At 32.4% G+C, this 72,089-nt stretch overlaps 1 protein-coding gene across 1 annotated transcript; it reads left to right on the forward strand.

Annotated features, from left to right (window-relative positions):
* Positions 1 to 8,379: 8,379 nt before the first annotated feature.
* On the forward strand, positions 8,380 to 17,672 carry LOC107873022 (2-oxoisovalerate dehydrogenase subunit alpha 1, mitochondrial-like). The gene is made up of 9 exons (NM_001325022.1): positions 8,380 to 8,583; positions 11,295 to 11,432; positions 12,084 to 12,266; positions 12,378 to 12,535; positions 12,624 to 12,723; positions 12,817 to 12,928; positions 13,106 to 13,245; positions 13,373 to 13,558; positions 17,505 to 17,672. Exons 1-9 carry the CDS (start codon positions 8,380 to 8,382, stop codon positions 17,670 to 17,672), a joined length of 1,389 nt encoding a protein of 462 aa, NP_001311951.1.
* The last annotated feature ends 54,417 nt before the right edge of the window (positions 17,673 to 72,089 follow it).

The following is a 72,089-nucleotide window of genomic DNA, read 5'->3' on the forward strand; positions in this document are numbered from 1 at the left end:
CTAGTGCAATCGTTAATAAAAGTTATAAAATACTTTTTTTCACCACGAGATGGTGTTGACTTCATATCACAAATGTCAGTGTAGATTAAGTCTAAGAGATTGAAATTTCTTTCAACAGACTTATACGGATGCTTAGCACACTTTGATTCCACACACATTTGACATTCTAATTTATTGCACTCAAAGTTTGGCAATACTTCTAAGTTAATCAGTTTTCAGAATATCTTGTAATTGGCATGTCCTAATCTTTCAAGCCACAATTCATTAGACTTAAGCAAGTAAGAAGAAAAAAAACTTTTATTGATTTCAACTGTCATTACATTCACCTTAAAAAGGCCATTCGTGAGGTAGCCTTTTCCTATGTACACCTCCCCTTTACTAATTACAATTTTGCCAGAAACAAATACACATTTGAATTTATTTTTGTTAAGAAGTGATACGAAAATCAAGTTATTTCTTAACTCTGGTACATAAAGAATATTGTTAAGAGTCAACACTTTGCCTAACGTCATTTTCAAGTAGACTTTTCCCGTCCCTTTAACTTTTGCAATTGCAGAGTTTGCCATATAGATATTCTCTTTGCCTTGAGCCGCAACAAATGCAACAAACAACTCTTTATTAGCACAAACATAGTGGATTGCACCAGAATCCATCCATCACTCTCTTGGATTTCCCACCAAGTTACATTCAAAAAGTATGGCACATATATCGTCCATTTCATGCTTGGATTCATCCATACTGGCTTGATTCTTCTTTTTATCTTTCTTTGGGGCATGACAATCTATTGACTTGTGGCCAATCCTGTCACAATTAAAGAACTTCTCTTTGAATTTTTTCTTAGGTTGATTGCTTTGTTGTCCTGCTTTCTTCCGCTTCTTCAAGTTATTGGGGTCGTCTTCTACAATTTAGCTCCATTCATTGCCGAATTTCCTTTAGAGCTCCTCTCTGCGGCTTTGTTGTCTTCCTCAATGCGCAAACTCATAATGAGGTCTTTGACTATCATCTCCTTTCGTTTGTGTTTCAAGTAATTTTTGAAGTTCTTCCATAAAAGTGACAACTTTTCAATTATTGCAGTAACTTGAAATGTCTGGTTCACAGCCAAACCTACAATAAAGTTCATGTGATCATTATGAACATTTTTAACATGTTTAAATAAGGTATTCACTAAATTCATACCTTCGGCAAGGAAATCATGAATGATGACTTGCAATTCCTATACTTGAGATACGACAATCTTACTGTCAATCATTTTGTACTCAAGGAATCTCGCAACAAAGTACTTAGTTTCAACATCCTCAGTCTTATATTTCTTTTTCAGCGCATTCTACAACTCTATTAATGTCTTCATTCTACTGTAAACGTTGTATAAATTACCTTGGAGGCCATTTAGAATATAATTCCTATATAGGAAATCAGAATGTTTCCATACCTCTATTACAACGAACGCTCCTTGTCCAAAGTTTCTCTGGGCACTTCTGAAGCATCTTGAGATATACATCTTTGAAGACACTAGGTTGTCAGATAGAAGAACATCTTCTGTTGCCATCGCTTAAAATCTATTCCAGAAAATTTTTCGGACTTTTCCGCTAGTGCCATAATGGGTCACACCTTCAGTTACATGACCATCAGTAGTCAACTTTAATGGAGAAAAATATTTTCATTTTTCCTTAGATTTTCAGATCACTTGTTTATCCCAGTTTCAAATAAACTTTGTTTAAAAAAACTAATCTCATCGATTATTTTTCAAATTCAAATTCAAATAATTTGAGCCGAGCGAGCGATGATGATGACACACAAAGCACCTCTTGGTTCTTGCCTCACTATCTATTTGAAGGAGTGTTGTTACTCAATAAAAATACATTAAAATTGTTTTTTCCCACCAATGTGGGAGAAGTATACTTTCCTTAAATGAGTACATTTTTCCTCCATTTTTCATTCACACCTATTGAACCCAACAAGACCCGGCTCAAGACAAAGAAAAACAGATTAAAAAATTACTAATTATATAAAATAATATCTTTTTAAAACACATTAAAAATTAAAGTAAAGACTATAATTTTGTCTTGTGATACTAATATGAGGCAAAAAATTGATCCATTAGGCAGGTTTAAAGTAATCTTATAAATTTATTCAACATATTTAGTCCGTCGAATTTGCCAAGTGAGCATCTATGGTGTCCAGAAGCGGAGCCCGCTTATTAATAGGGGTTCGTTCGAACCTTCTTCAATGAAAAATTATACTATTAATGCATGATTAAAATGATTTTTATGTGTATATTGTAGATGTTGAGCCCTATTTGGTGAATTTTTCTTCAGATTTTGAACCTTCTCAGAAGAAATTCTTGCTCCGCCTCTGATGGTGTCCATCAATTTAATAGTTAGACTTGACGGGAATTGTATGTGAAATAAATAATATAAAGAGAACTCATATTTGAAGGTATAATTTTTATAGTTTCTACTATTTTTTAAATCTATTTTATAGAAGTTTGATGCAGCACTTTTGAGCTTCAAATTTTGGTACACTCTTCTATCTTTGGAGCCATTTGATTTCATTGTATTGCAGGATCTAATGAGACTTTGCTAATATTTATGATTAAATTATCTTTTGTTTTTAACCTCAAATTAATCTAACAGACATAGTTCGTTATTAAAATAATAAACGGGAAAAGATCAGAAGTGTTCCCTTGAACAAATTTAAGAGCCAAAACTGATCGGAAGTATATTTTAATGGATAGTTTTAAACTTATTGCTAAACCTAAGGAGGATAGGCTCTAATGTTTATTTTTCAATTAAAAAAGGAATGTCCCTTAGACTCACAAATTTGTGATTCATTTTTCTTTTGCAATAATTGGTTATGTATAATTTTTTTAAAAAAATAAATATATATACATTGAGAAGTATGTGTAGAATATTAGAAGAAGTTTGACATGTTATTATGTCTCAAGAAAGATTAAAATTATACTATCATTAATTGGAAATAAATTATTCGAACAGATCAATTATAAGAAAGTTATTAGCAATTTTGCAGTACAAAAGATCAAAAATAATGGACCTTCACACATAAAAAAAAAAAGGTTTAAGATCTTCATTTGATTTTGACTTTAGGCTAGAGGTGTCAAATGGGCCAGGCCGGGCCAATCCGGAACCGGCCCTTCCATTTTAACCGGGTTGCGGGCCGATTAAGGGCCGGGTTTGACGTTAATCGGGCCGGGCGGGGCCGGGCCAAATAGTAAAAAAATTAAAACCCACCCTAATTCGGCCCACTTAATCCAACCCGGTCAAACCCATCAAAACCCGGTTAAAAACCGATCAAACCCGTTTAAAAAATAAATAAAAAATCCAATAGACACTATATACACTCCAATATACAATATATATTTTTAAAAAAATATATAAACAATTACACATATATACGTACCATTCAGTATATAATTATATATAACTATACGTACTACTTTAAATAAAACATATGCTATAATAGTATAATAAATATATATACACACTACAATATATATATATATACTAATTTATAAAACATATACACATATATACGTTAAATATATACTACTTTAGAAGATATATACACATATATATACACCATTCAATATATATGTACTACTTTAAATAAAATATATACTACAATATACATATATATATATACAACAATATGTATATATATATAGTTACACACTAATTTATAAAACATATACACTTGTATACTTTAAAGATATACGTCTATAGAAGATATATACACATATATACGCACCATTCAATATATATGTACTACTTTAAAAAAAGTATATACTACAATACATATACTAATTTATAAAACATAAAGTAATGTATATGTTAAATATACACGTCTATAGAAGATCTATTCACATATATACACTCTATTCTATGTATATGTAATACTTTAAATCAAATATACTATAATATATATACATTACAATATATATTTGTATAGTTATATACTAATTTATGAAACATATACACATGTATACGTTAAATATACACGTCTATAGAAGATCTATTCACATATATACACTCTATTCTATGTATAATTGTATATGTAATACTTTAAATGAGATATACTACAATATATATACATTACAATATATAGTTATATACTAATTTATAAAATATATACACATGTATACGTTAAATATGCACGTCTATAGAAGATCTATTCACATATATACACTCTATTCTATGTATAATTGTATATGTAATACTTTAAATGAGATATACTACAATATATATATATTACAATATATATTTGTATAGTTATATACTAATTTATAAAATATATACACATGTATACGTTAAATATACACGTCTATAGAAGATCCATTCACATATATACACTCTATTCTATGTATATGTAATACTTTAAATGAAATATACTATAATGTATATACATTACAATATATATTTGTATAGTTATATACTAATTTATAAAACATATACACATGTATACGTTAAATATACACTTCTATAGAAGATTTATTCACATATATACACTCTATTTTATGTATACACACCATTCAATGTATATATACTACTACTTATAAAATATACTACATTATATATACATTACAATATATATAGATATACTTATATACTAATTTATAAAATATATACACATGTATACGTTAAATACACACTTCTATAGAAGATATATGCACAAATATACAAAACATATGCTACTTAATATAATAAATTAATAATATTTGGTAGTAAATTAATAATATATTAGAAGTAAGTTTTTAATTTAAAGTAGAAAACTAGAAATTCAATTTAAAATTTTAAATCGTTAAATAAAAAAAAATAAAAAACAAGGACTAAGGAGTGAATGAATTTGGGGAATTTTATTGATTGCAAAATGATCCAAAATTTATAATTTACATGAATGAAAAATCTATAAATTATGCATCATTTTTTCCAACTCATTCATGTTAATATTAATGGAAACTTGCATAGGATAGTCGAAGTCAACGGGGGCAAAACCATGTATTGGACTTGATTCTGCTGAGTTCTCCCGTGAAGTCATAATTTCTTCAAGTTTCAGCTCGTCGCTCGGCTCCGGTTCCATTCCTTGGTTTCTTCTTTCCGCTCTAATCCAATCTCTGAGGCAAACTAGAACATTCATTGCATTGCTTCCCAATGAGTGTCGGTTGTCTCCAAGTTGCTATTGTCCCTAACTAAAAGCGCTCTCTGATGCAACAGTTGATATTGGAACATTCAAGATATCTCTAGCTAATCTTGAAAGCACAGGATATTGTGTTTCATTACTCCTCCACCAATCCAACGTGTTGATCCGTCGTCTGCGATCCTCTGGTGCCATCCGAAGATAATATTTCAGCTCTTCCCGATAAGTTGATGTGTAAGTTCTCTCATCAACACTATTCTAACAATTTAAATAATAAAACGAATCAAAAAAATCATTATGTGCCAGCCTTTTAGAAGATGATGGCTCCTCGGGAGGATAAGGAGCGACAGTTGGAGTGATATTTGTAGGTATGGCTAAATCAAATAAATCAGCATAGTTATTATATAATTTTTCTATGTAATCCTTTGCATCAGTCGTAGCCGTCCACAAATCAGGTTGTACTTGTTCAGAATCATGGTTAGTATTTATTTCTAAGTTAGTATAAATAAGAGTACTAAAGTGACACATATGATTATATTTCATGTACGGATTTAGCATAACACCAACCAAGTAAATAGGGGGAATCGAAAAAAAATATTTTTTAAATTTCATAAACATAGCGCCAACAACTTCTTTATAACCTTCTTTATTTTTATATTCTTTGAGCAAATCAGAAATATCGGCTATATATGCCAAAATATTACAAACAGTAGGATAATACGCACCAAAAAATTCAACCGTAGCTACATAAAAATTTTCTAAAAACTTAACAAGATCATTAATTACAACCCAATCAGAATTATGTAGCATGCAATCAGCAGAATCAGCAAATGAACCGCAATGTTGGTTAAAAGCTAGTGTAATAGGAATTCTATATTTATAACAAGTTTTTAAAAATTCATACGTAGAATTCCATCTAGTATCAATTTCCTCAGGCATCAAAATCGGTGTAAGTCCATTTTCTTGACATTTAACTTTAAATTCTCTAATTCTCGATCTACGATTATTTCCTTGAATAAAACCAACGGCAAGATGAATTTTTTCAATATAAAGCTCAAAAAACTCAAGACCATCTTTTACAATTAAATTATATATATGGCATGCACACTTAATATGAAAAATTTCAGGCAAGGGCGGAGATAGTGTAGATTTTATTTTTGTTATAGCAGTCTTGTTGTTAGAAGCATTATCAAAAGCAATACATAAAATTTTATTTTTGATACCATAATATCCGGCAATTTTAACAATAGAATCAGCAATAAATTGTCCAGTATGTTTACGATCTTCATCATATAAAAAAGCAAGAATACGTTTTTGCATCACGAAATTACTATCCATCCAATGACAAGTAACGGTTAAATAATCATTTTTATTTACAGCACGACCAAGATCAGAAGTTAGGGATAATCTACATTGAATATTTTTTAACAATGTTGATAAATAAAAACAATATTGTGAATGGAGTCTAAAAATATCAGACCGACAAGTAGTTCTAGGAATACCATTAAACATAGGATTATAAATTGCTTGTATATAACAAATAAAGGCATCAGAAGAAGGAAAACTAAAAGGCAAACAACCCACAACTACCATTTTAGCTATTTCTTCCCTGTCCCTCAATTTATTATACTTCTTCGCTACGTGACCGGTTGCTGGGTCCATTCTAGTTTGCGTTGACCCACCAACATCCCCACCACCTTTTGCAATATTTAACTCTCTTTTGTGATCTTCAGCTATATGTCTCATTAACGTACCCGTACCCCCTTGCTTGCCTCCACTTCTATGCTTATATATTTGTTGACAAATATTGCATTGCACCTCAATATCTGATATACGTTCAAAAATTGTCATGCAATACTAGTTCTTTTACGAGGTTTTGGGGCACTGGGAGGACGGGAAGGGAGATTAACTGATTCAGATCTAACGTTAGCATCTCCTACTGCGGGTGTCTCAACAATATTTTCATTATCTTCATCTAAATTAATCGCATCTACTTCATTTTCTTCGTCTATACCGTAATTTTTCTGAGCTTCTACATAATCCATATCGTGAGCACCTACACCTATTTCTTCCTCAAAAGGTGTACCAAGCAGTACCGAAGGCGAAGGCACACGGGTATATCTACTACTTGAACTACATCTACCGCTAGTAATTCGCTTTTTATTACCACTACCGCTTCTGGGATAAAAATTTTTAACACCTTTAGTAGCGAGGTTTCTTAATTTATCCATAATATAAATTAAATTAAACTAAAAATATTTAAAATACACAAATATAATAAAATTAAATATTAAACAATTAATACAATCAATAAAAATTAAACGTAAGAGATGGAACGACAATATCAAATTTTGGAAGTATCCGAAGATTGCGACTTTAGAAACTTTCGCTCGTACTTTGTAAATGAAAAATTAAAAAATTAAAGTGAACACTTTAAGAAATTAAATATATTGAATATTTGAGAATTGATAATTGAGAATTGAGATTTGAGAGAGAATGAGATTTGATAGAGTGAAAAATTGTGTGAAAAATGATTTGAAGTTGTAGGGTATTTATAGATTTTTTTTTTGGATTAAAAAATATTTTTTAAAGTTTTTTATTTTTTTTAAAAAATAAATGGGCCCAAACGGCAATGGCTATATAGCCGTTGGGCCAACGGCTAGTTTGGCCCAAAATCTAAAATATATATATATATATATATATATATATATATATATATATTTTATTTTTTTCTGACCGGGGCGCGCCGGTTAACCGGCGGGCCTGAACTGGGCTTGGTCCGGACCGGGTTAACCGGGCCCATTTTAACAAAATAACCTGCCCGGGACCCGAAACCCTAAAGCCCTAGGACTTATTGGACCGGGTCAAATAGGGCCGGGTTACGTAGTCGGGCCGGATCGGCCCGGCCCACTTGACACCCCTACTTTAGGCTCCTACTCTGATTGAATGTTATTTCCTCTCAATTTAATTTTAAAATAATTGAATAGACAACCAATATTTTGGAAATCTGTTTCCATAATCCTCACTATGGTACTATATTTCCAAAAAAGGAAAAAAAGGGTGATCACGGTTTTTCTTCCTCCTATATAATACTACCAATTAATGGATATAGATAAGATAGTAAATACCTACATACATTACACACACATATATATATGTATATATATATACTCATCCAGTACTACTGCTAAGACATAATTCTTAAGGCCAATATCTAAAAGTAGTTCAATGGCAAGTTGGTTTTTAAAATCAACAAGAAGTAGTTCAATACGTGGTGTTATAAGAAAGCTGCCGATGGCTTTTTCCGGCGAGTGTACCGCTGTTGGTATCGTACGGAGACGTTTCGGTTCGATGGAAGCTGGACAGAAACTGGATCCATGCGGCAGCTCTGAGGAGGAGGATTATAGTGACAATATTGCTTACCAAAATCAGGCAAGATTATTTGAACTCTCTTTTTGTTGAATACTCCAAATCTAATAAGTTAGTAATTAACAACTACTGCTATGTACAACTTGATCAATATCATGCATCGATTATATTAACTATATAGTTTGGCCATTTCAGAAGATTAAATGTTAAGTTCTATATAGAGAGAATAATTAGTTAACTTCATAACCCCCTTCCTCTCAAAATAGTTTGTCTTTATTAGAAGATTATTTTATCAAATTAGCTTTATTATTTATGTTTTAAAAATATAAATTTGTGTATGTACATTTTGTTTAATCATTTAATGATAGAGTTATATTGGAAGAACACAAGAAAATTATCTTAATTTCATAAAAGGGACAATTAAATTGAAACAATTGCTTTTAGTAAGAAGGCCATCTACATTTTGAAATGAAGTAAGTATCAATTGAAACGGAAGAACTATTAATTACTTCATCCGTTCAACAATACTTGTCTACTATATATTAATATAGATGTGCAATAGTATTTGTTCATTTTAAAAAATAAATAAATAATTTATTCTTTTCTATCTATTTTATCCTCACTGTTAAATATCACTCATAACTAAATTCATTATATTCAAAAAGTAATATATAGACACGTATTATTGAATGGAAAAAAATACTTGTAGGTATGTCATCTGTTCCATTTTGCATGATACTCTTCTATCTCAAGTTTCCTTGTTTGTTTTAAGGGTAAACTGCATAAAAACTATTCTCTGTTCATTTTACTTGACCGCTATCTAAAAAGAAATTTTATGTTTACTTATCACTTTTAACATATAAAAAAGAAAATAGTAATATTTCTTTTCAAATTTATCTTTAATATTAATTACTTATTTTCAAACTTAATTCTAAACATTAATTAATAGGAATAATGTGATAAAACTGTCATGTGATCATTATTTATTTAATATACATGTCAAATCTAAATGTAACAAGTAAAAAATAAATGTGTTAGAGCAAAGTATTCCTATTTTATTTTTGTTAGCCCTTTGGACTTGACACCATTGAGGGGAAAATATTTATTAAGATTCTATTAAATTAATAGGGTGTTTGGATGTGCTTTTCTAAAGTGACTTAAAAGAGAATTCAAAAGTAGATAATATAGATAGTAATTTTTAGCTTTTGACTTATTTTTGTAGTTTTTAAGTATAAAATAAAGTGCTTAAAAATACTTTTTGTCTTTATCAAATACTTTTTAAAATAAAAAAAATACTTAAAAGTTAAAAATACCTAAAAATAAATCAATTCAATTGAATGATATACAACTAAGCACACTTAATTAATCCTCTGTTTCAAAAAAAATGATTTTTCTTTTACTTTGTTTCAAGAATTTTTTAGAAATTTTTTAATTTTAATTTTTTTCGACATATCTACTATAATTAAATTTAAATATATTTTATTATATTTGACTTATTTTTAATTTAAAAGCACAAAATTTAATTTAATTTAATTTAATTTTTTTAAATTTCATGTAAAGTTAAAATAAATTATTATTTTGAAATAACAAAAATACTTTTTAAAAATATTTTTTTAATTTATCATTTTTCTTTAACTCATTTATTTTTCATGCCACATTTACTGAGGAAATTAAAAGTGAGCATTAATGAGCCACCCAACATCTCCATAACCAACCGTCCGGGCCACATTTATTCCACCACGCGCCATGACCGAAGATCACAGTTTTACATGTTCCTATTTGACTTAGACATATTTTCTTCATTTTATTTGATTTTTTTACTAAAACTAATTATTTTAATTTATTTGTTTAATGTATGAAATCAAAAGAATTTTATGTGTATATATTTTTTTCTATCATTAATATTAAATAATTACATAGACTACTGATAGTAATACATTTGGATTTCCAAAACATCATTAATAAAATTAACTTAGTACTCCAATATATCTCTAATTATTGATTTTAAGGGATGTTTCAGATTAACAAGGGCGAAATAAAATGAAACGGCTGGACTATCTCTTAAGAAATAATAAATAGAAGGGTAAATTTTTAAAATAGTTGATTCTTTTTCTAAAAATATTTATTTCAATTTAATTGTCCCTTTTATGAAATTAAGAGTATTTTACTATGTTCTTCCAACACTATCTTTATCAATAAGTAACTAAACAAAGTATATATACTCAAATTTATATTTTTAAAATATAATTAATAAGACTAATTTGATAAAATCAATTACTAATAAATATTTTCTTAAAGGAAGTGTCAAGTCAACGAGTGTCTAACTATTTTGAAACAGAGGAAATACTTAGTTCCTAATTTACCCTTTTTATTAGTTATAATTATTTCTTACAATATTGAATTTATTATATTCAACTAATGATATTATAAAATTGTCATTCTGTTTATTGCTCCTTAAAAATTATGTCAAGTCAACAATGAATAATTAAAAATAGATAGAGGAAGTATTATGTTTTTATTTACAATGTTTATTAACCGTAAAATAATGAAATAATGACTTCGAACTATTAGATGTAACCTTTAAAGACAAAACTTGTTAAATACTTAGATGTTTAAAATACTTACGTGTTTTTATGAAGACCTAAATATTACTGTATAGATTATACGTAATTTAGTGAAGGTTAAATATTAAAACCCAAAAAAGTGAAGGTTAAAGTTTTAATATGTGTACTTGTGTAAACTGATAATTGGTAATAATTGATTGAAACATGCAGGATTTGAATTTTCCAGGTGGAAAAGTTCCATTGACATCACAAATGAAATTTATTTCAGAGGCATCACATAAGAGATTGCCATGTTATCGAGTTCTAAATGATGATGGTTCCCTAATTTCTAATACCATACACGAACAGGTACGTACCAACATTTAATCTTCAATTTTATTAACTACTGCTTCCGTCATTTTAAAATAAGTGTTACTTTCGTTTAGATATACCCTTCTAAGAAAGTTACTCATTCCTAAAAAATAAGATGTGTTTTTACTAGCGTTCCCTTAAAAAAAAATGTAGTTCTTTAGTACGTAGTTTCTTAGTTATATAAAACTCCTTTTATTTAAGTAAGAGTAAAATTGAAAGAACAACATTAATGTATTTTTGTCATCTTGATTATGTAAAATAAAACTTATTTAAAAATAAAAGGAGTATTACGTTAGATTGATACTTACAGTGTGTAAATTTGAATTAACGTAATATGTGCCAGAAGCAAATATAGTTTGTAAGGTATATCTATGTTTGCTAACGAAAAAAGTAAATATTGTCTATTTATTAGATAGACAGAGTATTTCTCACTTTTTTAAAAAAAGATATAGCATCTACAAATCACATAATTGGGAAGAGGGGGGGTTGAGGTATATTTGCCCTTTTTTCCTTATCATAAAATAACCTGAAAAAATGAACCAAGTTCCTACTATAGCATGTGTAATTAATTAAAATAATCGTGTTAAAATTCATTTACGTTGTGATATATAAGACATTATATAATCTCTTCTACTTAATCTAAATTAGGTAGGGGAAGACGTAGCTGTGAACATGTATAGTGCCATGGTTACTCTCAAGACAATGGACACCTTACTTTATGAAGCACAAAGACAAGGCAGAATTTCCTTCTATATGACCTCTTTTGGTGAAGAAGCTGTCAACATTGCTTCTGCTGCTGCTCTATCTCCACAAGACTTTGTATTACCTCAAGTAATTAATTTCCTCAACTTACTTTTTAAACAATCGAATCGACCTGTTAATTATGTAAATAATTGTTGCACTGTTAGTACTAGAACTTAAACTAATATTGCAATGTTGCAGTATCGTGAAGCAGGAGTGTTATTATGGCGCGGCTTCACAGTTCAAGAATGCACAAATCAATGTTTTGGGAATAAGGATGATAAAGGGAAAGGCAGGCAAATGCCAGTACATTATGGTTCCAACAAACACAATGTTATTACCATATCGTCACCTTTAGCGTAAGTATTCAATTTAAATTCTTAGTAAAAAGCGTGATGATGATGTGCTGCTACTTAATTAAGTATTTTGTTTCCCTTGCACATGTAGTACTCAGATATCTCAGGCTGCTGGTGTGGCTTATTCTCTGAAAATGGATAAAAGGGGTGCTTGTGCTGTTGCATTTACAGGGGATGGTGGAACTAGTGAGGTAATTAATTAATGAACACTTTGTAGTACTAATTAACTTTCTAATTTTAACCATTACAGTCAAATAAGGTAAGTGAAAAAACATATAATGCAGGGAGATTTTCATGCTGGGTTGAACTTTGCAGCTGTTATGGAAGCTCCTGTTATCTTCATATGTCGGAATAATGGATGGGCCATAAGCACCCCTGTACACGAACAATTTCGAAGTATATTATTCATTTCAATAAAATTGCTCCGTCTATTTCTGTTTCATTTTATATGATGATATTTAACTATCTAGACACACCTTTTAAGCAAAAAAACAAAGAAAGACTGGTGACACAAAAGAATTAATGTGATTCATCTATGTTGTGACTTTTTCTGCCTTTTATTTATCGTGGCAGGTGATGGCGTTGTGGCAAAGGGGCTAGGTTATGGAATAAGAAGTATTCGCGTAGATGGGAATGATGTTATTGCAGTTTATAGTGCTATTGGCGCAGCTCGTAATATGGCAATTAATGAGGGAAGGCCAATATTAGTTGAGGTGAAATTAACACACATATATACTGTAATTGGCTTTTGAATGCATCATATATATTGAAGGATAAATTTAACTACTATGAGGTGAAAAATTGTATAACTTGTTTCCTTAATTTGGTGAAAAATGTTAGGCAATGACTTATCGAGTGGGACACCATTCGACATCAGATGATTCCACAAAGTATCGACCAATGAATGAAATAGAATATTGGAAAACAGCCAGAAACCCCATATCCATATTCAAAAAATATATTGAGAGATATGGTTGGTGGAGTGAAGATAAAGAATCTGAACTCGCCAGAAATGTCAAGAAACAGGTATTGATTATAAATTTAGCCCACTCTGTCTAATTAGTTTAAGTTTGATCCGTTTATTGATCAACGCAATTCATTTTAACTCGTTCAGTTCATTCATCTATAATTTGGGTTAGAGTTGTCAAAATGGACTTGGCCCATGAGGCAGACCCAACTCAATCCTTTAATTAAGCTAAAAATTACACAAATACACAACTTATGTTTTCAATATTTCAAAAAATCTCAACTTCCTAAACATATTACAAAAATCCCAACATATACACAGATTGCTATGTATATGTCGGCTATGTTATGTATATTAATAGGGAGAGAGAGTAAAGTAATTTAAAAAGTGGGAGAGAGTGTTATTACCTCCAAAGGGTTGGTATTTATGTTATTTATACATAATTAAGAGGGGTTGAATTAAGTTTTTTCAGCCCATTTAGGAACGAAGCTTATAAGCCCAGTCTCACTTGGTCTATCGGCCTCAGAAGCCTAACCCGTTAGCTTAGGCTAGCCCGTGGACTGGGGCTTATTAAATATTTTTAAGTTGATCATTTATTTGTTAAGAATTAGGATTTTGTCAGTCTTTTCTAACAAACTACTTATTTTTTATCCATCCTTTGGTTGATATTCATTTTCAAAAGTTCTTAGAACGTGTATGAAATAACTGATAAACTGCTTTTAATTGTGAACTTCAAAAAGTTATTTTTACTTGTGATGATTTAGTATTTGATATTGTTGTTTAATGCAACATTCTATTTTTTAAAATCTAAGCTCTCTTCTGTTATGATCTTACTGCATTTATGTAGATACTTTGTGTATGTCTGTATTTATTATCTTAATCATATTAGAATTTTTCCTTGAAATTTGTAGCTAATCATTCTTTCTCCGCTTATTTCAATAAATGTCACGAGCTAATTACAACTAAAGGTATTAATAAGATGTCTATAACATGCTAAAAACTACTAGGTGACATATTAAAGTGAAAACATAAAAGGTGGTGATTATCTAGTATTTACATTATCTTACTTTATCATACTTTGAGTTATTTTTTTTGAAGAATCAATCCATTCCAACCCATGACCCGCTTAGGGCTGGATTGGGATGCTATTTTAAAGGCCTTTAGTTAAAAAGGTTAGCCCATCCTAACCCATGTAACTCTCTATGCCGCTGGAGTTAGGTTGGGTTGGGTTGGGTTGAGTCAGCTTATTTTGACAGCTCTACTCCGAATCAATATGTAATTCAAACTAATTAAAACCTTTGTCAAAATTATATATAGTAGAAAAATCACTTTCAACATGTATGCTTAAAGTCAATATAAATGAAATTCAGGGTATTAAAGACATTTTATAGATTAATTTGCTTGAGAAGGTTGTTATTTATGTTGTTTCATTTAGACCATGTCGACAGCTTCAAGAAAATCCTTTCTTTCCTCTTAAATTACATATCTTGCCTAACCTTGAAGTGTTATTGGATATGTGGGCAGGAGAGGTTGTCAAGGATTCACTCAAATCTCCTTGGCAAAAAATTACGTTGTATATATAGAATAGGAAATTTATATTTATGTACAAATATTAATTTTGAACCACCTAAACCAAAGGAGTTAGGTAGCTTTGTGGTATTGGGCTGCACTGCTTGTGCTGCATGCTCTAGCCCAACTTCGTTGGTTCGATTCTCGTTGAGGCACAAGTTTATTTTCTTTTTATAAATTTCACTACTGACAGCTGTTACTATTTTAAACTCTAGCTATATTTATATTTTCATTTTTCAAATTTTCTGAAATTTTTTTTTTTTGAATCCGCTACTGTATGTGGGGCCATTGAAGATCCAAATTTCATCTATATAGTTCCCATTAAGATTTGGTGACGGGTAAACAATTTTCTTCTATATTTCTGCTAGGAATGTGAAAGGTAAATGTTGATTTTTTTAAATTTTTATGTGGTATTATTTGACTTGATAAAATACTTAAAAAGAAAATAAAGACTTTTGAAATTTATCATCTAAAATATTCTTTATGTATTTGTATGAGTATAAATTATTTCGTTAAAGGAAGAAAAATCTAAAATTAAATTGTTACTAATTATAGTATGATGATATTCTATTTAGAACGGAATAAAACAAAAAGGAAGTCATAGGACGAAAAGAGAAATATCTACCTAAATTTAATATAATTATATGATTTTAATAAGATGATAATTCATATTAATTAATCATAATTAAATATTTCAAGTAAATAAATGTTATATATTTCTTTTGACTAGGCTTTTATATTAAAAATAATTTAGTTTTTACTTGTTATTTTAGTAAATTAAGAGAAATTTATTATTTTCTTCTAATTGTCCTTATCAACCATTAAGGAATTGTATAAAATACTAATAGTCTAACAACGTGAATTTAGTAAAATAAATTCTTAATAAAGATTTCTTTAAAATTTATGTCAAGTCAACATGAATCAAGAAAAGAGGAGCCCAAGAAAGCACATAATAAAATTTTACCTTTGTGAGGAGTAAACATATTTCATTACTCAATAATTATCTTGTAATAATTCGTTATTCTTTTACATGCAAAACGACTCATCCAGTATTTGATTAAAATACAATAGTCCTAATATTTATTGTTTTGATAAAGATATATTAATAATTTTAAGTTTTATTATGTCTGTGCTGGCATGAGTATTGCCCTGTAGTATATTTTAGAAAGACTTTTTGATTTTCTCAGTTACAATATATCTTCCAAAATAAATTATAAAGAAACAAAGAAAGAAAGTATGATTTAACGCTGATTAAGCTGACACGTTTATTAGCTCATTTCAGCCTAGCCTAAGTAACTTTTGACACGTCATTTATTAACAAAGGAAAAAGATAAAAATAATATCTAAAATTAAAATAATTCTATAAAATTAACACTTAAATTGTAAACCTAATTAAATAGCTACTTGGAAAATTAATTTCAACCAAATGGCCATTTGGCGTGTGTGGAGAGTGACATCTGGAGAGTGAGTTTTCTCTTCCAATTTTGTCGGATTGTACATGAAGGGATAATTTCGAAGAGAAAAAAACTAAGAACTTGAAAATTGCCTGACCCAACAATTTTACTTGATAGTATATAAACCAATCAAAACCAACCGACCCGTTGACTTTCCACGTGGCACCATCAATGATAGTATATACATATGGGCCCACCATCTGGCATTGAACCGGTCTTTTGGTAGTTTTACACCAGTGACCTGATATTACCAGTAAGCTCACTGGTATTTACCGATCATTTGAATACAATAGAAATTGGTCTCTTTGTAATCATTATTTCACAAATTTTTAATAAAAATTACATTGCTTCATTATTAGTAATTGATGAAAACAATTTCTCGTAGGCTATAATAATGATACAGTTTCTATACATATACATATTCTATATAATGATTATATCATTTTTATACATATTCTATACAATTTTTAACTATAGTTATTATTTAGATACATATTTATACGACGCTATATAATTTCTATATGCATTCTAAAAATGTATCAATCTAGTATAAGAGAGTATCAATGGAGTATATGAAAACTGCAAGTATATCAACGTAGTATAAAAGTGTATTAATGTGGTATAAAAGAGTATCAATTGGGTATAGGGACTGCATGTGCTTGCATAGAATTTCCTTTATCTTTTTTAAATAGTGTATCAATATATTATAAAAGTGTATTGATTGAGTATAGAGACTGCATGTGCCCAATTGGACCAAATGATTAAAAAAGGAAATTAAAAATAGCCGACTGGCTACAGTTGTCCATCTTTTCAAATTGTGGTCATTTTTTTTTAAAAAGGCCAGTACATATCCTTTTCCCTATTAACATAACCATTTTAACCCGCTCTTATTTAGATCAATCCATCCATTTGACCCCTCTGATGTACATAATTCTTATATAGGTTGTAAAATTGAAATCAATTTTTCATTGTGATGTGGCAGGTATTAGAGGCAATTAAAACAGCAGAAGGAATGGAAAAACCTGCATTGACAGAAATGTTTACAGATGTGTATGATCAAATGCCACCTAATCTCTATGAGCAAGAGAGGTCTATTAGAGATTCAATGAAGAAATACCCTAAAGACTACCCTATTGATCTTCATGTATAGGTATAATATTTTTTGGGATTGAAAGTATGCAAATTAATAGCAAATCATGTACCAATGTTCTGAGAGACTTAGCTTAATTAATACTATGTAAATTTTAATATAATGAACTTAATTTCTGCAACTGTTCTCCAAATATTAACAATTCACTTCTTTAAACTTCAGTAGGACAGTGGCCTAAAGTTCAATTTTTGCAATTCAATTTCAAGTCACTATTCAAATTTGGAGCATTGCTTTGAAGTTCAATTTTGACAATTCAAAACTTTAGGCATCGAGATTTTCCTGAATTTCAAACAATAATTGGTTGAATTTTGATTCATAAACTCGTCAGTTATTACAATCTTTCAGGTCGTTAAATTAAAGGAAAAATTAATTAGAACTACAACCTAAGTTTCTACTATTACATAAAATCTCAACTATCAAAAGTAATTACAAAAATTCCTTTTTGACACGCTCTCTCCAAATTTCATATGCATATCTCACATACCATTTTCTTACGCTTAATGCTTCTCAAAGAGTGCCTAAAATCAAGGAACATCAAATAGGTGATTTTCAAATTATGAATGTACAAACCCGTTCTTAAATTGCTCAACATCAACTTTTCAACAAAAAAGTTAAACCAAGACACTTCAGCCCACAACCGCCGCATCCCACTCTTCTCCGATCGGTGCACCCGACCAACCCCGTCTCTTTGCCTTCGTCGCTGCTCCGATGAGGAGCCACCATTAGCCGTTTCATCTTCCATCTTTCCCTCAATTAAAAATCTAATAAAACCCCAAAAGTTTCTCTCCTCCAACGAGCTTCGAACATACTTTGACGATTTGAGCATTGACGGAAGCCCAACGAGTCAAATACTCTAAAATCACGTATCAGAATAAATTGTTATGTATATGGGTGATTTAAATAGTGAAGATATTATGTTATTTGTAATCTGATACATAGCACATATATGTATATGTATGGCAATGGCCAAACCCATCGATGACCCCTTAAACTTGTCCCTAAAATTCAGTTAGGCCCCTAAACTAAGGCTTGTACCTATCAAACCCCTAAACCCTCCCAATTTTGTTCCTATTGGACATTTTTTGGTCAATCAACTAAAATGTCAAGTGTGTGTAATACATACGTGATGATGTGACAAAAAAGGCTAATTAGAAACTGTCACGTGGCATTATGGTCCATTAATTATGAAAAATTAATTATAATTTTTTTTTAAAAAAAGGTTCCTTCAAATCCCCCCATTATTGTCCAATTAAAACCATTTCCAACCAACCAATCCATTATTCCATTTATTATTAACCAAGGCTATTAATAGTGGTATCGTCATACCGACTACAATTTGCAAGTATTGTCCTTACCCAAGCCTTTTAAGGTAAAGGGATTCCTATGTACCTGTTTACCAAGTAAACTTAGGGGAATCTCATGTATCCCACAAGTGTTCTATTATGTTTGCTTAGGGGAGTTCCATGTACCCCACAAGTTGTCCATTAATATGTTTACTTGGGGGATTCCATTGTACCCTTTAAGGATATTCAATTAACCATAACCATGACCACCAAACCATTCTATTTAACCATTTACACCATTTAGGGTTCCATATACCAAGTTCAAACCATGCAATAGTTCCATTAAAAATCCAATAATATAGTAAAAGCATTATCGTAGGAATTTTATCAAACATGTTGGGGCATAGTATTTCCAACACCAAAACCAATTAACATGTGACCATTACCATGAAACCAATTATCCAAAACCACCATTAAAGTATGTAATAACATAATTAAAACATGAAAAAAATCATAACCAAGCATTTATAATTAAAACCCCAACACATATTTGAAAACCCTAAAACCATACAATAAATCATGCCATGAAAACATTGTATAAAACCATGCCTTTAGTTGTAACTAACAATGAGGGAAGAGTACATGCCTTAAATTGAGTAGATGATGGAGAGAAATCACAGACACAAGCCCCAAATTAATCCTTAAGATGAAACCCTAGCTTCCTTTGTCCAAAAGCCTTAGAGAGGATTATAGAGTGTTTTATAAATGTTAATGAATAGAATAATAGGTGAAATAACCTCTGAAGTGAGTTAAAAGTTGTGGGTCCTTATTAGGTTAAGTGGGGAAATATCCAGATTGCCCTCACTTAAACTTCATAAAATCACGTTAGGGGGTACGACTAACCATACCGGCCGTACTTTCCAATACAAGTGGTACCCACCACTCGTACCCTAGGTATCCCGTTGTGATACAAGATCAATGAGCTCCACTCCTTTGGGATCGATGCTTCAAGGATCACATCTACGGATTAAAGACTTGGTTGTTCTAGGAGGTCAAATACGTGAATGGAGGATAGCTTAGAAAGAAGCTATATTTGGTGATATCCTCCAATAAAGGAATGGGTGACACCACATTTGGATGATATCTTGGGCTTCGAGAGAGTATGGACGTCCATTCCAATGTTTTAGGGCTTTGGGTCACTTTTGGGCCCAATAGCTTTTAGGATCACTTTTGGGCCCATTGTGTAATAAATAGCCCATGGCTATGAATAGCTAGTTTTATTTCCATTTTAGGTAGTTTATGTTGAACTATGAATTTGAACACTTGTGAGAGTGTGAGGCAAGCGTGAATTCGCTTGTGTTGATCTTTTATTTAGAAATATGGGTTTCTTGAGAATTGATTCCCTTGAGGTCTACGTAAGATTTAGATGTTTTGTTCGATTTAGTTGAATGAGGGTTTAGGGTTTGATACACCCTTTATTTACTTTCAATTCCTTGCATTGTGCCTATCTTATTACTTCTGTATCTATCTTCAGCTTTCGCATTCGTATCGTAGTTTAGTTTTTGATTTTGTAATTTTTTCATGCATCATTTGGTATCATAGCCGAGCTTAGAATTATTTCCACGATTCTAGTCTTGGGTTTTGCAATCTCAAAAATCAACAAAAAAGAGAGTCAAAAATCAAAAATCCCCAAAAAAGTACTATTCACGTTTTTGTCTTTAGGTTAAATTTTGAGTCTTTGATTTTGTTCTTTTTTCTTGTGTTTTGGTGTTAAATTTTGTTCCCTAACACCATTAGAGTCTAAACCTTGAATTTGAGCTCAATCGGAGGTGATTAGAGAATCAACCATTGTTGAGAAGCTCAAGTTTGAAGGTTGAAGGTGGAGTTAAAATATGAAATTTTTGGTTGAGAAGCTGAGAAAATCGATGCTTGGAATGAGTTTATAAGGTTGAAAACAGCCTTGGTTAAAAATTTTGTCTCATTTTGATCAACGGTTTAAGAGATAAAGTATTTTGAAATTTTGTTGTTCTTGGTTTTCTTGAGTATTCTTGAGGAAACTTCAAATCTTCATCTTGAATTCTTTTCAAAAATTGGTTGTTTGATCCTCAAAAGTGAAGAAAAATGTGTCCAAAAGTGTTTGTACAAGAACCTTTTTGAAGATCCAAGAGAATATTCTAAAGAAGAGGACAAAGGGGACCACAAGAGGACAAAAATTGTACTTTAAGTGAGCTGGTGGCTGACCTGCGTTTGGACTGCCTTGGACCGGCGTTTGGGATGATTCCACATATCCAAAGCAGGTCCAAACAGTAAGGGAACACCCTCATGCATCCAAACTGCCCTCAACCTGCTCCCATACCTCAAAACAGTCCACCCCGTATTTGGTATGCGTCTAAGGTGCGTCTTGGCAGTCCTAACACATATCCAACGCATCTCCAACTCTATTGAACACCTTATCAACTTCAAAACTCAACCAAATCGGGTTCAAAACCATTGATTTCATCTCTTAATTCCTCCTTTCATTTCTTTGATTCTTGAAACTAATTAACAACTAAACTGTAATCTACTTAGTTGTTCAGTTAATTCTTATTTATTCTTATTTTGTGTCGTAATGTATTTGTGTGTTTTTTGTTGTGTCTTTCTTTGTTGAGTTAAGTATTTAACCTCCAAGAGAATCATCAATTATTGTTTCATCCCTTTTCTCAATTGTGTTAAAGAACTATGGGTAATGCAACACTAAAAATCGTATAGGAAGCCATCATGGATTGGCAACAAGAATAGAATAGTTAGAAGGAGGATGGGTCACGCTTGAAAGGAAACATGGAAAAGATGACATGTCTTACTACCCAAACCCCACCAAATGTACCCCAACCACCACAATTCCACCAACAAACACCCCATTACCAAAGACCACATCTGATTCCACCTTAAGAACATGTTCCCTCTACCCAACCTACTACAAATCAAGTTCTTGAAGACATTGTTCAACCAACCTAAATCCAAATTGAAAATACCAATTCCAACATGGAACCTTTGTACCTCGCTAACCATGATGCTGGAATTTTACCTAGAATCACTCTTTTATTTGTGCAGGTTCATGAATAAACAATATAGAAGGAGGATGCAAGGAGAATGCTATATGAAAATGAGATTAAAAGCCTAATGGAATTCTTACCAAAGAATTCCAAACTTGAAAGGTGCAATGGCAAGTTGATAAAGGAGATGGATTCAAGGACGAATCCTCTTCAAGAAATGAAGGGTGATACAAGATCAATGGGCTCTACTCCTTTGGGATTGATGCTTCAAGGATCACATCTACAGATTCAAGACTTGGTTGTTCTAGGAGGTCAAATACATGAATGGAGGATAGCTTGGAAAGAAGCTATATTTGGTGATATCCTCCAAGAAAGGAATGGGCGACACCATATTTGGATGATAGCTTGGACTTCGAGAGAGTATGGGCGTCCATTCCAATGTTTTGGGGCTTTGGATTACTTTTGGGCCCAATAGCTTTTAGGGTCACTTTTGGGCCTATCGTGTAATAAATAGCTCATGGCTATAAATAGCTAGTTTTATTTCTTTTTAGGTATTTTATGTTGAATTATGAATTTGAACACTTCTGAGAGTGTGAGGCAAGCGTGGATTCACTTGTGTTGATCTTTTGTTTAGAAATATGAGTTGCTTGGGAATCGATTCCCTTAAGGTCCACGTAAGATTTAGGTTCTTTGTTTGGTTTAATTGATTGAGGGTTTAAGGTTTGATACATCCTTTATTTGCTTTCAATTCCTTGCATTGTGTCTATCTTATTACTTCTCTATTTATCTCTAGCTTTTATATTCATATCGTAGTTTAGTTTTCGATTCCATAATCAGATCCAAGTTAAGCTACCAAGTCTAAGATTAAGTGAAGGAAAAACCCCAAACTAGACGACCCGTATCCACTAATACGACTCGTGTCCACCAAGTCACATCCATTCCGAAAACCAATCCAACCAACACTGGTCAGCATACGACCAACCCATACGAACTGTACCCCAGCATATGATTGGTAACCATTAGTCGTATCTTTTCCAGAAATCCATGAAATTTTTTAAGGGTCAAAAATCCTGGGTATTATAACTTGGTAAAGTAATCGATAACAACTAAGATGAATCTATGTTCATTAGAAGTTGGTGGCTCAATTGGGCCGATGACATCTATGCCCCAAGCTACAAACGGCCAAGGCAAGCTCATAACATAAAGTTCATGTGGGGGCACCCGGATTAGATCCCCGTGTATCTGATACTTATGATATTTTTGCACAAACTTACTACAGTCGCTTTCTATGGTCATCCAAAAATATCCAGCTCTTAGGATCTTCATGGCTAGAGTGAACCTATTCATATGAGATCTATATGTTCCGAAGTGGATTTCTTTAAGTAATTTTGTAGCTTCAATAGAATCTATACATTGCAAAAAACCCTAAACCATGGGTCCTTCTATAATGGACTTTCTCTTTTAAAAATAAATTATTGGCCATCCGACGAATCATTTTTTTGATTGATAGTTGCATCTTCGAGGTATGCCCCAACTTCTAGATATCTCTTAATATCGAAGTACCATGCCTTTCTATCTGTTTTTTCCTTAACTAATGCACAATGTGTAGGATGCTCCTTTAAACTTATTTCTAATGGTTTGATGTAACTTTGATCCAGATGTTGAATCATGGAGAATATGATGGCAAAAGCATCGACGAACTCATTTTGTATGCTTAGAATATACTTGAATTTTACTTTCTTGAATCTCTTGCATAACTCCTGTACCAATTCTACACATGGGGCCTATTCCCTTCGAACCTAGTGAACCAGTAGACCAGAATCTCCAATGACTTATAAATCATGCATATTCATATCAATAGCCCATTTGAGATCAAGAATCCAAGCCTCGTATTCAGCCATATTATTGGTGCATGGAAAACATAGTTTGGTGGTAACCGGATAATGTTGACCAGTTTCTAATATTAAGACTTCCCAAATTCCCGAACCTTTGAAATTAACCGCCTCTTCAAAGAGCAATTTTCACTCCGGGTATGCTTCAGCAATGTTTTCTCCTATGAATAATACCACTTTATCTAAAAAATAACTTCAGAATGACTCATATTCTTCATTAACTGGATTCTCTGCTATACGGTCTACTAGGGTTTGCCGTTTGATTACCTTTTGAGTCACGTATACAATGTCAAACTCACTCAAAAATATTTGTTATTTGGCTAAATTCCCTATGGGCTTGGCCTTTTGGAATATGTAATTCAAAGGATCCATTCTGCAAATAAGATATATTGTACATGACGTCAGTAATGCCTCATTTTTTGGGCCACCCAGGTCAATGCACAACACATCCTTTAAAATAATGTGTAACAAGCCTCATGTGGAGTGAAATTCTTACTCAAGTAATAAATTACTTTTTTCTTCTGTCTAATTTCATCATGTTATCCTAAGACATATCCAAATATATTGTCTAAGATCGGCAAATACAACAGAGGGCCTCTGTCTCTTGGATGAACTAGTACCAGTGGACTAGATAGATAATCCTTGATCTTGTCAAAAGCTTCTTGACTTTTCTTGGTTCATTCATTTGGTGCATCTTTCTTTAACATCTTGAGGATTGGTTCTCAAACAACTGTTGACTGGTCTATGAACCGATGATGTAATTCAATCTTCCTAAGAAACTAATGACTTCCTTCTTTGTCTTCGGAGGAGGCAGTTCTTGGATCACCTTAATTTTTGAGGAGTCGAGCTCAATGCCCCTTCTACTAACTATGAGCCAAATAACTTCTCAACCGGTATCCAAAAATCACACTTCGCAGGATTCAACTTTAAATTGTACTTTCGCAACCGATCAAAGAACTTTCCCAGATAGGCCAAGTGGTCCAAGATCTTGTGAGATTTGATGATCACATTATCCACATACACTTCAATCTCCTTATGGATTATATCATAAAATTTGGTTGTCATGGCTCTCATATACGTAGCACCAGTATTCTTGAGACTGAAGGGCATCACCCTATAGTGATAAACATCCTAAGGTGTGATGAAAGACATTTTATCTGCAACTTCTTCGTCCATTAGTATTTGAAGATATGCAGCAAAACAATCCACGAATAACTGCATTTCATGCCTCACACAGTTTTCAATGAGAATGTGGATGTTGGGTAATGAAAAGTTATCTTTAGGACTGACTTTGTTCAAGTCTCTATAATTGACACAAATCTTGACCTTTCTATCCTTTTTTGGTACTGGAACAATATTGGCTAGGCATATTGGATATTTTGTGACTTCAGTGACTGACTTGAATTTGCTTAGTGAGTTATTTCTTGATTTTCATACTCAGATAAGGTTTGAATTTTTGCAATTTTTGTTTCACAGGATTGAACCTAAATCAGTTGGCAACTTGTGCGATACAATATTTGTACTCAATCCTGGCATTTCATCATAGGACCAAGCAAATATATCAATGTATTCTCTAAGCAACCTGATGAGTTCTCTTTTTTGTGCTTCTATAAGAAGGAGACTGATTCTGGTTTCTTTGAATTCACCGTCACCGCCTATATTAACTACCTCAATCTCCTCTAGGTTGGGTTTTTTTTCATCCTTAAAATATTTTAGTTCCTCTGTTAATCGATCTAGGGCCATTGTTTCTCCTTTTTAGTCTTTTAATTCATCAGCATTTGCTTCGGTTTGTTTATTTAACTCTTGACATGACATGATATTAGCAGGTTTTAAATTATTATTATTGAACTCATAAATAACATAAGTTAGATTATAGTGTTTAGATAATGCAACAAAAAATAGATGACAAATATTTTTGCAATTAAGAAGGCTTTCATTGAATTTTAGAAAATTGCATACGTTGGCTATGATCCACACTAGTGCGGGTCTAAGCCTTTTGGAAAGTATAAAAAGTGAAAATAAGGTAAATAAAACTTAAAGGGTGGGTCTTGGGCCTTATTCGAACTACCACTGATTTTGTAAAAGTTAAATTTCATCCTTTTATCTACCACATCAATTGAGGAGTCATAACTGGAGTAGAAGTCCAGTTCCACAGCTTCTCCTCTAATCCATCTTTCTTGATCTTGATCTTCTCAGGTAAATCTTTTATAATATCATCAAAACTCTTCGAACAAGTATCCTATTTTATCCTCGAGATCATCGCTTGTAGGCTTTACAGATATAGGAAATGACTGGTAGAACGGAGGTAATCTCTTCGCCTTTCATCGCTACTACCTATCATTCTTACGTGTTCCACAACTTCTCCTCTAATCCATCTTTCTTGATCTCAATCTTCTTAGGTAAATCTTCTATAATAGCATCAACACTCTTCGAACAAGTATCCTATTCTATCCTCGAGATCATTGTTTTTAGTCTTTACAGATACAGGAAATGACTGGTAGAACGGAGGTAATCTCTTCATCTTTCGTCGCTACTACCCATCATTCTTTTCTCTTCAGCAACTAAGCGACAATCAAGGAAGAAATTTTTATTTACCTTAGAAGCATTGATGTTCAACCAACTTTTATCAACACAGATCAATTTCTACTTACTTGGTTACCTGATAAACTAAAAACAACTCCAAAGATAAATATGTTAGATCCATTGGTGGTAAATAATGCAAGATATCCGACATAAAGTAAACACGTAAAGTTATTTTCATCTTAGGTAAATCGATCCATGGGTGGGTAGATTAATTTAACTTTGATTCAAACAACGCACATAAAACATGTTATATCACATAAAAAATTATATCACACACCAATAGGATAATAAGTGCATCATAATTGGGTGACCTTTTTGAGTCAAGGATTGGCCTAGCGAATTTGAAAAAAGTATATTTCATTTAAAACCAATCCATTATACTGCAAAATCTCCATAGATATATAACAAGGGCTTAAAAGCCTACAAAGTTACACAAAAAGGGATGCAATCTTTGGGGGAAAAGAAAAATAACATGAGAAAAAGAATAAGGTCCCACACAGTGGATAAAAAATAGAAAACACTAGTGTCTAGATCTCCCCTCGTCGTTCTTCACCCTCTTAGCTTTGTCCACCTCTTGTCATATTTAATATCATCGGTGCCCGATATATATCCTAATTAGCTTTTATCTTATGCACTTATATGGGTCCCCAAAACTTTAAGGCAGTTGACGGGTTTGGTAACTATTTTGAATCTTCTGCAAGGGATCGGTTGAGCCATTCCCACATGAAAACAAATGAAGTAAGCTTCCCCCTACCCCAAAGGATAATATATTAGATTAATTAACATATACTCCTTTAACACATAAACAAGATTCGTCTGTAATTTACTCGTGGTCAATAGACGTAGGGTAGATTTTCTAATGGGCCTAATACCCCCTCGGGTATTGGGTCGTCCTAGGCTCATTCCTAAAATGAGGCTTTTGGTTTCGCTCTACCTTAGGTGTCTAGAGTGGGCTTTGACCAGTTTCCAAGCGGACAACTTGAGTTTGGAAATATGAACAACCATTGGACGCCTAAAATGCAACAATTTAAATTTTGTGAAAATTTAAACACATAGACAAACAAACAGATAAAATATTACAAACCTAAATAGCTAGTCAAAGACGTTAGTTCAAATATTTGGTTAGAACCTCCTCTTACTCCCCAACAAAGTCACCATTTCTATTTTATCCTTTTTCGATTTCATTAAAATAAAATGGTTTGGATTGTTAAAAAACTATTTCCAAAAATTCAAGAAAATTTTGAAATAACCTTTAAGAAAATTATAGAGTCGTCATTTGATTTTTATAAAAAATTAAGAAAAACTTAAAAGAGTTTTAAAGGTTCAAAAATAAAAATAAACTTTTAAAACTAGAGAAAATGGGTAAGGATCCAATTAACACCATAAGAAGGTTTTTAAGGCACTTAGGAGCATCCATTTAAAATGATTTACCAAAATAATTTTTGACTAACTTAATAATGGCTAATTTTGCAAAAAAATTAATTTTATGGAAATATTTAAATTATTTATTTAAACTTTTAAAATGACATGTGTTCATTCAAGGAAATTGGTCCTATTTAACTTAAGAAAAGAAGATTGAACTAAACCTATTTCCTTTATAATTTTATGGGAAAAATTATTTTATAAATAAAAACGAGAAAGAAAATAATTTTGAATATCGTTTTTTGATAACAAAAATCTCCGTCATCAAGGAAAAATATCAATTTAAACAAATTATGAAATTTAGCTAACTAGTGAAAAGGTTTTGATTTTTGCAAAGAAAACTTGATTCTTGGATGATGAGAATTTCATTTAACTTAAATAAACTGCTTTAACACATTAATAGGATAAAATGTCATTTTAATTCTTTAAAAATCTTATTCTCAAGAAAAATATAAAGAGACTGGTTTTATTAATTCGAAAATTTAGATTACGTGACGAATTGTAAAGAAAGAAAGATAAAATAGAAATGACAATTCTATGGGGATTTAATTTGATTTAACCAAAGTTCATTACCAACAAGTAATCAAATAGGAATCTACAATCTATAATCTATAATATATTAAAAGTGGAAAGACTCTTAGAAAAATGATTTGAATATTTTACCATTTATTAAAAGTCTCCTCAATAAACAAAATCGTCTTTTCACTAATTTTCTCAAATTGTTATTTAATTTTATTAGGTTAATTAATTTAATTTTCGTTCCATATTTTAAATGCAGAATCTTTTTAAATGTAGAATTTATTAGGAGTAGAATTAATTTAGGTATAAAATTGTGTAATATTTTTCAATTAACGTAAATTAATTTTCCTTTCCAATTTTATAAGGTTGTGTTGTGGTTATTTGTTTCAAAAAAAGGTAACTGGGCATTATTTTTATTTTTTCAGTACGTGGTATTAGTTAAGGTTTTTTAGGGTTGGATTTTTTACTTATTTAATTTTTACCTTCCATATTTTAATATGAATATGCTCCTTTATTTTTGCAACCAACTCTCAATTGTGGTGTTCTAATTTGCAAATGATTCCATGATACAATTTATATGTCCATTTCACAATCTTTTGCAATATATTATCTAGGTTTTATTTGTATTTTTTTGGTTCTTAGTTGTCGTTTGTCCATGAAAATTATTTACTTTTTTTTTGAAAAATTATTTCACTATAGTGAAAAAAGTGAAACAATATGTGTTTGGCCATGAAAATTTCAAATACAATTTCGAAACTGTATTTGGAAAAGTTTTACTTTTTTCACTCATACTTCTCTCACAAAATTTCAAAAATAATTTTAATTTATATTCATGGCCAAACACAATTTCAACTCCAACTTCAACTCCAACTCCAAAAAATTATAATTTTCATGGTCAAACAGGGTATGTATTTTGCACACAATTTGTTATTTGATTGTGTTGTAAAGGCTATGTTTAATCATATTGCTCTAATAATGTGATTATATTGTTTTATTGTAGTTTTTGTTATGTTATCATCTGATTTTTGTTCTACACAATACAGGTGGTAGGTAGAATGTTTGGTTGGGCTTTGAGAAATTTTTTGTGTAAAGATAGAATTTAATTTTCTGAATCTTAAAATTCAAAAGGTACCTCATAAATTGACGGAGAGAGTAAAGTTTTTCTTTCTTTTTTCTTCATATATTATATGTAGAATTCGATTCTTATACCAAGTGTTCTTCCAAATTAGTCTATGCTCAATTATAATATTATTTTGTTGTAGTTTACAGTTGGTGGATGAATACCCGATCAGGCTTTGAGGAATTATTGTGTAAATGTTAGGTGTAATCATATTATTTTGATATCTCAATTATTGTATTGTTTATTGTACTTTACAGGTGGTAATGAGTGCGTGCTCAGTCGGGCTTTAAGATATTTTTGTGTAAAAGGTTAATTATAATTGTATTGTTCTGATCTCGATTATCGTATTGTCTCATTATAATTTATGTGCTGCTACTATATGTTGTTTTTGTTATTATCTGTTGTTTCTTATACTTATTTTAGGCATAAAACTTTCAAAAAGATCTCCATAGTGTCCGATGTCTAGTGTATTAAAATATAAGGAGTGACATCAATCACCTTAAGTTTGTGATATCTTTTTTCTTTTTGAGATTCAGAAAGCATCGCCAGACAATGCTATCTGACACAATTAATGGGAGACATGAATATTTGTCATGACGAAGATTAACGGACCGTGCGGGCATCTATCCTATTCTAAGTAGCTAGGAGAACCCTTATTACCCAACTAAAAATATGCGGAAGACTTTTGTTTTTAAGGAAATATAAAGTAAATTAAATACTAATAAACAAACTTTTTACAAATACTTCTTACAAATGTCATTCACTATCCCAAGACTTGGTCAGACATGTACAAGAGCTACCTATTATAATATAGACTGACAATGAAATAAATAATACAAAGACTCTAACATCTGCCAGGAAGAAAGTGCAGAAGTTAGTGCTGAATTTCGCCATCCATCTAGTAACTGCAACTAACCTGTATCCACTCTACACTCCAAGAAGGAATATAGAAGAGTAGGGTTAGTACAACCACACGTACTGGTAGGCATCATCGGCCGGCCGTGTTAGTTCATATAATCATAAAATAGAATTAAGGAAAATAAATCATGACATCTTTAATGAAATATAATTCAACTAAGGTTGTAATAATATTATTACTTTACCTATATAAGTTACAACATCCAAATACTCTTCCAACTCCATCAATTTACATTTGCTACTAACATACTCTAGCCTCATTAGTTTACACCATCAACCATAATCCAACGATAATACATCATTATTTCTCTTTATTCACCTTATCTTACATCACTATTCCTCTTTATTCACCTTATCTTAGATCACTATTCTTCTTTATTCACCTTATCTTACATCACTATTCCTCTTTATTCACCTTATCTTTTTCATTCTCATATTCATAGGAACAAACCTGTAATCATAGACAACCCACACAAAACTTTCGGACTAATAACCAAATACTCTATTATAATATTAAAGAATGATAACTAGACATTTTGGTGAGCTACGATTAAAACACGTATAAATGAAGCAAGTCCACCAACATATAAGTAAGTACAAAGTTTCACTTTTTCAAATACATATCACACAATCAAATACCCAATGAATCCATAATACAACAATAACAAATCAAACAGTGCTCACAAACAAGCCACATAACCATCAAGAGTATCAACCATACTGTAAACATCCACAGACTCATCACAAATATATACACACATGCTATGGGACTTATTTTTGCCCAAATAGTCATGACCTGAAGGGAACAATCTATGTTCATGTACCATACCGGCGTGGTACCCGATCCAACATATACATATTCGTACCGGCGTGGTACCCGATCCAATATATACATATCCATACCGGCGTGGTACCGATCCAATATATACATATCCGTACCGGTGGTACTTGATCCAAAATATACACATACGTACTGGCGTGATACCCGATCCAAAATATACACATCCGTATCGGCGTGGTACCCGATCCAACATATACATATCCGTACCGGCGTGGTACCCGATCCAATATATACATATTAGTACCGGCATAATAACCGATCCAATACATATCCGTACCGACGTGGTACCCGATTCAAAATACACATATCCGTACTGGCGTGGTACTCTATCCAAAATACACATATCCGTACCGGTGTGGTACCCAATCTAAAATACACATATCCGAACCGGCGTGGTACCCGATCCAACATATACATATCCGTACCGGCGTGGTACCCGATCCAACATATACATATCCGTACCGGCGTTGTACCCGATCCAACATATACATATCCGTACCGGTGTTGTACCCCATCCAACATAAATAAATATTACAAGACACTTAAAGTTATAAGACAATTCCATCAGTAAATTTTTCAATAATCATTTATACACGCATCAACAATCCAAACATCAATAATTTCAAGCATGTCCGAATACCAATCAACAAGTATTCATAGCATTACTTTAAGAAGTTATCATTATCAAACAAGCCTCTCATAGGCACAATTAATAAACCATCATTATCACCAATTTAACCTCTCATGGGCATCCAATAGATATAGTATTTTTATCAATATCAAAACAAGGATATCATAAAATAAATCACAATTTAATTCTTATGCATACAAGTCACTATTAGAGCCTTAATTACTCCTTAATTATTAAAAATATCATTATCTTCTTAAATATTGCGATATGAGTTCTAACATCACCACCTATAGCTAACACATTGACGCGTATCATTATCCTTTACCTCTTTCCACATAATACAATCATCACACTAATTCAAGTCATATATCCCTTAGATATATTATTGCACATCAATATTCGATCTTAGCATAATTCTCCTCATCATATTATTGCACAATACATACAACCTAATTCCTCATCATATTATTGCACAATACATACAACCTAATACTATTACAACTCAACTAGGTTCATCACTAGAACAACTAAAAAAACATCATGTTCACATACTATGTTTATAACAATCTCCTTTCGGTCACATAATACAAAATATCATAAATATTACATAATCAATTAATAATATAGTTTTTGGGATTAAAGTTAAGTACTCGTACCTTTATCCACCTCAACTCCATGCCCGCAGGCCTAGCATACTTTCTCCCATCAATTCTAAATTATGAAAATATAAAATAATACAATCTTCTACTCATTGAAACCTATCCTACCTGGACGCCAAGATTTTGGAAGAAGCAAGCTGCAAAAAGGATGCTCTTCCTTTCTTTCATGTCTTGGAACATTCAATCATCTAAAAATCAAGCAATTATAAGAGTAATTAAATATTTACTCTTCAAATAAATATCTTGGGGATTTAAACTCACTAATTCTACCCTTAATTCGAGGTCTACATCATTCACCAAGGTCAGTTAGCCATTAATTAGCTCTTTCAAGCTTAACCATTTCTATTAATGGAGTTTTAATGCTAAAGGTCTCATCTTTACGGAATTCAAGGTTCTTAAGCATCAAAATTCATAATCTAGTTTATGAAATTCATGTTAGGATCTTTAATTTACAGTTTAGGATCAACTCTACGTCATATTAAAAACACCCATGAGTATTTTCCAAAAGAACTCCACCATTAAAGGTCTTTCTAAGAATTCTAAGATGTTAAAGGATTAAAAGACGAAGAAAATAATGGAAAAGCTTACCTCAACGAAGAAATTTTACCTTAAGCCTTGGGAAATCACCTCTCTAGGGTTGGGGAATGAAATTTGGGGGTTTTGGACTTAAAATACGGCTGAAGATGATTTAAATACTATCAGAATTTTCGCTACAGCGAAATCCCATTTCAGCTCGGACAGTACTCTGTAAAATAGTCATAACTTTTTACTCTGAATTCGGATTGAGGAACAGTTTGTTGCGTTGGAAAGAGGACTTAGATATCTTTAATTTGATATGTAATGAGACCCCTAACTCCTTATATTCTATGAGATATGATCGTTTGAAGTTGGTCCTAATAAAAACCCATATCGAAATTGTATCGGAAAGAAAGTTTTAAACTCAACTTTGTGTTAGGGATATTGTATGACCGTAATTAATAGCTAAAGAAATTTTAAACTAAGTTATTGATATTAAAACTCATGAATAATTAAAATTCATCTATCTAGATACATCCGAAGGCTAAAATCTTCACCAAAAATTTTGAGGTGTCATAACAAATAAAATATTGACTATTTTGGACCCAAATTAATATTGAGAAATAAAAATTAAGAATTTTCATGAATTTATTATGAATAATTTAGTAACGATGAAATGGATCGTTACAATATCTTAATTCCCACTTGCTTATCCTTCAAAGATCAGCTTTTGTATGCATAGTTGGAGAATAGATTTACTTTGTTGTAATGTTAATTAAAAATTGCATTTGGTATATAGGAATGTCGTTACAATATCTTAATCTTATCCTTCAAAGATCAGCTTTTGTATGCATAGTTGGAGAATAGATTTACTTTGTTGTAATGTTAATTAAAAATTGCATTTGGTATATAGTAATGTTGTTGGACCTTTATTTGTGATTGCAGGTCTCCTGCCTTATTAGAGACTTTTTTTTCTTGTGTTTTTTTATCTTCTGATGCTTATATTTTCTTTGCTTGTTTCCTCTTCTCTCTGTATCCAATGTTTTATGCTACTCGTTGTTAATGTAACTTATCACAATTTCTTATTTTGAGAGTTAAACTATATGAATTTTGATTAATATTTTAAGAATTTTTTTTATCATATGGATTTAAGGAAAATTATAATATTTTTTTGTATAATTTTTTAATATTTAAATTTAATTTTAAAATATTAAATTAATCTAATCTATAAGAGATAATTCAAGTAACTCATGTGGTTCTTGATGATAATTAAAGTGGGAACTATAGATAGAAAAGATTGATGGGGTTCCAATGTTACACTAAAGTTGGTTATTATTAATATTGTTGTAATGAAGTTGATATAGAGAATGAAAAAGGAAGTGGAGGTGGGGAAGGAAGAAGCTAAATGAATAAATTAGAGGAAAAAAAAATTAAATTTACATGAAAAATTTAATTGAATTGAAGGAGAAAATATTACTATAGATAGTTGTAAATAGAAGACACTTAAATAAGCTCTAATTCTATTTTTTAAATCTATTTTTTTGAAAAATAAAAAATAAGCTAGAAATATTTCTTTTTGGTCATACTTAATAATAAAATAGATTTTTATTATTGTTTTTATGGAGCAGAATTGATGAAAGATTTGTCTAACCATCTAAAAAACATAAATTGGAGTTGAATTTTTTTTTTTAGCATAATCAAAAAACTTAATAATGATAAGGAGTATGTGATTGATTCATTATGGACCATTTTGCGTTATTTGATCACAAACGGATATATAGTAATAGAAAAATGAAAAATAAGAGAATAATATGCTATATATTAAAATTAAATTATTTTAAGTGTCACTCACTTAGTTAATGTTAAATTTATAGGTACACACGTAAACTAAACTAGTATACATAAAAACTTAAAGAAGAAAAGTTTAAGATTTGGGCCCCTGATTTGGCCCATAGGAATCTGCCCAATGTTGAGCCCATGTTCATGTATTTTTCAGCTCTTTTAGCTGTGTATATTAACTGTATATCACAACCCTTTATTCTTGCATTTTTTTATATATCTGGTGTATACATGGTCATATATCAGTCATTTATGCATCTGTTTTAATCTTCCACCTGTATATCAACTTCACCTTCTCATTTTCCATTGTGTATACCCTATATACTACTGTATATTGGTGTATTTTAGATTTATTTCTTGTCTTTTGGTTTATTTTTGGGGCTTTGGCGAGAAGTTGACTTGAGGATCGGAGAAATTGATCCTGAGGAAATGCAGTTGAAGAGAGTCTTACGGACTCAGATCAAGTTTTCATGTAATAAAGTAAGAGGAAAATTAGTACATGACATGGGATAAGTATTTTGATGTATTTTGTAGAGTGTATCAATATTAAAGAAACTATAAAAACTGTAACAAATTATAAAAATGTAAGATTCGGCAAACCAGAACACCATTTTAGAACAAGTTGCTTGGATTAAGACTAAGAGCAAATCACAATAATCGAGCAAGCAAGCTGAAACATTTTTTTTTTAATTTAGTGATAAAATAATAGTTGTATACTCTTAAAACATGAGCACACGTAAACCAATTATAAATATAAGAAAAGGGAAAAGGACACTTGAATCTGTTACGCCGAACATTACCAAATTTCTTTCAAAAAATTCATTACTCTTCTTAGTTGAAACCAAACAATTCTCAAACTTGAATCTCATCACAAATAATATTCTAGTGCAATATTTTGAAACTTGTTAACAAGAAGAGTTCTTAAATAAATTACTAGTTTAGAGAGAATAACACATGAATGACTCAAAGCAAATACTCTACAACATGATAGAACAATATTTTCATGGAAGCAAGATTCAACACATCGTCTTTTTATAGCAAAAACGACCCTGGAAGTATATATGAAAAGGTAAGGCTGTCAACATCAAAAAGAAAGATAGAAATTTACAATTTCTTCTTCGTCCCTAGTTTATTTCTGAAAGAAAAATTAGCATAATTTCAGCTCTCTTACTTCTTGGCAATATGAGTCAAGAAGGTCCCTGGAAAATCCTCAATTATGAGAACCTTTCCAAATTTCATTCATTTACAGCTTCAAGCAGTCGAACAAAACAAAAATAATGGAATCTAAGCGAACAAATTCAAAACCTATCTTAGAACATTATTACACCCTCGATAACACCAATCACAAAGAAACCTCATTTTCTAATCTTTACGAACATAAAATGATGGTGTATATATCAAATAAAAAGAAAGAAAAGGCAGTCAACACTTTATTCATAACTAAAGTTTGAAGCTTTTTAATGTCAACACATATATTTTTATACAAGACCAAAATCATTCTCACAATCGTTGCGAGATTTGGGTTGTAATGCTAAAGCAAAATTTAGAAAAGATGAGTCATTTTACCTTTTTGTGTGCAGCGAACGTGACAAAACGAGCTTTCCGGTGAACTTTCCCATCGGAGCTTGAATCAATTTTTCATCGGAGTTTTGCGACTTCGACGAAAATCGAGTATTTTATCTGGTATTTAGCAAATGTTTTCTCAAGGGTTTTTTGGTTATGTGGGATTAGAGGAATGCTACTCCAGAATCTCTAATTTTCCTCCCAAAATCCTCCTCTTTACTTTTGTTCTTCAATGGGTATTTATAGGAGATTTGGGACTGATTTTGGAGTGAAGTAGAGGGGTATTTGAGGAATATCGAAAAGGATTTTTGAAATTTGAAACTGGGGATAAGGTTGGTACGAAATGGTTTGTTGTTGCTAAGTTGTTGCTGCAGCTGACCGTTGTTTTTACGTTGTTGTCATTGTTACGTTATCGATAGAGGAGAAAAGGAATAGGTTTAAGGGTTGGTTGGGATGGGTCATCGGTGTATTGGGCCTGGGGTGGCTTAGATTTAATTTTTGGATAAACTACATAGAGTAGCAAACCTAAGTTTTAAATTACAAAAAATAGCAACACTTTAATGAAATTACCTAATGTAGTAAACCTAACATTATTTTAAGTGGGGAACCACAATTACCGCCTCTCAAAAGCAGGTTTTACTATTCACGCTTAAACTTTATCTTTCCTTTAATTGCTTTATACTTTACCATTTTTAATGCTTTTTCTCAGATTTTCTCTTTCAAATTTTTTCCTTCTTAACGTTTTTTCCATGATCTGATAAGGATATTGTTCCACAATTTCAGCTAACTAATTAATTCAGTTATTGCACGTTATCAATTTCTCAATATTTTTTTTTTGAATTTTGTACTATAAATAATTTCTCCACTTCATCTTTAAGGTTTTAATTTTTGTAGATGTTAACTGTGAATCAAGGTCATCGGATTTGCTGAATTTTGTTTTGTTTGTTTTTCAGTTAAATTTGATGTTTTATGAGTTGATATAGTTGAAAAAAAAATTTGGATGAGAATTGAAACTGGATTTTGTTTTGTTGTGATTAATGAAGGATAACCGGAGTTGAATGGATATTGTAGATGATTTTGGGTTGATCTGTTGTTGTTGTTGATTGGATTTTTCGAAGATAGCTGATATTTTGAAGAAAAAAATGGTTGAAAAAAAATTATTTTCTAAAAGACAAAAAATAAAAAAATATGAGAAGAAAAGAAAAGCAAAAGAAATTACAGAGTCAAGCAATGTTGATGACGATGTTGAAAACTCTTGTGCTAATGAATCTGAAGAAGACAGTGAGTTAAAATGTATTTTATGTTTCTCCTGATATGTATTTAGGAATTACAGTGAGGTGATTTATTCTATTAAATATACATATGCATGTTATATGTATTTTTTGATGTGTTGGTTGTATTTTGTTGATATATACAGTTTAAGGTATATTTTTAATATGTATTTTATGTTATCATGATATGTATATATGGATCAGAGTGAGTTGATTTGTTCTGTTCAAAATATATATGCATGTTATATGTATTTTTTGATGTGTTGGTTGTGTTTTGTTGATTTCTACAGTTTAATAAGGTATAGTTTTAATATGTATTTTCATTTTTTCCTGATATGTATTTAGGGATTGCATTGAGTTGATTTGTTCTGTTCAAAATACATATGCATGTTATATGTTTTTTTTTTGTTAAATTTGAGAAACATCATTGGGTTCTCGCAGTTTTATCATTCTCCGAGAGGTGCATATTCTTACATAATTCATATGAATTCTCTGGTCACTGTGTGGTTGTTCTGGCTGAGATAGAGAAATTAGCTGGGATTATCCTATTGTGTCTCCAAGCTTGTAATTTCTACAAAAAAAAAGGTATTGATCTTCATAACCATCCAAGATACAAAGATAAAAAGTTGTCAGATCTTTTTGATGTGTTACTTGCAGATGAATTGCTTCAACAATCAAGTGAAATCTTGTAACTACTTTAATATACATTTACCAAAATCGTAAGTTTGTAGAAATTAAATTTTATTATTCAATTTTTTTTTGTAGGGACTATGGTCTGTATATGGTAACATACGCAGAGTGTCTTTATTATGGTCAAAGAGTTCCTTTGATTGAGTTCAACCCCAACATACTTCGTACACGTTATGCTGCACTAATGTGGGATTATGGCATGAGAAAACAAGAAACAAATGCTCATAGTGATGTCGAAGCACCCTTGAGGCCTGGCAGGCAAAGCCGAATAACTAGTGTCACTGAAGTTTTGAAAATATGATGATTGTTGAATTTATTACATTGGATAATCGACAAACTGTTGTATGGATGTTGGTTATTTTGTACAAACTTATTTCATGTTTTGAAGTGTTTAAATGTCAGTACTTATTTTGAACTGAATGAAAGTAATTCATTTCTGTTGTATAAGTTGAATATGTTTTCAACAATTTTGTACTATGTGTTTTACTCCAGTGTTCAATAATATTGGTTGAAGTGAGATTGACCTCTGAAATACATATGCAGTTTTAAAATTTTCAATAAAAATACATATGCAGTTACTTTCATATATATTCTAATTTGTGTTCATTTACTTGCAAAATACATATGAGTTGAATTAAACATTAAGTTTGGGAATTGAATGAAAGAAATTCATTTAAGTATTTTATGCATTTTTTTTGTGTGTGTGTGAGATTTAGAGAACAAAATACATATACAGTGTTCAGATTTTGCATTAAATAAATACATATGCAGAATGCATCATATGTATTTAGCTTCAATATATATATGAAGCATATGTATACATATATGTATACATATATGTATTTTAATGTTTATTCACTCAATTCCAAATTAAATATGAATTGTTCAGATTTTAGAATAAAAATACATATGCAATATACATCAGATTGCAAATGCTAAATAAATGTTTAGAACTATAAAAATGAGTTCATTATTATAAAAAGTGCAGAAGAAAGTATTAAAAAATAATACAGCAGAAAAAATGTATCATTTATGATATTTCTACAAGAGCGTCTATTGTGACTCTTAGCCCCACATTCAGTGCATGAGTTGATGTTCTTCTTTCCAAAAATATCCCAAACCAATTTTCCACGATCCTTTTTTGCAGGTCTTCCTGGAGTGCATTTGTACGTTGGTGGCAGTACAATTGTTATAGACGGCTCTTCTTTCAACAACGAATGCAGATAAACTTGCAAAGGTGCTCCCAACAACTTTCTCCAAAATTCTTACATATAAAGGAAGACAATTCATGTCTTGTATCTCTTTTTTCTGCAAAATAAATACCTTTAAACCCATATCGCGCTATGTATTTGTATTTACCCTGCATTACCACTGATTTGATATTCCACTAAAATATGTTTGCTGGCCCAATCCACATTTAAGTGTGATGCTAAAACATCATGCAACTCATTGAATGATGCTATTATGCTCAACAATATAGCATTAATGACGTACTCTTCATAAATTTTTTCATACATCCACCTTTCAGAGTGCTTCACGAGAACTGATATGCTTCCTATTTTTAACAGATTTCACCCAAAATACACAAACATACATATTTCTAAGAAGTCAATTATTACAACATACATTTTTTCAAAAAAAAAAAGATTTTTTCAGTTAGAAACGTAAATTATACTTACACAGCCAACAACTACAATCAAAAATACATTTACTAAACATTTGTTAAACTTTAAATACAAACACAACAAAAGTTTTCAACCAAATACAGAAACTACTGAATCGAACAGAAGTAAAACATGTATAACATATATTTTCACATATACAGTTATATTCTGAAATTCCGACAAACAAACCAAAAATACATATGTAGTGTTAACATTAAGTATATCATAAATACATATGCAGTTTTAACATTAAATACAAAAAAATATATCTGGGAGCATACCTAATTTGTATTTTGACACGTGTCAATAAAATTTCATCACATTCAACAGCTTAATTCAATCATTTATTGATATAGGATTTCATAAAATAATTGAATAAAATTTAAATCGAAATTTGTTTAAATTATGTTCATAATCAAAATTCTACAAAGCTTCACAATTTGTTCAAAAAATACATTAAAACAAAATTTGTTTAAAGTAAAATACAAACACAACAAAAGTTTTCAACCAAATACAGAAACTACTGAATCGAACAGAATTAAAACATGCGTAACATATATTTTCACATATACAATTATATTCTAAAATTTTGACAAACAAACCAAAAATACGTATGCAGTGTTAACAAGCATAGAAAAAATACATATGTAGTTTTAACATTAAACACAAAAAATACATCTGGGAGCATACCTAATTTGTATTTTGATATGTGTCAATAGAATTTTATCACATTCAACAGCTGAATACGATCATTCATTGATCTAGGATTTCAGAAAATAATTGAATAAAATTCAAATCAAAATTTATTTAAATTATGTTCATAATTGAAATTCTACAAAGCTTCACAATTTATTCAATTGTTAAACCGATCAAAATAACAACAAACAATCATCAAATAAATAGTCGAACAGTGAAATTTTAATACCTAAAGTAACTTCTAAACTGAAATTTGGCGACAAATAGTTGAATTTTGAAGGTTTTTATTATATATGTTGAATTTACTCCTGCATTGCTTATAACTCGAAATTCATTTAGAAATTTTTCATACAAAATTTAACGGCGACAACAAAAAACTAGATAGGAGCATCATTAATGGCTTAAACAAAAAATGAACTGGAAAACATTAATGATTATATACCTTAAATAATAGTAACAGTTGAATTTTCAACTGATAGTTGAATTCGAATAAATTGAACTGAAGAATCTACAATTGAATTTGATTCAATCAAATTGATGCTTCGTTTCAAAACTGCTGTTGACTTCGAAGAAGATACTATCGAATTTGATTGAACAACAACAATGGTTAAATTAGAAAACACAGTTGAATTAGAAGAAATTTCTCATAAAAACGAAAAGCAGACTTTGATTTTGATTTTTTTTCCAGATGAACTCGTTAATGTATGAAACTGAAATTTGAAATTTATTCAGTGCTGTTAAGCAAAAACGGAAATAACGTTATTGAAGTTGTTTTAATGGAAAAGGAATCTACAAATTTAATTAATTGGTAATTATACCATATTTATCTCAACTAAATTCAGTTATTTAAGGGAGGTCAGTTTTTAAAAATACATAATTCAAGTTGCTACAAAATGTAATTATGAAACTGTTGCTATAAAATTTATAATTAGGGCCTTAAGTATGCTATTTTTGAATTTACCCTTAATTTTTTAAGAGAATGAACTGCTTCTAAATGAAATTTGGGCTGTTGAGGAGCTGAAATTAAAAGGATGGGTTTAAGGGATTTGGTAGGAATTAGGAGTGGGTAGGAATTTTAGGGATTGGGGATTTAAGAATTAGGCTATTTGTCAATTAATCTATTTGTTAGAATTTAGTCAAACTAAGTTTAAATTTAAGTCTAATTGAAAATCAATTGACCAATTATATTGTAATTGTGGTCAAATTGATTTCAATTAAGATCCAATTTAATAATTCGATTAAATTAAAATAATGTTTAATACATATTAACAACCGATTCAATTCCGAGCTTATTGATTTCACAAAAATAAAAAATAATTATTTTTCGAATAACTCATTCTAACTATAAAAATGTATTTAAAATTCATATTTATCCCTTTAAAATTTTTAAGATAATTCTTCAAATTGATTTTTGAAATGATAGTTATTTAGCAATCAAAATTATACAATCTCGTATATGTGATTATGAAAATATATAATTCGTTACTGAAATGACAAAATTCACCCAAATGAATATTTCGGAAAGCATTTATTTGAGTAAAATAAATATTTTAATTTCATTTAAAATCGAAAAAACTCAAAATTAAACCTAGTTGTTGAGGACAAACATTAGGTGTTAACAAGTGCTCAATAATTATAGTTTTAGTTGCGATCATAATTAAGGAACAGTCGTTATTTCTTTATATATCGTCAAATTAGTTTGCTGCTATGTATATGTTAGTAATGCATATGGTAAGTTTGATATGTATATGTGATATCAAAATCCGAGAGGGAGAATATTTATTTATAAATTTGAGAGAGAGGGTAATTATGAATATTAATTTTGAAATTTATGTTATTTATAAGAGAAAATGGACAAAAAACCCCCCAACCTTTACCCCAAATTCCAACTACACACTTTTATTTTGCGGGGGTCCTACGACCCCCCTGAACTATTTTAAAGTGAAATATTTACACCTCTAAAAGCTCATGCCCAGACATTATTTCAGGTAGTGAGCTGCACTCGCTGCCATGTCATTGCCACATTATTTTTTTCCTTTTTTACTCTAAAAAATTGATTATTTAACTTTATATATTTTACTTATCTCTTTATATCTTATTTCTCCTTAACAAAACTTCTCTCTCTTTCTCATTCCCCATTTTGTTCCGTTCTTCTTCAACTCAATTTCATTTCTATAATCCTCAAATCAAACAATTCTAAACTCCATAAGAGCATAAACAAAACATTCTAATAGTTCGTATGTATATCCCGACAGTTCAGGTACATTGTGCTGACTACCTCAGCTGGTATCATGGACCATGAAGAGGCTAGGAGTAAAAATGTTGGTGGAAAGGTTCTTGGTTTCTTTTATTGAGTCATGTTGATGAGGATGAAAACTTTGATTTTGCTGTTTGTTGCCCCTTTATATCCACCTTTTGTTGTTTTTGCTGCTCCCATCAAATTAAAGTAGGGATTTTATTAAAATTTTTCAGACAATTACCAGATTTTTTTGAAAAAGTTTGGTGCTTGTTGACATAAAAAAAACACCAATGGCTCGTACAAAGCTCTGTTGTTGCTGCATTGTAAGTAGAATAGTAGAATGTCGACGTAATTTTTAATTTTGCTATTTTGATAAAATTAAAGGTGACCCATTTGGTGTGTGTGTGTGTTGAAATAATAGTTAATTGAGTTATTATTGATGGAATTGCAGAATTTGATGTGTAGGTGTGGAGCAGTCATGGTGTTTTGTTGAAGAGAAAAAAAAAGAAAGAAAGAAGAGAGAAGAGAGAAGAGAGAAGAGAGAAGAGAGAAGAGAAAGAAGCATTCATGGTGTTTTGTTGAAGAGGAAAGAAAGAAGAGAGAAGTGAAACAATACACAATTGAAAAAATAAATTAAAAATTAAAAATTTAAAAATTAAGAGGTTAAAACGTCTTCACTCTCTCGATGAGAGTGTGCTACACCTTCCGTGCCATCTCAGCATTTAGGGAGGTATATATTCCATTTTTAAATAGTTCAGGGGGTCATAGGACCCCCGTAAAGTATAGTTGTGTAGTTGAAATTTAGAGTAAAGGTTGGGAGTGCTTTTGACCATATGGCTGCCTAGAGCCCAATTCCACATATCTCTATTGTAAGGGTAACACATGGTACATCTTTATTTGGTGTTATGATCATTTTAATATTACTATTAAAATCTTAATTTGTATGATAATTAATATACATAAAGTGAAGAAAGTGGTGTCCTTATATTTTGATAACTCTTGTAGCTTCTAACACTTTATTTATCCATTATCTACCATACTATGTCTTGCAATTCATATGACCATTAGTTTCTTGAAACTCATGACATTAGTTTCTTGTAACTTAAAGAGAATTTATCTACCAACTTTACTACTCACCTTCTTCCTATTCAATTCAAGGATGAATTCCTCATCTATATATAGTGGTGTTTCTTCCTTTATTGTGGGATAAGTAAAAGATGATAAGTGTAGAAAAATATTATTATGTGTAGTTTTGAAAGAGAGAGTTGAGACAAAAACTATTCTATGTCTTCAACTATATTCACTATACAAAAGAAAATAATTATATTAGTTAAAGAAAGAATTGAAATAAATAAAATATTTTAAATCTTTAACTATATTCTCTATACAAAGAGTAACTACACTTTGAAGGAAGGTGTTTTTATGGTGGAGTTTTGGACTCTTCAACTAGTCCGAATTTGCTTGAGTTGTACATTGTAATGGGATGTTGTATTCGGAAGGGGACAAGTCAAGAGTATATTGTTGGATCGGTGTAGATTATGCCGCAATGCACTTGAATCTCCTTAAAGAGAGCTAGATATCCGCATCACAGTCAAGAAGAGGATTATTTTATTTTCTTCATTTTTGTTGATTTAATTATTTCAACTATAATCTATTATAATTGTGGTTTATTACACCAACAATCTCCACATATCTTACAATATGAGTAGGACCTGGACATAAGAAAACTGACCTAACTATAAGTCGATAAGTTTCAAAACCCGATCCTCTTATGGTGAAAGTTCATATTTTTTTTTGTTTTCAAAATTGCATCAACAAGGAATCCTTAATAACTGATACTTATTCTCGATCTCTGTCTCATATTATGAAATACGAGAACTAAAATGAAATGAGTCGAAGAACAAGAGAAAGCACAAAGACAGCATGTACTCGGATTTGCTTTCAATAGTGTTAGGATTGTCCTGAAACTACTCTCCCTTTTAAAATAGTTGATCCTTGTTGACTTAACACTCTCTTTAAGAAAAAAATTTGTTAGGGGTTTATTTACCAAATTAGTCATGTTAATTATGCTTTGAAAATATAAAACTGAATATATACATTTTGTTTAGTCATTTAATGTTAAGAATAATATGGAAAGAACATAATAATATTTTTTTTATTTCATAAAAAGGTCAACTAAATTGAAACAAATATTTTTAAAAGATGACCAACTATTTTAAAATGAAAGTAGTAACATATACTCATAGTTCAGCACAAGTAGACTTTGTAAGAGCTTATGGGATAGAAATATGAATGAGATTGATTGAGTTAATGGGCCCATAAAATATTACATATAGTTTTAGTAAAAGTTACATATACCCCAACCCTTTTTGAGCTAATTACTATATATTTTAACTTTTTTTAAAAGTACTATTTTTTTTTATTTAGTTTATAAGGATGCATTACATTTTTTTGAATATATCACTTAATTTTATACAAACACATCATATTCTTCCGGATATATTAATTCTTATATAGATACTTACATTCTTTAGTGATGGATTCAAGCTTTTAAGTAAAATGAATTTATATAATTATTTAAAAGGATTGAATTTATAAATAGTTTTGATAAGTTAAGTTATGGTGTGATGTAATTTATTCATAGTTGAATTTTATTTGAAATACAGATCCAATTAGCAACTGATCTAAAAGTAATTGTGAATCAGACAATTCCCATCACCTTTACTCTTTGCTTCTTTTGAATTTAGTTACTCCTTCATTTCAAAATAGTCTCCCTTTGTTGACTTAACACTCCCTTTAAGAAAAAAATTATTAGGAGTTTATTTTATCAAATTTGTCTTATTAATTATTGTAATATCCCGTATACTTTCTAGTTCAATTTAGCTCATAATGTATGCATAAGAGGCCTAAGACTTCAAAATATTAAGCTAAGTGTTGAAGCCTTAGTCTTATTTAGGCCTCTAAACTTTGATGATTTTATTCTCGACCTTTTCGACTCTGAAAAATTGATTTCTACGTTAATTCATGATCAGGGTTGTCTATAGTTCATTTCGGATGAGTTTTGAATTTTTCGAACGACGTTTGAGAAATGTTTGGATGGTCAGAATAGTGAACTAACGCGATAAGGCCGCGTCGCATTGGTCATCGCATCAGAGTCATCGACGCAGCGCATCGGTTGTAGCATCACGGGCGCATTTTGTTCAATTAGTTACGGGTATATGAGGGTAATTGAGTCATTTTTCCCTACTCTACCCCATTCATAACATGAAATTAAGGATCCAAAAGGGCAAATTTACTTATCCTTTCACAAATCCTCTCAAGAACAAACCCTAGCTCCTTCAACATTCAAGATCAATTCTCAAAAAATCCACTAAGAACTTCCAAGAACTCTTCAATTGAGGTATGGTAGATGTTCAATCATGGGCCCTCATCATCCATGAAGTCCAAGAACCCAACTTCAAATTTAAAGTTATGATTTTTACATGATTATTATGATTTTAACCATGAATTTCCATGAATTGAGATTCTATACCATGTTTAGATGAAATTGTTGTTGTTATTAAACCTCACACGTTTGAATAGTGTTGTTTGCTGAATTAAGCCTTAGTTGGTGATTTTAGAATTGAAATCATGCTATTACTACAAGTTTTAAAACTATTTCCCATGCTTAGCTTAAGCCATGAATTGCAAGTTTCGACAAAATGCCTACAAGAATGAGTTTTGAATAAATGCTAACATGTCATGTCCTAAAAGTTTAGGTATGAACTTACTATTTTTACTATCGAGTCCTGGGGGTCTGAGTACCCTAAATTTAGCTGATTACCTAGTTTTTAGTGCCTACGGGACGTTGTCATAATAGTTATGAGCATTATCATTTCAGTATGTTACTATCAATAGTTAAAACATAGTTAGTCCAGTATTCAGTACCTTTCAGTTGGGAGTAGAATTTAGCATCGAGCGAATGCAGGGATCATAGCTTATCTGTCATTTAGGCAGAGTCGTTAGTAGCAGTCCTGGTATTCCAGAACTGCATTGCCAACGTAGGATACGAGGAGTCACCCGTCAGCATAGACTTGACTACCTCTTAGGGGTCACCGGTCAGTTTAGGCTTGACACCCTTAATCCTTCAGGACAAAACTTTAGAGGATCCACGCAGTCATGTGTTAGTACCCGTGGCATGGTACTGACACCCTTTCAACTAGGGTCACAGGTTAGACCCCAATTAGCTCATATTGAGGTGTGCTGGTTAGATGATAGCTCCCACAGTCTCAGTCCAGTATTCAGCTCAGTAATTAGTTTTAGTTTTGTTTGACCATAGCATACAAATATCAGCTATCTAGTTATCAGTATTCAGTGTTTCAATTTACAAATTTTTCCAGAACATGTTTTATGCTTGGTCATGCAATATCAGTCTTTCCAGATTTCATGCATTCTTACTCAGTACTTCATGATATTAATTCAGTCAGTTATTACTCATGCACATGAACCCATGCATAACAGCCTAACCCCATTTAGCATACCAGTACATTCAAAGTACTGACCGCATACTCGTTTCTTGTGCTACGATGTCTTATATCATAGGTTCGGACGCTCAGGTTTTCTACCGCACCTAGACCTCCCAGCGTATCAGCAACAGTAGCAGTGGTAAGTCCTCATATTTCAAAGATCATTTATGTTTATTTCAGTTCAGTTCAGTAGTCATTCGGAGTTAGTTGGGGACTTATCCCATCAACTCCACAGTCAGTCAGTCTCTGTTATTTTATTTAGTACCGAAGCAGTATGATTTTTTGTATTTAAGACCTTATGGCGTTTTCAGTTAAGTTCCGCACATGTTCTCTGTTATTTTATTTAGTGTTCACAGCAGGTACCAACATGGGTTAGCTTATGGTCCTTAGGGGCTGTGGGCATCGTGTGGCGTCCAGAGTGTACTCTTGAGGCGTTGTCACGACCCGAGCTAGGGCCCTGGCCGTAACAGGCATCCCGAATCACAAAATTTCGAGAGACCCTTGTAACTCCCCAACCCACTAGTGATATTGTCCGCTCTGGGTCCAGGCTCCTACGACTTTAAAATGCGTCATTAGGGAGTAAGACTTGCTTACTCATATACCCAACACCCCTTCTGTCTTTTGCCGATGTGGGACTCTTTATCCTAAGTTGGGGTGTTACAATTATGCTTTGAAAATATAAATTTGAGTATATACACTTTGTTTAGTCCATTAATGATAAGAGTAATATTGGAAGAACATAATAATGTTCTCTTGATTTCATAAAAAATAATTAAATTGAAACAAATATTTTAGAAAGAGCGACAACTATTTTCAAATGGAAGGGGTACTAATTAGTAATTACTTTTGTAATTCCACTTTAGTGTTGAATTTTAAGAGCCCGTTTTATTGAATGAGAGTCAGTTATTTTTGATTTGGTATTATTTCGTGACTTCATTGATGGGCTGAGCTTTTAGATATTTCATATTGTGAAAATTATCTTAGGTATACTTTTAAAATTGTTTATTACAAATTGTAGATGTACTTATTCATAATTATAAAATTCAGTTTTTAATTATAAATTATAATTGTTTTGAAAAATTTTACTAATATTTTAATTTTTTACGGTATTAATATTTTTATTTCTCTTCTGCCCTAAATTGAGATTTTACATATCAGCTTCAGAAGATTCAATTGGATCATTTTTGACACAGAAGGATGAGGAAGCAAAGATAGGAAGCAAAGATAGAGTGTGCTCTGGAACTTCAACACTCGATAACGTGCAGGATATTTGTTGAGAGAGTAAAATGTTGGAAAAAAGATATCCTAAATCGATACTATACATTCCTAAAGGGAAAAGAAATCAGATCTTCATTATCTCTTTCGTTTACTCCACATCTTCATCTCTCCTTTTACTCTATCTCTCCTCATTTTACTCAATCTCTCCTCTTTACTCGATCTCTTCTCCTTGCAAGAATTACACATTCAAGTACCATCTCCCCCAAATATTGTGAGTGGAGTGGTTTTTTATGTGAATTTTTTTGTCGGGATTTATATTAAAAATAATCGTATTTTCAAGTCCTAAGTTTAATACTACTTCTATATGTAAGGGTAAGTTTGATTCTACTCACATAAGTAAGAGCCCAAGATTTGTAGAGATGGAGAGAACCCCCATTTTGTACTCAGAAGCCCACTTATTCCAAGACTGTTGTGCTGACACTTCAAAAAATATTATTTATTTTTAAATAGTAGATGTAATTTATTTATCCTTATGAAGAAGTTTTTTATTTACTTGGTTAACTCTTTAATTTTGAATTTATAGTTATTTTTACGGTTGAAGTATAGATTGAAAGTGATTCCCCGCAAGTGTTTCTTGTTATTAACCTTTTTAGTGTATGAATTTTGCAGTGGACCTGATATTTTGCATTATTGTAATCAATCAAATTTAAATCAATTTGTATAAAAATGGCATGTTCCAAATGATATCATTGTATTTTTATTGTTAAATGTGAGAAATTGAAAGAGAAGATATTATATATAAATGATTTATTCTTACTAGTTATGAAAAAATATTATAAAATCTTATGAAGTTTAGTGTATGAAAATGATACAAAATCCGCTTATGAGGAATGATACAATAAATTATATTGAAATTAGTTTATATTCATCTCATTTACTAAATAGTATTTCTTATCGGAGTCTCAATGTATGTAATTCGTATTAAAACTACAATCAAAGATTATGATTTTTATGTGAATTTATTTAAAAACTAGGTTTATATTCATTACATACACTAACATTTTATGTATATTACGTTTTATTTAGTTTTTCAATCAAGTGTAAATCGGGTTATATATCAATATCATATACAAAATGATTTTTGATTTTTGAATTTTTGATCTATAAAATTGATATGTAAGAATGATGCATATTAATTAATGTTTTCTAGTGGATGGAAATGGTATTGAAATAAAGATAAAAAATCTGAATAATACTCTTTTTGATATATGTTGTAAACAAAAGGTGTAAATCTGTATTTTAATAAAAAATTTCGATGATTAAGATCAAAAATTTGAATAATATTAGGTTTCACTTCAACTTTGATTTCTATTTTTCGGAGGAAGCAGAGGAAAGGAGTAAATATGTATTTTAATTAAAAAATTCGAAGATTAAGATAAAAATCTAGATAATAATGGATTTCAATCAGAATTTTATTTCTGATCTTTGAAGGAAGAGGACGAAGAAACGTTAATCTGCATGTTAATTATGAAGAAGTAAAATTAGGAATAAATTATTTCTTACAGAGATATTAGGGTGTGATTGATATTCTATTATTAACTGACTACTTGTTTTTAGGGATGCTTAATAATAATAAAAAAAATATATTCTTTTTAATTATCTTGCTAGGCTTTCTTAAAAATCTATTATTATGAAATGCAATGTTAAGAATATTGTTATGACTTGCAATAATTAATCTAATTTTGTATATATAGATTTTCTTCTTTCATGTTTCAGTATATTTTCTAGTCTTCAACACAGTAATAAAATATAGTTCATTCAATTGCTTCAGTTTAATTAACTTTTACCTTTTGGTACAATAAGGCCTTGCAATTAATTTGGCGTTAATAATATTCAAAATAAATAAGTTCAGAGTTACTTCATTCAGGTCATCAAGTGGTCATTTAATTTTAGTCGGGTTTGTAACGAACACTAGAATGAATATTGTAATTTACTCAGCTTAACACTCAACAAACATAGAGAAGAATTTGATAACTACTGAATGAACAACTTACAATAAGAAGAACATGAACAATAATAGTAATGATAAAGGATAAGGGAATGAGTTGACTCAGTGAGAATTGAGGGTGAAAGACACAGACTTTGCCTAAGAACATACCCAATAAGCATAACCTCTCTTTCTAACTAGTTGCTAATTAATTAGTTCTAGATTCCAATCAACCTTTGTGAAGGTCCCTTTGTCCTATTACTTCTTCTTGGTCCGATAACTGATCCGGTGACATCCATATTTGTATCTGTATTAGGGATGATTCATAACAAGGAGTGTCCATAGATCACATCCTTCCCAATTTGGAGGTGTGACATAAATATTCTAATCTAGATTGGTATCATTTTTTTTATAGAAATAATTAGAACTCTAAAAATATGATGAAAATGATTTCGTTGGATGTAAAATAAGCTATCGCCTAAGATTGGAAACACGAAATAAAATAATTGGGATAAGAGTTTGTCCTCATCATTGGTTCAATTAATGAGGATAATTGTTGGATTTTTGACGTGGTTGGTACTTGCTTACGATTTGCACCACTCTTAATGGATGAATAAATCAAGTTGAACAACATTGAAGGGAAGATTTGATTAAAATAAGTCATTTTTTAAAGCAATTCATCAAAGTAATATGTTCTTGAAAACTTTATAAAACTAGTATAAACGTTGTTGGCAATAATATATTATGTTTTAAAAAAGCTAACAGACCAAAAAGAGCTGCAAGTGACGTTAGAGTAGAAACTGTTACTGTCAGCAATGTTTTTGACTTAATATGTAACCGAAAGCATCAGGACTTTGCAACTCTGCCACATCAGAATCTTTATAAAAGCTTAACGTTAGATTCGTCACTATGAATTATGTTTTATCTTTAAAACGTTACTCCAAGTAAAGATAATATCAAATCAAATTAGAACTCTATCACGTTAGAATTTTTGAACGAAGTTTGACATTAAAGTCATTATCGGTAATTACGTTTTAAGGCAAAAACGTTTCTATGAGTAATAATTCTACCGAATCAAATCATGGGCCTGCAAAGTTGGAATGTTGCTGATTGATTTACCAATAAAACGTTACTTTCAATAACGTTTTAGATCTAAAATATGACTAACAATAACAATTAACAACAAACTACGTTCCAACATGTGACTGCAAATTTTTATAAGAGATGGTTTGAGTAGAATGTTCAACACATATCTATAATTTTAAGCAAAGCTTCTGCTTATGTGCTCTATTGTTGAAACAATATTTACAAAATTTTTATAGGTATGGTTAGCCAATATTTTGTAATGCATTAAAATTATTTTGCTATTTTAATAATTATAAAACATATCTTGTTTTTATATGTAGCAGAAAAGATGGCTAATTTTGAAGAAAATGTGATGGTTGCTTTGTATTAGGATGGTGAAATAATTACTGAAATGAACGAATTTAGATACAACGAAGTTGCTAGAATGATTGTTAGCATGTCTATGTCACGACCCAAAAATTGATCGGTCATGATGGCACTTGTCGCGACAAGCCTTGACAAGTAAGCCTCTCACCCAAACTGATACACACGGGAAAAAGACAGAAATGTTCTCAAGGTAAGGCTTCTAGAACGAAGTTGAACCACATAGACATAATAAAAGCGGAATTAATAAAATCGACATATGCAGCCATAACTCCCAAAACCTGTTGTCAACAGTATAAGAACTACAAATACAATCCCGGAGTCAAATACATCAAAAAATAACCACAAAGAAAAATATTTATGTAGAGGTAGGGGTGAACACTAATAAAGACATAACTAATACAGAAAGGTAGAGGTGAACTCCGAACGTATGAATATCTAATCGCTACCTTGAGAAATCTAAAGACAACCAAAATAAATCAGTCTGAGGCCTACTCAAACCTAAAGCTGCACCGAAAAGGTGAAGTAGGAGTGAGTACAGTCCACTTGTACTCAGTAGGTATCATAGGCTGATCGAGCAAAGTAGAAAATAAAGCATACAAAATACACACAAAAGGCACGTCACCTGCAATCAGAAAATGTCCCACAACGATAGCCCACATTGCTTGCACTAACAGTTCTACTATATCACATATATTACAACAACACACCAAGATAGAACACAAGTATGCATTACATCACATATAAGTAGAAGAAGGGAGAACCTGTAGATATAAGATTATCAAATACAAGTAAGGGAAGGTAAGACAAATACATAGATGACAAGTCAATATGAAAATACAACACAACATAAACACAATAAAGTAAGTGCAATGTATATAATGATGATGATGATGATGATGATGACGACGATGATGATGATGCACGAGGTCATCACACAACCTCCGGGATTATCCGCACAATCCCCATATACAACTACGGAGGCAAGCCTACCAATGCAGGACCATGGGGGCTTCATCAACCCATATACAATCCTCATGTATCATACCTCCTCCCCGGCATATCCCTTGAGGAGGATTTTATAAGGTGTTACAATATCTCCTCCCCGATACTTTCCTCAGGGAGGGTTTTATAAAAGGTATTTCTAGTGTTTCTCAGATGTCATTACGGTGGTACTAATATTTTATGAATGAGTATGATATGAAAATGTAATACTCACGACCAATCACAATGATATATTTTTCCAACTATCCACAATTATATATTTCCACAACCACATGAGACAATATCACTCATTATTTTCGTTTCATCCATAAGTTTCCACATCTCATATAACAACAAGTATGAATAGATCACAATATACAAATGGTGCCACATTAGGCATTTCAACAACACAATAAAATTATTCACAAATATTCAAAGCTATCAACATCACATGGGACTCCATACTGTTACACATATTACATAATATCTCAATTTCAACAATTACATTACATATAGGCCCCCATAAGGGCACAATACATAGATAGCCATTTTTCATAATTAGTTCCCACCCTTAGCATGCATTTTGTACCAATATTTACTATCCAACACAATCTGAAAGAGTTAAGCCATAACCTATCTCAAAAGTCGAAATACAGCAACCAAGACTTTACTCCCAAAGCCTTACTCCCCACGAATGGTCCTAAATTCCACTAAAAACATCAGGTATGGAATCTACACATCAAAACAAAACCAATGACACTCGTATTGATTACTTTTGGTTCGAAGTCAAAATGGACAATCCCAACGGGTTTTCAAAATAGAAAGAAAAAATCATAATTTTACTTCAAAAATGTGTTCTCCATATTTTTAAGAACCTGCAACTGAAAACCCAAGTCAAAATGAGTAAAAACGAGGTTCAAATCAAAGAAAATTCATTTTTAAGCTTTTTCAGGTAAAATCTTTGAAATTCGAGTTAAAATCGAGAATCAGAGTTGTTTTAAAGGTTAAATTGATGAAAAATTAATAATTATCAGATTAAAATATTATTTAAGTGAAAAAGAGTGAAATTGTGTTTAAAATCAAGCTCTAAGATTTTTGAATTTTTGATAATTTGATCAAGAATTACTAAGAAAAGAGATGATTTCTTTCCTTAAATCTGTAAGAGAATCAAGAAATAGGTGTTAATTTAGCATCTCAAGCACCCACAAGCTTCACTTTAAGCCCTCACACTAATTTTAGGGTTTAACTCTTAAGAGGCAAGATGAAAAATGAGCAAAATGGGCAAAAAGAAGGGGAAAAGCTGTTTCCATACCCAGAAAACTGCAATTGCACAATTTTTTTTTTGTTTTAAGTCCAACTCGGACTTCGACGGAGTGTATGAAATTTGTTCAGAGTCCGATATACGTACAAAAACCATGTAATCATACTAAATTCGATGCTCTAGAATCAACAGAGATATCTTTTGAAAAAAACATCGTTTTCACAAAGTTGACCTCCGAAAACCGAAATCACAATTTTCCAAATTGAGGGTCGAAATGAGATTTAAAAGCCGTAAAATCACATCAAACATGGTACCACTCTAAAATCGATATTTCAGATCTGTTGTCGAAGTTGGATTTTCCATTTGAGGTCGTTAGACCAAATATGGGTGTATATGGGTCCCACACCCATATTTCCAATTTTTTCAACTTTCCAACCAATAGATCGAAAAGAACTCGAGTGCACTAGGACCTGAACCAATGGTCTACCTAGCCTAATATCAATATTCCAGAGCTACAGGCCCAGCCTGTTCAGCCATCCGTTACGCAAATCAAAAGATATCCACATAAGTCCAAAATAAGGCTTTCGAAGCCATCAAAAATCAAAATATCACATAAATGGTACCAAAATGTATCGGAAACCATGCCAATCACCCCACACTCCATAAATACCATAATGAAACTATAGGGAGGGGAAAAATAATTAAATCACACAGAAATACATAATTCATACATTTCATTAAAAAGTTGATGTTACATCATCCACTACAAAAAATGTAGTTCGTCCTCAAACTAAGGCAAAGAAATACCTGAATCAACAAAGAGCTGGGGATAAGAATTATACATATCAGACTCGACCTCCCAAGTAGTCTCATCTATAGGTCGATGTCTCCACTGGACCTTAACCACAGGGATCACTCTAGAGCGTAACCGCCTAACATCCCTAGCTAATATGGAGACTGACTGCTCAACAAAAGACAATCGCTTATCTAACAGAATTGACTCCCAACGAATAACATGAGACTCATCCAAAATGTAACGGTGAAACATAGAAGCATGAAAAACTGTATGAACAGATGATAGATCAGGGGGCAATGGCAATTCATAAGCCACATCACTAATAGTCCGAAGAATCTTAAATGAACCAGTATAATTGTGGCTAAGCTTGCCCCTTTTACCAAACCTCATCACACCTTCATGGGTGAAACTCGAAGGAAATCATAATCACCAACACTAAATCTCAAGGTACGAATTCTAGAATCAGCATAACACTTCTGCCTACTCTGAGCTGCTATAAGTTTATCCTGAATGACTCAGACTCTATTCAAAGACTCACAAAGCAAGTCTGTACCTTGATATCTCAGCTTTGAAACATCAAACCAACCCACTGGAGAGCGACAACGCCTACAATACAATGCCTCAGAAGGAGCCATGTTGATACTGGAATGGTAGCTGTTGTTATATGCAAACTAAGCTAAAGCCAAATTCTACTCCCACTGACCACCAAAATTCATCACGCATGCGCGAAGCATATTCTCCAAAACTTAGAGAGTCCGCTCTGACTGGCCATGGGTGAAATGTTATGCTAAAATCAATCTGAGTATCCAAATCATCCTGAAAAGTCTTCCAAAAGTGAGATGTAAACACAGAACCTCAATCTAAAATAATAGACACCAGTGCACCATGAAGACGCACAATCTCATGGATGTAGATATGGGCCAACCTCTCAGCACTGAATGAGAACTGAATCATAATAAAATGAGCTGACTTGGTTAATCAATCCACGCTGATCCAAACACTATCAAAATGACAAGAAGTATTAGGCAACCTAGGCACGAAGTTCATAATGATCTGTTCCCACTTTCATTTAGGAATGGCAACATTTGAAGCAAACCACCAGCTCTCATATTCTCGGCCTTCGCTAGCTAACAACATGGGCAATGAGCCATAAAAATTGCTACATCTCGCCTCATACCACCCCACTAGTAGTGCTGCGTCAAATCATGATACATCTTAGTCACACCTGGATAGGTGGAGTATCTAGAATAATGAGCCTCCTCAAAGATCAAGTTAATCCAATCACCCACTCTCGGTACACGAACTCACCCCCAATCCTCAAAAATCCATCCAAATCAAGTGAGGCTTTCTTAGCATCCCCACTCAACACCTTATCTCATATAAACCTCAATCCAATATTATTAAATTGATGAGCTCGAATGTGCTCCATCAAAGAAGATCTAGCCTCCACAAAAGCCAAAATACGCCCAAGTGTTGAAATATTAAGTCTAACCATATGGTTAGCTAAAGACTGAAACTCTAAGGCTAAAATCATCTCTTGGCTTAAAAGATGCACCAAACTACCCCTGCTAGTCGACTTCCATCTCAAGGCATCCACATAGCCTTGCCCGGATGATGGAGAATAGTCAAGTCATAGTCCTTAAGCAACTCAAGCCAACACCACTGCCTCACATTAAGATCTAGCTGGGTGAAGAGGTACTTAAGGCTACCATAATCTAAGAAGATCTTACAACGGACTCCATACAAGTAGTGCCTCCACAACTTTAAGGAAAACACAACTGCGCATAACTTTAAATCATGGGTAGGATAATTCCTCCCATGAGGCTTCAACTAATGAGACGCATAAGCAATCACCTTGCCCTCCTGCATCAACATTGCCCCCAATCCAACACCTAAAGAATCACAAAACACGATAAAGCTTACGCCTTCCATCGACAAAGCCAATATAGGAGTTGAAGTCAACAAATTCTTGAGCTTTTGAAATCTTGCCTCACAAGATCATACCACTGAAAGGAAATACTCTTCTAAGCCAACTTAGTCAAAGGAGCTGTAATAGAAAAGAGACCCTCAACAAAATGCCGATAATAACCTGCCAAGCCGGTAAAACTCCAAATCTCGATGGTCGAAGTAGGTCTAGCCTAATCACAAACTGTTGCAACCTTGGATGGATCAACCATAATACCGTCTTGAGTCACCACATGACCCAATAAAGAAATAGACTCCAACCAAAACTCCCACTTAGAAAACTTAGCATACAACTTCTCATCTCGAAATCTCTGAAGAAAAATCTACAAATACTCCTCACGCTCAGCCTCACTCTTGGAATATACCAAGATATCATCGATAAATACAATAATGAAGGAGTCGAGATACGATCAAAACATTCGATCAATAACTCCATCAATGAGGCAGGGGCATTGGTCAACCCAAAGAATATGACCAAGAACTCATAATGACCATATCGAGTTTGAAAATCTATCCTTGAAACATCTGAAGCTCTAATCCTCAATTGGTGATAACCAGACCTCAAATCAATCTTCAAAAATGCCACAACACCCTGTAGTTGGTCAAATAAGTCATCAATACGGGGAAGGGGATACTTCTTCTTAACCATCACCTTATTTAACTATCCATAATTAATACACATCCGCACAGACCCATCTTTTTTCTTCAAAAACAAGACAGGCACACCCCAAGGTAAAATACTAGGTCGGATAAACCCCTTGTCCAATAACTTCTGCAACTGATACTTCAGTTCTTTCAACTCTACTGGGGCCATCCTATAAGAAGAAATAGAAATGGGCTTAGCTCCTGGCTCAACATCAATAGCAAAACTAATATATCGATCTGGAGGCATAACAGGCAAGTCCGTAGGGAACACATCCATAAACTCACGGACAAGACAGACAAAATCCAAGAAAGGAGGTAAAACAATACTGTTTTTACGAATATGAGACAAGAAAGATAAACATCCCCCCTCATCCAATTTACGAGCCTGAACATAAGATATAATCCTCTTGGGACCCAAATGAAGTGCACCCTTCCAAGCTATCCCTGGCACACCTGGCGAAGCTAAAGTCATAGTCTTATCAAAATAATCTAAGATGACATGATAAGAAGCCAACCAATCCATACCCAAAATACTATCAAACTCGACCATATCTAACACAAACAAGTCTACCAAAATCTCATGCCCAACAAAAGTCATAACACAAGATCGGTACACCCCATCCACCACTAAAAGAATCACGTATCAGGATAGATACACAAATAGGCATGGCAAGAGGCTCACTAAAAAATCAAAACCCAAAGTAAAATACACAAATACATGGAATAAAGTCGATCCGAGAATAAATAATAAAGATGCAGGTTTGAAACAAATGGGGATGATACCTGTGATCATAGCATTAGAAGACTCTGTCTCAGGTCTAGCTGGTATAGGATAGAACTACCCACGACCACTAGCTGTTTAAGTGGCCCCATGATCACCAACCGCTCAGTGGTCCCACCCCTACCCCATGAGCTCTATTGCATTTGCCCCTCACACATCTGGTAGCACCATTAATCCTCATAGTTCAAATAAAAGTAGCTCAAATCGCCCGACGGGGATAGTCCCTGGCCACATGGACAATCTCTTCACAGCCATAGCAACCTCTACGACCAATCTCAATTGAAGAATATACAACTAGGCCCGAATAGCCACCTTGAACTGCTGAACTAGAAGATCCACCACATGAATTCTATAAAGCTACCCGCATTGGCCTACCATGGTATCCAGAAAACCTCTAAAATTTCTTCCTCGAGAGTTTTGACTCCTGAACTCACCAAAACACGACGCCTTCTTGGTGCCTCCCTGAGATGCATTAAGAATACCCTCTGTAATTTACCATAATCCATAATACTCTGAAAAGAAGCCCCAAACATAACTATCTAAGATATATCCAACTAAAGAAAGACATCCAAACCCTTCACAAACTTTTGAATCTTCTCAGACTCGTGGAAATGCTATCATAGGAATATCTGGACAGGGCATGGAAGCATCCCTTATACTCAACAACTGCTCCAAATGATCAAACTCGTCTCGCGTAGTATCTCTAAAAAAAAGCCATAAATCTCTCTAAGAAGGTATCAACAAACTAATCCTAAGTTATCTCAAGAGAATCACGGGGTCTAAAGCTCACAAACAACCTTCACTAATCTCTAGCATCATCTCTTAATTGATAGGTCGTATAAGCAACACCATCTACATAAAAAGAGTGAAACATAAATTAGAACACAAGGTATGAGAGAACTTTGCACGATAAAGAATAAAATGAGAGAAGTTTTCTAAAGACGTCCTATAGCCTATTGAAGATACATACGGACGTCTACGTACCGATCCGCGAGACTCTATTAGACATCCTGTTTTTACACTATTGAGACCAGTGAAACCTGACTGCTTTGATACCAATTTGTCACGACCCAAAAATTAATAAGTTACGATGGCACTTGTCGCAGCAAAACTTGAAAAATAAGCCAATCACCCAAACTAATACACACGGGGAAAAGACAGAAATGCCTCTAAGTTAAGGCTTTTAGAACGAAGTTGAACCATATAAATATAATAAAAGTGAAATGAATAAAATCAACACATGCAACCATAGCTCCCAAAACCTGGTATCAATAGTATAAGAACTACTAATACAATTCTGGAGTCAAATACAACAGAAAAATAACCACAAAAAATATATGTTTCAGAATACTAATAAAGACAAAACTACTATAGAAAGGTAGAGGTGAACTCCGGACATATGAATGTCTAACCGCTACCTTTAGGAATATGAACACACCCAAAATCAATAAGTCTAAGGTGCAGCCAAACCTAAAGCTGCATCAAAAAGGTAAAGTAGGAGTGAGTACGGTCCACTTGTACCCAGTAGGCATCATAGAATGATCGAGCAAAGTAGAAAATAAAGCAGACAAAATACACACTAAGGGAACATCACCTGCAATTAGAAAATGTCCCACAATGGTAGCCCATACCGCTTGCACTAACAGTTCTAATATATCACATATATTACTATCACACCCCTTTTTAACCATAAAGATTAAATTTTAAGTTTGAATGGTTTTTTATTATTAAAGTGAAAAATAAAGATTGTTTCAAAAAGGATTCATTTTACAATTAACTCAGAGTCGCCACTTGGCATAAATCGGATGTGCCAAGTCACATTTGGAAATCCTTTTTCAAAATGATTTGACTCTAAAACTGATCCATGAATAGAAATTTCGATTAAGAAATTCTGTTGACCAAGGGGAAGGTGTTAGGCACCCCTCGATCCAGTGATTCTGCCATGGTCACTTCGTAGAATATATCGGCTAGTTCAACACTAAGAGTTTATAAACCACATAAAACACATAACAATTGAACAAATAAACATAAACAAAATAAAATACCAAAATTTAATGTCCAGTCCAATTATACAGTCCCAAAATAAAAAAAGCGGTAATGTAAACCTACGCTAACCTACACTAATCCTAAACTACGCTCCAATGCTTTACCCAATGCCTCGGGCCTTCATCACGGACGTCCTTCGAGTACAAAATACTTTGGAACATTTCCCGGTGAATAAGTACAATATACCTTTAGGGCATTCCCTGATGAATGAATACATCTGAATCAACTACGGAAAACTAAAAAATATTCAACACGCATTCCACATTCAAACATTCAACCAAACACTATTCCTAAATTTTGCCTACCCAAACCTACATTTTTCTATCCATTTCAACATATCATAATTCTATCACGTTCCAACAATATTCATGCTTATTTCGAATTAAACAAAAACAACAATGAACCAAAATTGATCTATATTCACCCTTTTATCAACTTTTCAATTCTGCCCCAAATTCAATCTCAACCAATGATTAACAAATTTTTGAATTATCAAATCACTTTTCAAAATCCAAAACAAATATCAAACACATACCATGATTCATTATTCACGGATAAATAATATCGAACATCAACAAAATCATTCAATCACAATCCACCAAAACACAATCATAACATCAATGCACCAAATCAAAACAAAACCAAAAGAAGGGGTCAAATAATTGGACCTCAAGTATCGATTTCAATATATCGGAGATAGAACTATGCTCGAAAAACCTCAATTCAAACCTCAACAACAAACCAAAATAACTCAATATTAGTAAATAGCAAAGTCGAACAGATTTAAAACCCTAAGAAAGATGAAATATCAAGCAAACCAAGGCTGAAATTATAAAAAAACTGGGAAGACCTATACAACCTGTATATGAAATCTCACCGGAACCAACCCGAATCTCGCTGGAATTAAACCAAAAGAACTGATATAGCACTGATACGTCATTTAACATTGCCTTCTACTGAAACAGTATAATAGTCACCGGCTAAATGCTTTTCCAGCCAAACTCGTCATAACGACTGATTGGAGAACGCGATTTGATGATAGATCTCAATGGCATTGGTGGATTTAGGGTTCACATCGGTGGTTTGGGACTTTTTTTGGCAACAGTGAATGAGAAAATAATTTCTATGCTTTTTTGGTAGCAATTCTGGTGGGAGTTTTGCCAGAAAACACCACCCTCGTCATTTTCCTCGCTCTTTTAGTATCCCTCTCTCTCAACTTTCTATTAAATATTTGTCGAACTCTCTCTCTCTCGATCTCTCCTTCCTCTATGTATGTGTGCACAGATATACCTTTGTATGTGTACCAGTTTGTACTCTTTTCTGGTGGCTGGGTGTGCGAATTTCGGTGAGGATGAGTAATATCTATCCCATTTTTCAGTGAGCTCCCTATGTATGTTAATGGTGATATGCATGTGTAGTCATGAAGAGGAAAAAAAATGGTGTGCATGTTCTGTGGATGAGTATCTGTGAGTAATGTTGTATGGTGAATGAAGAATAATGTGTAGTGTATATGTGTTGTGGAGTGAAAGAAGAAGAAAAATAAAAGAAATGGAGACTAATTATGGGGTCTGCAGGTTGTGTATTTGGCGTGTGTTTGTTTCTATGGGTGTATGATATGTAAGAGAGGTGTTGGATTAGGTGGGGTAGGTGAGGTAGGGAATAGGTAGGGGTAGGGTAGGAAGTGGTAAATGAGTAAAAATTAATTTTTTGGGCGGACAAAATTACGTGTCTACATTATGCCCCTCTTTGGATGTAAACGCAAAGTGTTTCCAGACAAAGAAGTAGACAATAAGACAAATTTTGACCGACCAATATTCAAAAGAACGGTGAAGAAAGATAGAGTGAAATTGAATCTTGACTTTGGACGTCCTACTATCCCAGATTAGGTGGGGATTGGGTTGCATGTAGTTCCAAGGTTGAAAGAAAAGACTATTCCGAATTAGAGAGTCGAGTGAGGTCCCGTCGAGGTTTCGGTCTACAGCTCTGCTATTACATCAAAGATAAACATTACAGGTTAAAAAGATAACTGAAATTAAGAAATCCTATCTATGCAGCTTCTTTTGGACTCTTAACTTGAGTTTCTGATGCTTTCAAAATGTACAAAAAATCTGATCTTCTTTGGGTTGAACTTGAGAATAGATAGATACTTTCTTCATAAAAAATTTGATGTTTGGAGATGAACTCACAAATTGACCATGTTCTGTCGATGGTACTTCTGAACCTTGATCCTAAATTTGAAAATCTCCACTCTGTTCTTCAGGTGGGCTCCTGACTTGCAATTTCTTCACCTTGTTGCTTGACTCTAAATCTTTGGAAAAAACTGGCAAACGACTCGCCAACTGGTGTAAAATTATCCCTAGGCTTCTTGTTAAGAAATTTTGGTGGTCTAATTAACATTGATGTTGGCTCAGGAATATAGCAATGATCATCAAGAGTATTGAATATGCATTCACTAGCAGCTTGGGAAAGCACAACCATTGGACGGATAGCCAATGTGGAAGCCTCAATAGAGGCTCGAGCAATAAAATCACAAACGATAGGTGGTGCTATCAATGTGCCAGCTGGAGAATGAGTGATGGAAGCATTTGGATTCTTTTGTCTTAGAGTGAATTCTGAGGCATGTTGTGGTACATCAACAACAGTAAGAAATTGATTTTGCAATTATGATGGAAGACTCAAGGTATTTGCAGGGTCAATAACGGGGAATGGCAGAGAAGGCAACCCTTTGGCCCAAGCTCAGTGCATTTCCATTATTTGTTGCCTTAGTCTCACAATCTCTTGCTTTAAATTCTTATTTTCCCGACTCTTTGTCTGATCCATGATGTCACTCCCTATATCCTTGTTGGACATGGCAAACTCTTTCTTAGGCTTGGTGTGACGTGGAGGACCAGACAAAATGCCACAAACCAACCATCTTAAACTAACTGAACAAGAAATAATAAATGCGTTAGAGTTCAATACTTTCTCAAAATATTTTTCTCTTTTTTTTTTCTTTTGAAAAGATCACCGAACCCAAGAAGGGTACCTACGTATCTCACCCCCTAAAGAGGAGAATCAAGTGTGCGTAGTTCATAAAGTTTGACCTCAAAATGACCGATTAAATCTCTTTTTCTCTTGAAACTTTAAAGAGAAAAGGAAATAACAAAGTGTAAAAAGAATGCCGAATTTTTTTTTGCATTTTTTAGGTTTAAATCTCTATACAAAACGAAACATATAATTACCAAAGGAAAAGTCTTTTTGGGTTTTTAATTTTTGAATTTCATACGAAAATAAAACTTAAAACTGTTAAAGGAAAACCTTTTTGTAGTTTCTTTTAAAGATGTATATGACCTTTACTCTAAATGAAGAATGAAGACAATCTTTTTGAATTTTTTAAATAAGACCACCGAATCCTAGAAGGTTGCCTACGTATCACTCCCGAAAAAGGAGAATAAGGTGTGCGTAGTTTATCCAGATTGGACAATTAATGATTAAATGACAAACTCAACCCTGACTTAAGAGATACAACCAAAGATAGACAATGAACAATGTTAATAAAATCTTTTTTGAGTTTTCAATTTGACAATTCACATAAAAATGACACCAACAACTATGAAAGAAAAATCTTTTTGGTATTTTCGTTATATGAAATGTACAAAACTTCTACCATCTTTTTTGAGTTTTATATTTGTAAAAAATCCCATATTGAAAAGAAATATTTTTGGAGTTTTCGAATTGTGATTGCTTACTAATGAAATAAGAGGAAGATCTTTTTGATGTTTTCGTTTTTTGAAAAATGAGTGCAAAAGATAAAAAATCTTTTTGAATTTTGAATTGTGAAAAACAAAAGTCATAAAGAACCCTAAAAACTACGAAACTAGAAAATTCAGATAACTAGTAGATAGATTAGAAAATAGATCCAATGTGAGCTGGAGTTGAGTCAAAAGTATCCAGCCAGTTTGTAATGCTTTTTCGGTTGAATGGAAAAATTACCTATTTATTGAAAAAAAAACTACGAAACTCTTTGTTGATTTACCTTTTCTCTTTTATTTTTTTTTTCATGCCTACACACCTTTCTATAATTATAGTACATGTTTTCCTCAAATCAGTCCGTCAAATAACTCTATTACCCTCAAAGATGCAACATTTAGCACATAGGGATGCATTAGAGGTGAGTCTCCTATAAAATACCAAGTGGGTCCCGCTAGGTTGCAATATGATGCAAATAAGCATGACCTAAAGGCTGACCTACACTGGGGTCCACTAACAAGGTCATTCGGGGGAGCATATGATCGATAGTGGTTGCGTTACTTTCCACCAACTCCATACAACTGACGGCTCCCCCTCCTAATAAAAGGGTGACTCAACTAGAGTTCGTGTACATAACGTGTACTCCGGGACTTGTTGCAGAAAAAATTGACTCGGATTATACAAATAATGCCAGATATAAAACAGTAACACATAAAGAAAACTATAAAAATATAACACGTAGGCACTCAACAATGATAAAATAATAACACAAACACTGACACAAACAATGTTTATACACCCACAATGTCAAACTAAGCCGATACAACTAACAAAAAATAAGCTCGAATTTTAAAAATTTTTCAGCAGAGTCGTCAAACTGTCACACACCTTTTTTAACCAAAAATATTAAATTTTAAGTTTGAAAGGGTTTTTATTATTAAAGGGACAAAATAAATATTGTTTAAAAAAGAATTCGTTTTACAATTAACTCAGAGTCGCCACTTGGCATAAATCGGGTGTGCCAAGTTACCTTTGAAAATTCTTTTTCAAGATGATTTGACTTTAAAACTGATCCACAAATAGAAATTTTGATTAAGGAATTCTGTTGACCGAGGGAAAGGTGTTAGACACCCTTTGATCCCGTGATACTCCATGGTCGCTTCGTAGAGTATATCGGCTAGTTCAACACTAAGAGTGTATAAACCATATAAAACACACAACAATTAAATAAACAAACACAAACAAAATAAAATCCCAAAGTATAATGTCTAGTCCAATTATACAGTCCCAAAATAGAAAAATGCGAAAATGTAAACCTACGCTAACCTACACTAATCCTAAACTATGCTCCAATACTTTACCCAATGCCTTGGGCCTTCGTCACAGACGTCCTCTGAGTACAAAATACTTCGGTACATTCCCCGGTGAATGAATACATCTGAATGAAATACGGCAAACTAAAAAAACATTCAACACGCATTCCACATTCAAATATTCAACCAAACACTATTCCTAAATTTTGCCTACCCGAACCTACATTTGCCTATCCATTTCAACATATCATAATTTTATCACATTCCAACAATATTCATGCTTATTCCGAATTAAACAAAAACAAAAATGAACCAAAATTGATCTATATTCACCCTTTTATCAACTTCTCAATTCTGCCCCAAATTCATTCTCAACCAATGGTTAATAAATTTTTGAATTATCAAATCACTTTTCAAAATCTGAAACCAACATCAAACATATACCATAATTCGTTGATCATAGATAAACAATATCGAACTTTAACAGAATCATCCAATCACAATCCAACAATATACAATCATAACATCCATGCACCAAATCAAAACCAAAAGAGAGGGTCAGAGAATTGAACCTCAAATGTCTATTTCAATATATCGAAGATAGAACTGCATCGGAAAAACCTTGATTCGAACCTCAAAAACGAACCAAACCAACTTGATATCAGGAAATAGCAAACTCAAACAGATTTAAAACCCCAAGAAAGATAAAATATCAAGCAAACCAAGGATGAAATTGCAAAAAAATCGAGAAGACCTAGACAACCTATACGTGAAATCTCACCGAAACCAGCCTGAATCTTGCCAGAATTAAACCAAAAGAACTGACATAACACTAATAAGCCATTTAACATTGTTTTCTACTGAAATAGTAAAACAGTCACTGGCTAAATGCTTTTTCCGGCCAAACTCGTCATAACGACTGATTGGAGAATGCAATTTGATGATAGATCTCGGTGGAATTGGTGGATTTAGGGTTCAGATCAGTGGTTTGGGAATTCTTATGGCAACAATGAATGAGAAAATGACTGTTATGCTTTTTTCAATAGCGATTTTGGTGGGAGTTTCATCAAAAAACACCACCCTCGCCATTTTCCTCGCTCTTGCAGTGTTTCTCTCTCTCGACTCTCTATTAAATCTTCTTCACTCTCTCTCTCTTGATCTCTTCTTTCCATATATGTGTGTGTGTACGTAAATATAGCTTTATATGTGTACCAAAATATGCTCTTTTTCGGTGGCTGGGTGTGCAAATTTTGGTGAGGATGAGTAATCACTATCCCATTTTTTAGTGAGCTCTTTATGTGTGTTAATGGTAACTATGCTTGTGTAGTCGTGAAGAAAAAAAGAAAAAAATGGTGTGTGTGTTCTGTGGATGAGTATCTGTGAGTGATGTTGGATGATGAATAAATAATAATGTGTAGTGTATATATGTTATGGAGTGAAAGAAGAAGAAAAAGAAGAAAAAAATGGAGACTAATTGTGGGGTCTATAGGTTTTGTATATGGCGTGTATTTATGTATGTGGGTGTATGGTGTGTCCAGAGCGTTATTGGATTAAGTGGGGTAGGTGAGGTAGGTGGGGTAGAGAATAGGTAGAGATAGGGTAGGAAGAGGTAAATGAGTAGAAATTAATTTTTGGGATGGATAAAATACGTGTCTACAATTACAACAACACACAAAGATAGAACACAGGCATGCATTATGTCACATATAAGTAGAACAAGAGAGAATATGTAGATAAGAGATCATCAAATACAAGTAAAAGAAGGTAAGACAAATACATAGATGACAAGTCAATATAGCAATACAACACAACATAAACACAATAAAGTAAGTTCAATGTATATGATGATGACGCACGAGGTCATCGCATAACCTCCAGAATCATTGCACAATCCTCGTATACACCTACGGAGGCAAGCCTCCCAACACAGGACCCAGGGGGTTAGTCAACACGTATACAATCCACATATCTCATATATCCCCCCCAGCACATCCCTCGAGGAAGGTTTTATAAGGTGTTACACTATGTCCTCCCTGGCACTTCCCTTAGAGAGGGTTTTATAAAAGGTTTTGTCAGTGTTTCTCAGATGTTACCACGATGGTACTAATTTTTTATAAATGAGTATTGTTTTGCGGAAAATTTTGACTTTTGAGAAGAGTCGCCACTTAATTTTGAAAAGGAATTAAGAAACCTTTATAAAGTACTTTGAATGATCCAAAACAGAAAAATCATTCAAGTTTTGAAGATTCTAAGTAAGCGGTTCCTATTAATGTTTTAGGAAGGTGTAAGGCACCTAAAACGTCTGCTAACTTGCGGTTATCCAGACTGTTTGAAAATGTCTTTTGACTAACTTCAAAAAGGATTAATTTGTTGAAAAGTGGTTGATTAGGAAAAAGTTTTTTTTGCAAAAATCAGTTTTTTAGCGACTTAGTTAGGGATTCAACTAGGTTCACAAGAAACACATAAAACAAACAAGTAAGAGGAAGGGGAGGATGTAAGGGATTTAGGCCATTAGGCCCAAATCAATACGACCTGTCCTAGACTAATTGGGATTTTGACCCATTCACCTATGCTAATCTAGCTTTTGATCCTTTGGCTCGAGTCTCGTTCCACCTGTATTAATTTTACATCTTTGGCTTCGAGGCTGAAATAAATAATTAAAGAAATAAATAAATAAGTAAATACGACAACCATAAATAAATAACGATGATAAATAAATAAATAGAAATGAGACTCGGGTCTCGTCGTTGCTTCAAGAATGGGGCTTTAGTCTATTCTTCTTCTTCAGACTCCTTTATCCGTATGCCGTGAGATTCACTTTTGGACTTTGTCTAGGAATAATGGGCCTCAATGGCCCATGTTAATAATGCAAAATGGGAGAAGTTCATTTAGAACTCGAATGTATCCATATGCAAAGAAAACATAAAGGGATTAATATATGTTCAAATATTGGTAAAAACTAGACATATTGAAGGAATTATCACTAATGTTAAATCATGAAAGAAGCAATATGGATGTTAATCAAATACTAAAACATTATTATTGAGCAAACCGCAGGAACATATAGGCTCAAAAGTTACCGTTTAGCATCATACAGAAAAATAGATGCACAAAAAAATCTATTGATGTTAAACCAAATGTGAAAAAAAATGAATGCAGAAGGATTATTATTAATATTAAACAATATGCAGGGAAGTTACTATTATCATTTAAAATAGAATGTTAAGAAAAAAAGACAGAAGGTAAGAAAATTCTAGTGGAATATTCAGTCAAAGCAAAACATTCTAAACAGAAACTTAAATGAGAGGAGAAGGAAAAAAGCAAACTATTTGAATAACTGAACATTTCACCCGCTCTTCGAAAATTAGAAACCCAAGTAGATTAAATGTCCCCAAGGGAGCTTTAAATTACAAAAGTCAATCTTCAAACCCGGAAAAAGATTTCGACTTAAACAAGAAATAGGCAAAATCATGCAACCCAAATCATCTTAGTAGAATAAAATAATGCAATCTACTAAGAAATTACAACTTTCTTAGCTCGATTAATGTGATCGATGAACTAGATGAGCTCACACCAAAGGCATAATATAGTTTTTGAGATTATCACGCGTAAATCCCATTTCCTCCTTATTATATTAATCTCGGCGTATCATCGCCCATATTATGGGTTTTAGAAAGGAGGAAAGAAAGAGAGAGGGGCATAAATAGCAAACAAGGCATGCGACCAGCACACAAATAAAAAGGGAGAAGCACGAGACAGATTGACGACAGATTATTCGATTAGTTCTAGATCCAATATAAATTTCTTAAAGATCTGACTTTGTTTCTCCTATGGCAGCTTTTCACAAATTCTTGGAATCACATTACTCACGCAGTAGGCGAATTCACAAGCAAAGAAACCCAACACATGTTATCCTAAAACTCATTCATCATTTCTCTACCTTAGGATTCATAATATTATCATTTTTCCACCACTTCTTTCAAAGAAAAGTTAAGGGACTCAAAAAGTTGCAATAAACAAGTCACCTCGAGACATAGATACAAAGAAATAGAAATGAAAATCAAGTTTTTAAAATTAAATTCTAGTAGGGATTCAGAATCTAAACGAGAGCGTCATTAGGCTAAAGACTAGACGAAAGAAATAATAAAATGAATGAATTTGATTATTGAAAGAAAACCATTAGCAGACTATGAAAAATAACATTTAGGGGTGGACCTTCTGAATTGTTAGACGATTTCAAAAATAGTATGGAATCAAAAATCGTCAGTACGTTCATTAAGGTCCTATGGCTTATGAAAGCCTCTAACAGCAAATAATTCCCAGTAGAACAGGACAGCAATTATGATTACTACATACTACACGACGCCGACAATAATACAACGCGATAGCAAAAGAAAGAATCGAGCACTGAATATTTTTTTGGAAGCAAAACAAAACTTGAACGTACAACGAAGGCTCGACCACCACCTGGAAGCGTCGCCGTTAATTCGAGGCTACTCCGAAAACCTCAACGATTCTTCGTAATAATATTTTACTAAGAAAATAACTTTTTGCTTAGTCTCTTTTTCTCACTTAAGAAGAAGAAAAATCCCCCAAAACCTAAAAATTTTGAATCTAAGAATTTCCAACCCCTTTTTCCCTAAATTCGAACCCAAGAGCCAAAAAAAATCCCCATCTCAATCTCAACAGTGAGCTCTTTATATAGAAATGAAGTGAGTGTATTTTTGGGATTTGTAAAAAAATAGGATATTTTAGAATTCAAAATTCTAATTCCCTCCTCTATCTTGGGGTTTCATCAATAATTGTCCCATTTTGAGATTGGTGGACCAATTAAAAATAGGGCAAAATGAAATTTATTCCAAACCAATGAAAATCAACCAGGTATGTACAAAATCGTACAATATCATACGAGAATTGCGGGATTGAACTGTAGGAGAGGCCAACACATCGATTTCTAGAAGTTTCTTAGCATTTCTTTATGTAAATCAGCGTGGGACACGTGAAAGATGGAAAATGAGCGGTTTAGGATCAATTTTGGGTTGGGTCGATGAGGTTTCACTGGAACGTGGTCATTAAAGTTGGTGGTTTTGCCGCTTTGGGTGCTGGTGTATTGTTGTCGTTATTTTTATCTTGTTGAGGGTTGTTGTTTGAAGGAGATAGGAAACCATGGTGGGCTGAGTCAGGCTGTGTTGGACCTGGATCAATTTTTTTTTTTAAAAAAGGACTGCTCTCTTTTAAATTGTATAGGCTAATTGCTCGTGAATAGATGGGCCTGGGCAGGTTATTGGTTTAAATTGGGATGGAGGGTTTTGAGGATTAGGGTTAGGATTTTGGATTACAATTTAGGCAATTAACTTTAAATTCTAGCCAATTTGAATACCAATTGGTCAATTGTATCACAATTAGGGCCAATTTGATTTCAATTAGAGTCATATTTAATAAATTGACTAAATCAAATCAAAATTCAATATGAATTAGTGCCTTCTTTAATCTTGAGCTTCTTGATTTGGAAAAATTAAACAAACATTTATCCAAATAAATTATTTTTGAGAGCAAAATTTATCTAAGTAAATACTTTAAAAATCCTTTATTCGGATAAAATAAATGTTGTAATTTTATTGGTAGTCAAAGAAACTCAAGATCAAATTTATCCGTGGAGGGCAAAAATTAGGTGTCAACAACTGCCCCCTCCCTTTGGTTAGGGTGGATGCAAGTAACTCTGGGCAAAGGGAGGTTGACGCTCCTAATTTTTGTCGGACCAAAACTTTAAATCTGAAAGAGGTTGGTTTTCCGCATAAGTTTCATGGAGTTATGGCCGAACCTCGGTATCAGGTTTCCTATATATCTCAGGTTTCATGAGAATTCAGGCCACTTGTAGTTCATAAAACATGATTTTAAGCACGATTTTCAAGAAAATTCACCAACTATCACGATTTTAGAGTTTTTGGTTAAACCGTGAAGCTGGGGAATAAAGGGATTTGGGGGAGGTTGGAATTCAGTCGAGTTTTCTACATAGAGCCCAGCCTACATATCCCTGAGATTTTAGGGAATCATACTGCTTGTAGTTTGACTTGATCGGTAGAAAAGATAGTCTTCTATTTCAAACGATCTTTGGCTCGGGATGAGTGACAAGTTAATGAGTTGAGGAAAAGAAGCTTGTAACCACTTAACCATGAATGTGGTATCCTTCACATCCATAGGCAAGAACTTACCTGGACTTAATTTCCAAAACTCTAGGTATCCTATCACTCGAATTTGAAAGAAAGGAAAGACTACTCTCGATGTAAATTTAGAAGTATCTTGAAGGTGAATTTGAAACAAGAATATCCCAGAATACCCACACGCCTTCTAATAGGGGTG

Source organism: Capsicum annuum, chromosome 6 (genome assembly GCF_002878395.1).
Source record: "Capsicum annuum cultivar UCD-10X-F1 chromosome 6, UCD10Xv1.1, whole genome shotgun sequence".
NCBI classification, from domain to species: domain Eukaryota; kingdom Viridiplantae; phylum Streptophyta; class Magnoliopsida; order Solanales; family Solanaceae; genus Capsicum; species Capsicum annuum.

Coding starts and splice junctions, on each gene's coding strand:
- LOC107873022 (NM_001325022.1), top strand. CDS start 8,380: ATGGCAAGTTGGTTTTTAAAATCAACAAGAAGTAGTTCAATACGTGGT. Junction 8,584..11,294: donor ATATTGCTTACCAAAATCAG/GCAAGATTATTT, acceptor TGAAACATGCAG/GATTTGAATTTTCCAGGTGG. Junction 12,536..12,623: donor ACCATATCGTCACCTTTAGC/GTAAGTATTCAA, acceptor TTGCACATGTAG/TACTCAGATATCTCAGGCTG.